Genomic DNA, 60,948 nt, shown 5'->3' with positions numbered 1-60,948 from the left:
GAGCGTGATGCATTTGGAGGTCGCGACTTCTCCCACTACTCCACACTTCCTATCTTTGAAGTTGCCATCTCTCTCCATTTTTATTGAGCTATTTACATTGCTAAAACAAACACACACAAAAACTTGAAACGGAATTAAAGGATTATGAAATATATAAAAAAACTAAAAATGAAAAGGAAAAATCAACACACGTCCAATTCCATGCTTCAAAGCAACAAGCACCAATGGGTTGTGTAAGCTGGGACTTAAACCCAGTTCTCTTGCTTGTTGGGCAATTGTCCTTTTCTGTTGGACTACAAACACAACTTGTCCATTAACGTCATTAACTTTAAAACTTGAAATTGTCCAGTTAAGAAAAAAAATAAAGTAGGAAAGCCAAATAGAATCAAACAATGTTACCGATCCCCGGCAACGGCGCCAAAAACTAACCACACCACGTAGATACAGCTGCACCAAAATGGGTTCAACTGCATCCTCAACTTGTGATACTCGCAAGTGCACGAGCCGTTTGGTAGTATAGCATATGTAAGTGCGAGGTCGATCCCACGAGGATTGGTGATTGAATGATTCAATTCATTTTCCCTACACAAAACAGAAATGAAAAAGAAGGGAAATAAATAAAACAAGGAAGAAAGAAAATAACTAACACAAGCAGATAAGTTCCCAAGTTCAATTAGATTAACAGATTGATTCTAGCTAATGTATGATTAAGCCATGGTGTGTGGTCATAACCTTGTGTTCCTAATTCCCTAATTTGATCATTTGTTGTCTAACCTAAAATTAAGCATTAGGAACCCATTAAGCATAGAAGAACAATTTAAACAACCAAGCATGTATCTAATCCCTGTTGTCGAATGTCCATACATACTCTTCCTATTCATAGTTCAATTCGAATTAAAGCATGGTGTATACTCTTAATTCAAACCAAGATAGCTAACATGCAAGCCTAAATGGTGATCAATCATTCAAACTAGCATATTAACTTATAAGCATAATGAATAAGAACATGAACCATAATTGAAACTTGGAAACTAATCAAACTTGAAACTAAAGAAAAGAATTTACATAATGAAAAGTAAAGTGCAACTAAGAAAAACTTAAGGAAAATTTCAGCACAAAAGATTTCATTACAACAATTGAAAACTAGAAAGAGAAACTAAGAGAATTTGAGGGAGAGAAGGGAAGGGAGCTCTAGAGAAGTGTTTGAGAGCTCCCCCCCTTGGGGTGTGTTTACAAGCTTAGAGAACTTCCCTATTTATAGGCCTAGGGGAAGTGAAAATCTGAATTCAATATGGCTAATGCATACAACACTTGTTTTATAAAATCTGAAATGGTTGATGCACTTGTATTAGAAAATCTAAATTGGGTGATGCACTTCACCAATAGATCCCACCAGCAGCCCTAGCTCATCTTCATGTCACCATGACCAAGCTTCCAACCAGAAATGATAGCTCATACCTAGCTCACCATGACCAAGCATCCAACCAGCACATGCTGAGGTCAGCATGACCAGCAACTTCAAGGGCTTACAACTTGGGCTTATCTTAATCAAATTAAGACTTTAAGCACTCAAACTTGAAGTTCAGAATGTCTTCTTTCCAGCCATATATCATTTGGGCCAATCCAAGGTCGGAGGAGGAAGTTAAGGCCAAAACAAATTGCTAACTCATTTTGCGCGCTGATAAGATCCATCCTGAGCATGGTTCTGTGTTTGCTAGGTAACGGACTCCAGATTTATCCAATGGGGCTGAATTTTGGATATGTTATAGTACACACCAATTGGAACAACTTTCATGAAGAATGTGGCCTCATTCGAGCTATGTAGGTTGTTGAAACAAAGCTTGCAATATGACCTACGGAACTGGACTGGCAGGGGGCTGTAGCCAAAATGAGTTTGTCTTTAAGCTCTTCATCCATTCATCCAAATTAGGCCTTAACATGCTTGAATTGCATGAATTATGCTCTCTAAAGCCATCATTATTACCTAAAGCTCAATGAACTGAAAGATAAACACAAAAAGGATTAAAAGCACAAGTTTAACTCAAAAACATAACCAAATCATAAGCTAGAAGGGTACAAAATGATATGTAAATATGCACCGATCAGCCCCCGAGTGGCGTTCTTCCGGCATGTCCAATGTGAATACTTCGCTACTGAAACCATCCTCCCATCCATCAGCAAGTGGCCATTGGGTGTTATAACTTAAAGTTTTTGAATATTTACACCAGCAAGCTTTCTCCATGTTTCCGCAAGGCTCCCAAATAGCCTCCGATGGCTTTGGGTCATTCTTCAATGTTGTTAATTATTATGTTAACTCGCAATTGTACGGGGCAATTAGTAATATAGCAAGACAAGTACGAGGTCGTACCCACGAAGACTGAGAAGTTCAAATTAGTTATGTACGTAGATTACCGAATTCAAGAAGTTAGGAAGTTAAGTCTAAAACAGAAATTAAAGTGAGAGTGATTGTGATTGTGAAAGGAAGTGAGCAAACTGAAATTGCAAATGAAAGCAAATAAACAAGTGTAACAAAGAGTGGTTTTAAGAGTTGGAAAACAGATTTGGAGACTAGGGCATTCGAATCACCATAACAATTCAATTCTGGGTTATATGGAGTCAAGTAACAAGTCTAATTCAGATTCAAAGATTGATTCTAGCTAAAGTATGATTAGGCCATGGTGTTTGGTCCTAACCTTGTGTTCCTAATTCCCTAATTTGATCATTTGTTGTCTAACCTAAAATTAAGCATTAGGAACCCATTAAGCATAGAAGAACAATTTAAACAACCAAGTATGTATCTAATCCCTGTTGTCGAATGTCCATACATACTCTTCCTATTCATAGTTCAATTCGAATTAAAGCATGGTGTCTACTCTTAATTCAAACCAAGATAGTTAACAAACAAGTTCTAATGGTGATCAATCATTCAAACAAGCATGTTAACTTATAAGCATAATGAATAAGAACATGAATCATGAATCAAACTTGAAACTCCAAACTTATAAACCCAGAATATTCATGTTAGGTTACATCGAAGCCCTAGTTATGGATTTAGCTACTCATAATGGAAAAGAAACTAAAATAGAAATGGGAAAACATAATGAATGCCATAAGAGTAGAAAAACCCTTTTCTGAAGTTCTTGTAGTGTCCAATGCTTCTCCAAGAGCTTCTCCACGTCTAGAAGGATGTATGAAGGATATGGAGGTGATTTGAGATGAGCTTGAGTGAGTGGTGATGGCTGAGAAAGAGGAAATTCGTAGGGAAATGGAAGGGAGGTTTTCTGGAGCTATTTTGGTGATTTTGGGGCAGTTTAGAGTATTGGGTTGATTGCTTGAGTGTTTGGGGTTGTGGGAATGTATGAGGATGATTTCTGGATGATGGAAGTGTGGAGGATGGCTGAAGTGAATTTTGTAGCTTGAAGACTCCTCTATTTATAGGGCTAAGAGGGAGGAACATCATGATGAAATCCAACACCACCATTCCTCATTTAATACAACCCATAACTCCCACTTCATCTTGTCTATGTTAGTGTGGTTGGAATCAATCCCATCCCATACTTCTTTTGCTGCACCTCAAGCTTTCTTCACATGGGATCAAAGGTGATCAATTGTGGCTGCCTTTTGCTGCCAACCCATGTGGTCTTCTTTTGGTTGTTGAACAAAAACGAGTCTTCTGAACCAGACTTGGTGTAGGAAGGCCAGAGGTTTCAAAACTTATCCAATGGGGCTCAAATTTGGATATGTTATAGTAGACACCCATTGGAACAACTTCTATGAAGAAAGTATTCCCATCGGAGCAGTAGAAGTATGCGTTTTGGGCCTTGCAATTTGGCTGCCGAACAGAGACTGGAATTGACTTCATTTCATTTATGCTTTACATGCATGCCGAACAGAGACTGGAATGCCTCCCCACTTCACTCATTATGTTGGATCCAAAGTCAGTTGCAGCATGGGTGAGGCACATGGAGGCACATGACAAAGCTGGCAGCTGCAAATCCTCCTGAGCAGGGTTGAGTGTTGGGCGGGCTGAGCACTCCACAAATGTCCAATTGGGCTGAAATTTGGATATGTTGTACTAGACACCCATTGGAACAAGTTTCATGAAGATCTTCACCTCATCCAAGCCCCATAGCATGCTGATCCAAGGCCAAGAAACTGACCTACGAAATTGGGCTGGAAAGGAGTTGTAGCCAAAATGTGCTTGTCTTTAAGCCCTTCTTCCATTCACCCAAATCAAGCCTTAACATGCATGGATTGCATCATTTCCTATCCAAAGTCATCATTGTTACCTAAATGTCAATTAACTGAAAGATAAACACAAAAAGGATTAAAAGCACAAGTTTAACTCAAACACATAGCCAAATCATAAGCTAGAAGGGTACAAAATGATATACAATTATGAACCGATCATTCAACGGGTGGGACAATACGTCATCGTCGAGCAAGTCATCAAAGCATGTAATGACAGCAGCCATCTCCTTTCCCCTTCGTTTTGGCAAGGGGTCTTCGTCAACAGCTTGCCTCTTAAAGGGTAGCTCAAGAGTTCTGTCATGTATCTTGGCATGCAAGATCTTCCTCAAAGTTTGACAAGCAGTTGTTGGGTAACCCACAAACTGATGATAACGGCAGTACCTCAGATCGCCCATTTCCTCCATGGTAGGGACCTTGTAGGGCTTGAGGGGTTTGATTGCACTATGAACAAACATTGTATCAAGAATGGCATGGAATTCTTCATCTTTGCACGGCAGTGGCGGGTATGTCTCTCTGTCTTTTCTTTTGCATGAATTGTAGTAACTAGATGATTTGTCATCCTCATCTAAGTTTGGTGTTCTTCTGGCAGCAGCTCTTCTAGCGATGGTGTTTGGATTTCTACTACAAGCTTGGCTCTATTCTTCCTCCAGCCACTCTTCCGGCGGCTCTTCCAGCAATTTTTGAATTTCTATGACATGGATGCATGAGTTGATACATAAACTATATGAGCTTGGCATGGGGAATCATAGCTTGACTTGTGGTGTGGGAGCTAAGTGCCCACAAGTTTAGCATTACAGAGAGATTTGTCTGATGGTACAGGAACATAAGTCCCATGCTCCTTGAGGCTTGAGGTGTAGAGGAATGTACTCATCGTCTTGGAAGAACAAAGTGCTTGACAGATTTATAATTTCTGCGTGACCAAAGCAGATGGTGGTTAAAATAATACATGTGTTGCAGCTTGCAAATGAATTAATTAATGGATGCCATCCAACATCATTACATAACGAATGAATCACATATCAATATTAAAACCAACATAGGTAGCTTTCAGTAATATGCAAGCATGGGATGCTTTGGCAATAATTAAAGCATGTGGCGATGTTTGTGTTTTTGGTAGTGTGTAAATGCCTAGCATTTGTATTCCTATCAAAGTGAAAGACAAGAAATAAAGGAAGCTGAATAGTCCAACTTCACTATGTTGGTATCGGCCTAAAACACGATATATATATAAGGAAGGAAATTTATCAGTACATGTTTACATGTGAATAGATGACATGCTCGTGCTATTTTTGCAAGTATAAATGTAATGGCATATGGCATGATAATATATATTTTATTGTGAAATCTAAAACGGTAGGAAAAAATGAATTTTCTTATGTTTTTTTTTTTTTTGTTGGCCTCCAACAGAGAGCATGTGGATTGTGGAACCAACATTGGCATAGAGAGTTGAGCATTCTGCGGGCAGTGCAAGAGACGGAGACGATGCAAGCAGTGTTCCCAAAGAGAACTTGTTCAATTTTAAGTTGAAGAGCATGCGTAGTTTTCGGCAAGATATGGCTATATTGTTCTAGAGTTAGCCAAGTCTCCTCTGTTGGCCAGAGAAGATGGCTTCTCTTTATCAGATGCTTGGCATGTGTTTGGCTCTTTCTTTTTTTTGAAAAAATTTGCTTGGCATGAAGCCCCCAAGTATTTTGGGGTTTGCATGTGTAGCTTGCTTAATGGCATGAATAATGGATTTGCCAAAGCTTCCAGGGCCTTCTTGCAAGATCTTGTTTTGCTTGAGAATAGAGATCTAACACACAAACAAATGGAGCTTGTGAGTAATCTATATTAGTCAACAAAAGGAAAAAATAAACAAAGAAAGAGAGAATGTTCTATCTCTTTATTTTCTCTGTTTTATTGCTTCTGGTCTTCTTCTTTGGAGGCATTGGTGAAGATGGCAGCCTAGTCCCCAGTGAAGTCGGCATTTATGTTGGGGTCTTTTTCTTCCAGCAGCCAGATGAATGGGCTTAGGCTGCTGTAAAGGATGAGCTGAGGAGGTTGCCCCTGTTTCTGAGTTCGAAGACCAGGCTCCGAGAGAGTTTTGAAAGGGTTTGTGAAAACCCTTCGAAAACACCTTGGTTCCCTTCACCAATGAACCAAATAAACGTGACAAATTAGCAATGGAATAGCTTGGCATGAGGAGCTTGTGGCATGGGAGCTAAGCTTTCACAAGTTTAGCAATTTGAGAGAGAGAAAAGCATGAGTTTCTTACAGAGGACAGAAATTAAGACTGGGGCAGAGGAAGATTAGGAAGGTTTTTTATCTCAGGAAAAGAAGAAGACCACGGAGGAAGAGGATTAGATGGCTTGACTAAATTTCAGGTTGCTTGACAAAGCTTGGTCAAGCTCTGAAACTGGGTTTGCAGGTGAGAGAGGAAGCTTGCTCTCTGAAGAATGGGTTGGTTTTCTGGGTAGCTAAGGCCCTCTTTTATAGCCACAAAGAACCCTAATTTTATCTAACCTCCTCCTCCCTTTTTCGTTGCTTCTTCCCACTTGATCCTATTTGATGCACTTTTCCAATCCAAGGCGCATGGGTAAGGAGCCCTTTGTGGTTCCAAGGTTTTGACGCAGCTGGACCTCCCCCATAAGGGTGAGGCGCCACCTGCTTTCCTTGTGGGTTTTCAAGATGGAGCTTGCAGAGGAAAAGAGGGATGGAGGAAGTTCTTTGTCCGATGGGTATTCCTATGAATCTCCATTGGTTTTTGCAGTGGCTTTCTATTTGACTTGGTTCTCAGACTTTTGACAATGCTAGATATTTTATAAGGTACTGGGCTGGGCTTGTATGTACAGTGTTGGGTCTTTAGCTTGTTACTTCTATCGTTTGATAGGTTTTCGTCAAGCTGCCGGAAGCAGTTTGCCTGTTGCGTTTTTAACAAAGTATTTTGGGCATTCTAATTAACACAGGGTTTTCTAAGCAGACCATTGTATTCTTCCTAAGGCTTTGGGTCATATTCTCTCCCCTCTCATGCTAACCCATGTGTTTGGGCTCAAGAAATGGGCTTGAGTTTTGGGGCTCCCAAGCAGCCCAAAACTTCCATTTCTTGGCTCATCAATGGGCCCCATAAAAGCTCGTTACCATCCATACCACAACCCACTCACGCAAGCCCGGGCATTTGCGTTGCTTGGGCCCACTTAAGCTTGTAGCGTGGCTATGTGTGAAATAATGATTTCCTGCTTGGCATGGCAAGTCGCTTGGCGTGCTTGAATTTTGTCGTCTTTGAAAGGAGACATAATGCTTGACAAAATAATTAGCATGAGCTTGTAGAGCCAATGCCTTTTATAGGCTCATTTTAATTCCTAGCGTGATAAATTGCATATTTATTTGGCATGGCACGTGATCGTGGCTCGTGAAAGCATGCATGACGAATTCTGCATGCTCCGAATCAGGTTTCTTCTTAATAAGGTGTCGCACTGGGCCGGGAATTTATTTGGGCCCAACCCTTGATTTTTTGGGCCTCAACACATAAAATCACAGCTGTTACTGTTCTTTTGTATGAAAACAACAACAGGACAAAAACCTCACAGAAAAATAGCTATATCATGAAACATAGACACATGTTGGACTTGTAAATGTCAAGTCCTTTCCCAATCTCAGATTTACAACGGGCTCATATAAAAAGGTATGTAAAAGCTGTTGTCACATGACTAAAAAACAAAGAAAGAACCTCTGCTGCCAACTTCAAAGGAGCACCTTCAGAACCAGTAAGGAGGAAAAGAAAGAAAGGAAGATCAAATCCTCATTGATAAGACCTGCAATGCATCAACAAGTACTGTGACTGGAGGACGTCTTGCAAGCAAGCTAAGCTACTAAAAAGAAACCAAAAAAACAAAAAACTTCCCCATGTTTGAGAGGACAAGTTTGGTACCAAAAGAAAAAAGCAACACAAAACTAGGTGGTTTCTTCTTTTTCTGGGTCCAGAGGTCTATCAACTTTTTGCATCATCGTTCCTTTTCATACCCTCGAAATGTTACTGTTAATCGCCTGTGTGACTAAGTTTCTCAGTCATGTATCATTATGAACTTGGTTCAATTGTATACATATGTTATCAATACCAAATGCAGTTAGCATGATCGTCTTCAGTATGAAATGAACTAGGAAGTTAAACATGTTTCACATCATTCGATTTTCCAAATAAATGCAGCCCAAAAGAATTCAAGAAAGTTGAAATGTTGTTCTCTTTACAAGGGATCTAATTCAAGATTTGGAGGAAGATGTGTGTTCTATCTCACAAAAAGAGAAATTTGGGTCATTTGAACATAGCAAAGTAGATCAAAGTTGCTTACCACTTTGTGCAGATGTTGCTTTGGGTACTGTTGGAAGTTTGGTAGCTGTAATCCCGTAAAAAAAACACCATAAAAAACGTAGCTGGAAAATAAACGTTAAGGATTCTAGGAAACAAAATTCAATGGACAAAGTAAAGTTTAACAGGTCTAGCTTACTTTTCTTGCAAGATGATGGATGTTCAGAAGAGGAAGAGGGCCATGGAGCCGCAATGTTGTCATTAAGATCACAAATGAAGCTGATTCCCGAAGTTATATCATAAGTTGCATCTGAAGGCAAGCTTGGCAGAAGGCAGCCATATTCTAATCATATATGAATGTAATAGACAAAAATTTAGATCAAAGAACAGAGCGGAAAGAATAGAAAGAACAAAAGAAAAGGATTTCTTAAGGGAATCTATAAATGCAAAACTCTAAGAGTAATAATATTTTCAAGAAATAAATCTGTTGGTAGAGAATCAATTAGCAGATTCATTGAGGATTAAACACCCAAATCCTTGTTTTAATTAATAACAACAGAATAAAAAGCCTTGATGACAGTAGAAACTGAATACAGTTAGCCTGATATACCTTCCCTTTTGTTAAGTCCTAAAGTTCTATGCAGAAAATTCAAAAAGCCATCATTTATCGTCATATGGTAGGAGAACAGGGGAACTAATTAAAGGAGATGGCAACTAATTTAATAATTAAAGTCTATCCAATAAATAAGGGAGAAAATTATGGTAAAACTGAAAATTATCAATCAACGGAGTTGAAGTGAAGTGAAAATCATAGTAAAAACAACTGAAAGTGGCTAATTGTCTGTTTAAGTATATGCATTACCTTGTGATCCAACTGATGCCGCCAATGATTAAAATCCACCACCACGGATAATAAATCAAAAAAGAATACACTAATCAGTACTCAATTTTCTTGAAAAAGAAAAAATCGAATAGGATTATAGACTTATAGCAGTCATTTATTTAACCAGATATAACAACACTGACCTTGAAGAGAGAAGTCTTTGAGATTTATATGACAAAGATTATAAACATTGTCGGATACATTAGCTTTCTGCAACTTCACTCCAAGTGATGCTGCACAATTCAAGGCCTGCAAGTTTGTAATGAAACTCTGTTGTTGCAACTGAGAAACATAACTATCCATTGCTTTGCAGCATGCTGTCTGATTACCACCATTTGCACATTCTTTCACAACAGTTGTCATGTTCGGGAAAACCAGAGGACAAACTGAACCATATGAGAAAACAACATTGAACATCTATAAGTCAACATCAGATTGATAATTCCGGATAAATCGGTCCTTAACCTTACAATGGAATGAAATGTCTACTGGATGTAAGTAAGAATTTCATAGTGGTTGTCATATTCTTTCAAATACTCAATGAAGTACAAGAGACTTATTTTTCTTTCCTTTTCCTATTTTTGTGCTGACCTTTATTTACTTTGCAATTTGAAAGTCCTCTAAGAACCTTATTCGCAGAAGAAGGATCAAGGTTACTGGCCAGCCATCGCAGGACAATATTCTTACAATCATCAATCCTAGTTGAGTGTTCAGGCAATAGATTGACCCCTTTCGAATTTGGCATACCAATCGCGGCAATTGTTCTAGCAGCATCTAATATGGCATTCTCACAAACTTGGTCACAACACTCATTGACAAGATCAACTTTTCTGCAAGCGCCAAGTAGTTTTGAAGAATCCACAGTGCTCTCAAATGTATCAACCTCTGTAACAGGACAAGAAGCTCCAGTGAGGGTTTCTGGTTCAATTGAGCATATCTTTTGAATATTCTCGTTTGCTCCTTGACCCTCTAGGATCTTCTCAACATCTGAGAGGCAGTGCTTAGCATGGGTCACATTCAAAGCGAGCATCCTAGAGTATTTACTGGATTGCCCTATAAGAGTCGCTAAGGTGGCATCAAATTGAGGACAACAAACCACATCCGCCAACAAGGGTGCAAAGGAAGCCCAGCAGTCAGTTGCCGTTACGCTCATCATATTTCCAGCCGCTGAAAAATTTAATGTACAAAGTCCTGAAATATACAAAGACCAATCAATCTAGATTCTGTTCTCCGCATTTTCCATGACATAAAGTGTCCAGTTGTTAAGCATTTCCATGAAAGGCTTTGAAAGCATGTTAAGTGGAACTTTATCCATTTATTTTCCTCCTCGCCCATGATGATAAATTTCTGCACGAAGTGAACTGTTCAAATTGTGCAACCTGTTAGGATTACTAGAAGATTTTACACTCAGAAATTGGCCAATATCTCATGCTTTCAAGTTTCAACCTCTAATTGATGCATAAACTCCCCAGACTATCTTTTATGATAAGTTATCACAAGGTAATGCACAACAAGTATTTGTGACACTAAAATGTAGTAATATGACATGCCCTGGTACCTCACATACCTGATAATTTCGGGATGCTGTAATTTGTGAATGCCGTCAATGGTGAAGGGGCTAGTAAAGGAAGGAAAGGCTGAGGGTTTACAGTGGATGAGATATCAGGAGCTATTGCTTCCGTATTCCTAACTGAACCGCCACGGGACTCATATACACCTGCACATGGGTAAACAGAACCAAAACCATACTAAGTAGACAACACCAACTTAGTCATAGAGCAAACAAGACAGCCTTGTACTTGAGCAATCCTTCAAGTAAATGATATTTTCATGCCAAATTCCGAATCCAAAAACTACAAGAAACCAAGATATGAAAATGTACCCATCAACACCATAAACTTCATTCCCAACATACAGCTTATACACAATGACCCAACTAAAAATGTTCAGAATGTAAATGAAAGAAAACAAACAAAAATGAAAAGGGAATGCCAATTGCTTTGTAGATATACGCAGTAAAATTTTCAAAATGGCAAGTACCAAATACCAATGCTGACAGAGAAGCAATAACAGGAAGGTATGAAACTTTCAAAATTTATATAAGTAATAATGCAAAATTAAGCAATTAAACCAAAACCCAGCTGATAACTTCAATGAAATCACCACAAAAAAAAAACAAAAAAAACAAAAAATTTAGCAAGGCCAAGAGACAAAATGAAGAGAAGGACAAAGATAAACTAAAACACTTACAGAGAAGCAAAAGTAGAGTAAGTGGAAGGGTTAGACTGAAAGAAACCCTTTGTCTCATTTTTGCAATCGTTCAGTGCCTACCGAGTAGAATGTGCTCAAATGAACAATGTGAAATGGAAGGCAAACACTGTAAAATTTCAAAGTTTAGCATCTGATAAGAACATTCAGAGAATTTAGAGTCCAAACGAAAATGGGAATGGCAGAGAGCAGAGAGAGATGAAAGGCAATGTGAAGTGAAGTTCAGCGGCTGCAGCCCCCCTCGGTCTCTCTCTCTCTCTCTCTCTCTCTCTCTACTCCCCTTCTCCCGCTATTGCACTTGAACAGTTCACACGTATGATACAGGGAAGCACGTGTTACGGTAGATGTGAGAGATGATCACGTGCTGAAGACCCAAGCCTTTAGAGCGGGCACGTGAGCGGCTGCTTGTTTATTTCAAGTTGTTGCGTTTTAGTGCGGCATGGCGGCTTTTGACCCGTCCGATGCCGGTCAGAAAAGAAGGAGAGAACCGTCGGATGCAAGCAATTTAGAGCCTTTTCTTTTGATGTTGGTTTCATCAATAGTCACCCCAAACCAAAGTTCCTTACTAAAATGTGTTTAATTTAAAGTAAGCCCTTTTGACCAAAATAAATAAAGTAAAAGTAGCCGTTAATAAATAAATAAACCAACTTTTTTTTTTTTTTAATTTTTCAGTTTTTACAAAGCGATATTCTAAACCACTCAAACTCGGATGCATGAACGCAGACACACGGCATTAGCCAAATCTATCTTTCTTCTTTCCAATCCTTTTCTATATTTCCTTATTTTTCGGTGGTAGAATATTGGGATAAAATGTGAAGTAGAAGTCAGTGTCACATAGTCAAAGAAAGCCATAAAACAAGTCCATCTTTAAAATGGGGCTCTGATGATGCCTTTGTGAACGGTGGTTGTCTCCCATTATTATTGATATATATAAGTATGAATACAATTTGAAAACTAAGACCTGACAGCCATGTGAAAGGATGCTTCTAAAGAATAAAGCCACTCAGCTTTTAACGCGTAAGAGTAAGACCCCTCCCTCCTCCTCATATCTATTATTATTTCAAGTTTAAATTTCAACGACCCTGAAATCATGGTATATACGTAATGCAAATGCACATGATATGCAATGAACCCCACCTCTCTCCCATCCCATGCAAAGCATCTCACGATCACATGCAGCCAACCCCACCCCCCACCACCCTTTGCTAGCTAAGCTATTAACTTACGTACGCATCTAACTTGAGTAAAGTTCTCTCGTCATACTTATAAATTATTACACAAATATTCCATGTTAGAGTGTAAATTTGAATTATGCACATTCAGACGACTATTGATCCAGATTTTTCAATATGGCATGTCATTACGTTGATTAATGGTCTAGATTCACAGTCTCTCGATACAACATTTCCGGAACATATGTTATTAATTGACTTGTATTGTATTTTACCTGCTGGTTTAGTCTGTTCTCTGTGCGTCATCATTATAACAGCTATAAGCAAAAGAAAAAGCCAGTTCATCATCAAATCCAATTATAAAAACTAGTGTTGGACGACACTTTAATTCGTTAGATGAACTTGTTGCTATATTATTATTATATATGCTTAATTTTGTAATCAAAAGTAGTTAAAAAGTTGGTGGAAGCAAAATTTGCTGGTGAAGATGTATACCTATCAAAGCATTTATTTTGGTCTCTCTTCCAATTAATTTGCATGTGTACATCTTACGTGTCCGAATTCGATACGATCGGTTCGTACGATGGATCATGATCATAATCATAATCAGATATAATCAGATCAGATAATCGTCATCGGAGTAGCTAGCTAGATAATGGGATTAGGAATAAAACAGCAATGGTCTGAGCTGGAATGTACACCAACTTAATTTTGTTGCATACTTTTACTTCTGATGGATGCTCTCTTGGAGGTATGCATATTTGCATAGAATCCAACAAATATGTAGAAACAGAGCCTACTCATTACCATTAACAAGAAATTTTTAATTAAAACATCATCTGGTGTCATCTACAGTGGCTTTGCCTTATGTTTAGCAGTGATTAGAGGAACTTAATTTAAGATAAGTTATATCTTGGACTGATATTGGAAGGAAACTTAATCTAATAGAAGTATCAAAGCCGATACTCATGGCTTTGGATATAAACCCATTAATTAATTACTACTGTGGTTCTGGTTGACAAATATTTAAAAATTAAATTAAATTAAATTAAATGAAGCTTAACAAACGGTTACGCTAACATAACATAAAATCACATAAAACAAAGAGATACTGGTAATATGAGAATGCTTAATTTATTTGGTCTATTTGGTCTCAAGCAATAATTAAATTGTTAAGTCCTCTTTGTCCTCTGAAGTACCCGGCGCAACAAACGCTGCGTCATGTGCTTTCTCTGCCCCAAACTTTCTCTCTCTATATAATATAGTTATGCTTCACTTCGTAAGTTGTAACCCCTCTCTCTCTCTCTCTCTCTCTCTCTCTCTCTCTCTCTGTGTCAAGAACTTTTCTTGTTTTTTCTTTCTTTCCTCATAAATGGGGAATTGCTTGAGAAGAAGTAATAACAAGGTTTCAGCACAAGATCATGAGAAGCATGAGGAAGCAAAAACCCCAGAAGCCAAGAAAACAGCACCAATGCCATTGCCATCCAATTTGAAGCTAAAGAGGAAGTCTGTGAGGTTTGATTTGCAAGAAGATGAAGATAGCGGTAGAGGAAATGTTGTTTCTGGTGAATCTACTAAAAATGGGGTGGTGAGAATTAGACTGGTGGTGACTCAGGAGGAGTTGAAACAACTTCTGGATTACAAGAAAGATTCAAACCATTCTTCTTTGGAGCAATTGTTGAGTGCAGTGAGGAACAGAGGAACAAGGGTTTCTGAGATTGGAACAAGCAATGATGAAAGCACAGGCAGTGGCTGGAGCCCAACTTTAGAGAGCATTCCAGAGGACCAAGATTGATCATTTTATAATTCTCTCTTCCTCTTCCCTCTCTAGCTCTTTTTCATTAATTGTAGAAGTAGAAAGTTGTTGATTATATTTGGCATCAAAAACCATGTCATGACCAAATATTGTACCATATTGTTGAGTTAATATTAACGCAAGTATGTATGTGATGTTGGGAACTTTTTTAAAAGGGGTGTGGTGCATTTCATTTCAATTTTCCATGGGCCTTCCTAATGAGAGCTCGTGACTAAAGAGAATTTGATTTACATATATGCATCTACAGTCCATTGAGGGATTCTTCAAATAATTTTATTTGAGAATCATCCTAATTTTATATAATGTATAGTACCCTACAATTTTTTTTTTCAACATATGAACACTTCAAGAAAAGACTATAACAACAATTTAATTAAATGGTCAAATTATTTTGGATTCAAGTAATTTTTTTGTAGATATATCTTTGATAGAATAATTAAAAATTAGACGGTTCGGTCGGATCCTTGAAATACAATGCATAGTAAACCCTACACAGATGATTATTTGAGAAATCCCTCAACTAAATCTTTCTGTATATATGTATATACAGTTTGGTTGAATTAGAAATAATGAGGAAAACATGACCTAATTTTTCAAAGCTAAATGTACAAGTATTTGAATTTCTGTTGGGTTTCGCTAATTGGGAAAGTTGTCAATTTGCCACAGAGCATATGATGATGTTTCTTTCTTGCATTTATCGTTATTATTTGAACGTCACATTGTGAGTCATATCAAGCCTAAAATGATTAGATAATGTCGTGCTAGGCCAAATATTTGATGTGAGGACGATTGAATGGACCTTTTAGTATGTTCAGATTGGCCATAATCATGGGTTCAAGACCATTATAAAATGTTCGCGTAAAGTTTCAAGTGCTGCTATTTTCATCATTCCTATCTTATTTCCACATCCTCCCCCACCGTATCTCAAGAAATAATAATCCTCTTTTACCAAACAAAATATCATTCCTTTTAGGCTTGAATTATATTGAAATTGAGTCTTTTAGGCTTGAATTATATTGAAATTGAGCGCAAGTCAATCCTTATATGTCAGTCCGAGAATAGCAGAAAATAAATATTGGGTTGGGGAGATGGAGAAGATGATATAATCATTTTCCTTTTCTTTTTCTAAGTTCTTAGAACCAAGTAATTATTTTCTCACTATTATATTCATTAACGGTGGGTGTAAAAAGAAGCGAACAGATGGCTGCAAATTGTTATTCAACGTGAAATTATCAAATTTAGCATATGCGCAGTAGGATTGGAAACTGCACAAATTGGATTCACAAATTGTTGATAGAGATTGAGCATGCATGAACAAAACTCACATTGATTAGATCACTGTTCGAAAGACATAACACTGCCTATAATCTTGGTACCCTTGAAAACCCCAAGGTACATATATGCAACAATTGGAAACAGTAAATGATTATATTGCTCGAAACTATTTTGTGCCCTATTCAACGACCAACCAATATGCCTGCACAGCCTGGGCAGTGTTAGGATGACGAATTTATCCCAAAAAAAATACCTGTCCCCCGAAAAAGGGACCTTTTTCCTATTATTAGGAACTTTATTTGCTCCCTCACATTTTACAATTGAAAACGCTTGCATGATGTGGATAGCAAGTCCTCTGAACGGCGAAGCGATGCAATTACTGCTTACTAAGGTTCCTGATCACATAATGAAGAATACCTCCGTGGTTGAAATAAGCCAATTCCACCTGCAAATGCAACCAAATCACATTATGAGCAACCTACAAAGAGATCTTTAATGAAAAACTTGTGCTGACAAAACCGGCTTTGAATGCCCAACAAGAACAGAACAAATAGTTTGCATCTATGGAGAAGCCGATATTTTTTTGCACACGAAAAAAATACAATATGCTTCACTTGTTTTTAGCATAAAATGCAATTATACAAAAGTAAATATAATACAAGGATGAAGAAAGTAGTAAGTACCTCAGTGTCAAAGCGTACAGTGCAGGTGAAAGATTTCCCATTGTCTGTAGTGACAGTCACATCTTGGCCGGGTTTTATCTCACTAATGCTGCTAGGGAGGTCGATGGTATAACGTTCATGACCAGTCAGTCCTAGTGTATCAGCATCCTCTCCGGCCTTGAAACAAAGTGGAACAATACCCATCCCCACCAAATTACTACGATGGATTCTCTCGAAACTTTTAGCAATAACCGCTTTAACACCCTGTTGCACACCAAAAGTTACTCAACCAGACGAGAAAAACCATAATGAAAACTTACAAACTCGTTCAAATCAAATGGCTGCATAAAAAAACTCACCAATAGCATTGGACCCTTGGCAGCCCAATCCCTGGAGCTTCCACTTCCATACTCAGCTCCAGCCAGTACAATGGTGTCATGCCCATCAGCCTTGTATCTCTGAAATGGAAGTAGAGATTGATTTAAAAGGTCTAGTGAAACTGGAGTTTAAACATTGTTATAAAGTATATTGTCGCATCTCAAAAATACTTTGTTTTATATGATTATAAAGTTCTCTAAAGAAAATGACCAACTAGTGCCTCCAGTTCCCATGATGATCAGTACTGTAAACAAATTTATCAGAAAAACTAAAAGACGCCATTAGGCAAAAGCAAGAATTTTCGCTCTTGCTGAACTAAGGACAGTGAATTCACCAAGAAGTAGAAAATACTGAAAGCATGGTAACAAATAATGCGTTTCTACAGCAAAAAAGAAAAATGGGGCACTTCATTAAAGAGTACAAGGAAAACAAAAATGGAAGTTTGTGCAAGGAGTTGGTGAAAGTAAACTCACTGTTGCTGCATCAAACACATAGAGTTTCTCTCCTGTAGGAATGTGAACTGTTTTAGGGCCCACTTCTCCATTCAAAAGCTTGTTAACAATGCGGATATTGGCAAAGGTTCCCCTTGCCATGACTTCATCATTGCCACGACGACTACCGTAAGAGTTGAAGTCTTTGCGATCCACCCCACGCTCAAGAAGGTATTTTGCCGCAGGACTGTCCTTGTGGATGCTTCCTGCTGGGGAGATGTGATCTGTTGTAATACTGTCACCAAAATTCAACAGGCAGTACGCATCCTTCACTCTCTTTGCGCCAGGAGGATCCATGGTCATACCCTTGAAATATGGGGGGTCATGAATGTAGGTTGAATTAGGGTCCCAAGAGTACAGTTTGGAATCTGGAACTGATAGCTCATTCCACGTGGGGTTGCCCTTAGTAATAGACTCATAAGTGCTCTTGAACATATCTGGCAACACGCTTGATTGTACTACCTACAAAGTATACACACTCACGAGTTCATTTCATATACTACTAAAGTTTCATTAGCAAAATATCACAAGAAATCCAAACTAATAAATATCCACCTCCGCAATCTCCTCAGTAGATGGCCAGATATCCCTGAAATAAACGCTCTTACCATCCTTCCCTGTTCCAATTGGCTCCTTATCAAAGTCAATGTCAACCTGAAAAATAAAATTTTAGCGTTAACTCAAGTGGGTGATTGATTGGGTCATAAAATGGATGCAAACAAATGACTGCGTACACACTGGCTAAAATATAATCAAAACTCACTCAAGCTACTTAAGGTGTTCATTATAGTAGTTCATGAAATGGGATAAAGAGAACAGGTAGCAAAAACTATTTCATAATGCTTCAAGACCCCAGCAATGTCTTATAAATCTCTGTTGTGTTATAAATGCCGGCAAACCATTTTTTACAGTTCATAATGATGGATAGTGGGCTCCAAATTACAGGGATTTTAATAATTATTTGCTACCAGAATAAAGAGGTGCAGATATCATAGAAATTTAAATAAAATTGTTCCAGAGTATTCTCCTGACTCAATAGCATGCACAAAAATTTAACAAGTAATAAATAACTAGGAATATAAACTATATAGCAAGTGATCCCATATCCATTGTCCCTCTCATTACTTTCTTGGTATAAAATAGTTATTTAAAAAGAAAGTGTTATCACTTCTTCGGATGGGAAAAAACTGTAATCGTTAGGGAGCACACAGGAACATAACAGAAATATAAAAGACAACCCCATCAAAAGTAATTCATCTTTCCAAGCAAGTAAAATTATATACAATGGGTTTGGCTTAAGCAATGAATAAAGGGGATGAAGCAAGGGAGTTCTTGGAATAAACTAAGGTAGTTAACTAATGTCTATACATGAAGTTGAATCACTCAACCAGAAACTAAAGTCGCCTATATGAAAAAATAAATAAAGAATTTCACTATATAGTGAGTACGACATACTGTTCCAGCAAGGGCATAAGCAACCACTAAAGGAGGAGAGGCAAGGTAATTAGCTCTTGTCAATGGATGAACACGACCCTCAAAATTTCTGTTTCCAGAGAGCACAGCAGCTGCTACAATGTCTGCAACAGAAGGTGAGAGAATTTTAGATGCACAAGCTAGAGATGAAGTAAAAACTAATAAAATGGGACATCAGTTCTTGTCAAGGAAATAATAATTCATGTAACAAGTGAATTATCTTGAGTTAAACAAAACATATAACCTTTGTGCAAAGATAATGAACATTAATACTTCAACATTACCATTTTCTGCTATAGCAGAAGCAACAGTTTCATCTAAGTCCCCTGAATTTCCAATGCATGTTGTGCACCCATATCCAACAATCTGGAAACCTTGTTGATCAAAATACTTTTGCAATCCACTGCATCAAGATTAAAATTCAATAAGTAACTTGTATCTATACATTAATAAATTTCATTCTCAAGAAACAGAAAATTACCTCTTGAGCAAATATTTTGTAACAACTCCAGAACCCGGGGCAAGACTAGTTTTCACCCATGGCTTAACCTGAGTCATTGGTTAATCAACATTCAATCATTACAAAGACAACAGGAGTTCTCTTGCACAATCCATATTGCAGACAAAAGAAAGAAAAGAAGAGCAGGTTCTTATGAGAACTGTAAGCTTGCCTCACCTGTAGACCAAGTTCACTAGCCTTTTTTGCAACAAGGGCAGCTCCAAGCATGACACTTGGGTTTGATGTATTGGTGCAGCTTGTGATTGCAGCAATCACAACACTACCATGCTTAAGCTCTGCCGGCTGTCCATGGAATGAAAACTTCGCCACCTTGTCTTGCACCTCTTTTGGTATAGCAAATCCCTGCATTCAGTAAAACATTAGGAAGGATGGCACACGATAAACAGAATTGCAACTGTAGTGTCATCAAATAAAATTACATGAAAATAGAGCATCTTAAAACTACTTGTCTTTGCTCAAGTCCATCGAAAGTTTAAAATTTATGCTAGGATCAGCAACAATGGGAAATTTCTTTTTTCTTTAATGAGAAAGAAGCAACAATGGGAAAATTTTAAGGAAGTGCTGAGGTTAACAACTCACCTTGAACCCAACCTTGTTGTCAAGACATGCATGCCAATCAACTTTCATGTCTTTCAAAGGCACACGATCATGAGGTCTGCCAAGAAGGCCAATTACACATGATTATACGGAAAGAAATTATGAAACGAGTGCAAAATACACATTGAAGAATACAAACCTCTTAGGTCCAGACATACAGGGCTCGACTTCCGAAAGGTTCAATTCTAGGTATGATGAATACACTCTTTCTGACTGAGGCTGAAATAAAGGAATATTAATCAATAGATGCATCTCAAACCTGAGAGGTTGATTCTGATATTTTAAAATTGGGAGAAAAAATAAGAAGGCGGCTCCTACCTCATTATAGTCAACAAACAATTTATTTGCCCGGAGATAACTTTCAATCATTGACACCTATAATTTAATGATGAGGTCACATATCTCTTAAAAGAATAATACTTAGCAAACTAATTATTATTATCACTTGGTAAAGTACTCACAGTCTCATCACTTCTACCAGTCAATTTGAGATACTGTAAAGTAACATGGTCTACAGGGAAGAACCCCATGGTTGCACCATATTCAGGGGACATATTGGCAATAGTGGCCCTGTCAGCTAATGATAGCTCACCCATACCTTCCCCTGCAGACATACAAACATGAGACATCATATATAGCCACGACAGAGCAAATGCAATCATTACTTAAAAGTACACCTAATAAGAAATAAATTACCATAGAATTCAACAAACTTTCCAACAACTCCATGCTTCCTCAGTATTTGTGTGACAGTCAAAACCAAGTCAGTAGCAGTAACACCATTGTTTAATTTGCCAGATAACTTGAACCCAACAACTCCAGGCAACACCATGCTCATAGGCTGTGAATTTAAAAGAATAAAGTATTATAAGAAAATTTGCAGTAAGAGTGTAAAACATGTATAGTTTTAGCATGCAAGTGTGCATTAAGGTGTATTGAACATCGCTTTATAAAATAAATATGCCTTCTCTGGTCCTTCCATAGTTTTCAGGACTTTACATTACCTGGCCAAGCATAGTAGCTTCAGCTTCAATACCTCCAACTCCCCAGCCAGCAACTCCTAACCCATCAATCATGGTTGTGTGGGAATCAGTTCCAACCACGCTATCAGGGTAGAGTAAGCCATCAGTGTTGAAAACAACCCGTCCAAGATATTCAAGATTAACCTGAAATTACAATATGTCAATTAACTTTCAGGCCAAATCCGTAAGAATTGATAATTCTACAGAGACTCAAGGGTTACATGGTTCAGTATATCTAGTTTTCAAATGATAAAAAAAGATACTACTTTACCTGATGAACAATGCCAGAACCAGGTGGAACAACAAGCATATTGTGGAAAGCATTGGACCCCCATTTAAGAAAAGCAAATCTCTCTCTGTTTCTCTGGAATTCAAGGTCCATATTGGCCTGCACGGCATTTGCTGATCCTGCAACGTCGACTTGAACTGAATGATCAATAACAAGATCAACAGGAACCTGCGTGAATGCAAAATATTATTTAAAAAAGAATACTAAGACAAATGAAAGAGTGACCCTGGCATGGTAAATTCAATAACATAGATTGTGAATCTCAGAATAAGAACTCCGCGTACCAAAGGATTGATCTTGTCAGAATCGCTCCCAAGTTTGTTCATAGCATCGCGCATACAAGCAAGATCGACCACAGCTGGAACTCCCGTAAAGTCCTGCAACAAAATCATATAAGCATTGGAAAAGGAAGACAATGATGCCAACAACTTTTGTATACTAAATTCATGACCCTAAAAAGGGTAAATGAACTCATGAATTACCTGCAATAGTACACGAGCAGGCTTGAAAGGAATTTCAACTTGCTTCGGGGCAGTCTTTTCCCAATCAAGAATTTTCTCAACATCCTCCTTCTTGACTTGGAAATTGTCACAATTACGAATAGCAGATTCAAGAAGGATTCTGATGGAGTATGGTAACCTATCTGTTACACACAAGCAGAAGAGGATGTTATTAATCGTACCATTAAAATAAACAACGAAACGGGATATCAGCCAGCTGAGTGCTAGAAAATTACCGATTCTGGGGTCGTTCAGAGAGGGAAGGCTGTAGAATTTTCCAAACTCGCCACCTCCGGGCTTGGGAAGACTTGTCAAATTTGCCTTGAAAGGGTTTTCAGAAGCTGAAACCACATAGAGGAACAGTCAAAACACAAATTAAGACTCTAAAACTACTTTCTAAATTTTATTTTATTTTAAATCAAATTACCGGCCAGGAATTTCTGTTTCTATTTCAAAATTTGATCCAACGACACCAGTGTCCCATTCATTCAATAAGACTAATTCTAAATGAATAAAAACACGAAAATTATATCAAATTTACTAGGATTTCCGAATCATTTTCTCAGCAGCCAAACAGGTTCATTATGCAACTACTGAGCAAAAGCAGCTAAACTGGGGAAGAGTTGAAAATAGCAAAAGCCAATCCAGATTTTCAAAAACAAGCAAGTAATCAACACGAATCAGATCAAAAATAAAATAGCGATGAACAATCAAAAAACCGAAACTCCGAGAAATACGGGATGAGTTGAGATGAGACGGTACCCATGGAAGCGATCTTGCGCTGGAACTGTTCGATTACAGGAGCGACGGCTCTGATCTGAGACCGAAGCGCGTAGGGGGAGCGCCAATGGACACCGCCGTGGCTCCAGCGAGAGAAAGAGCGAACCGCAGAGGAGGAGCTGAGGAAGCGTTGAGAGGCGAAGTGATGGTGAGAAGGCCTGAGCGGCGAACCAGCGAAGGTTCTAGAGATAGGAGACGAGGAAGAAGAAGAGGAGAAAAGGCGAGCCCTAGAAGCTCTGAGAAGCGAGGAGGCAGATGAAGAGGCTGTGTTTATATACATGGCGACGATCACGCATTCATAGACAAAAAAGCAGAGAGCAGAAAATGGGATAAGGATTTGATCAAGAGAGAGAGAGACAGAGTGATGATAATGATGAGATAAAAACAAAGGAGATATGGAGGATGAAGGAACAGTCGTAAGACTGTTTCTGCGAGGGTGAGGAAGAGGAGGAGGAGGAGGCGTGTGGAGAGCAAATGAAACCTAGGGCTGCGTGCCGCTTCTAGATGTAGTAATAAGTCTGACTGGCTGGGCTGGAGAGCTGGAGAGCTGGAGAGTAGGAATAGGAGAGGGTTCTATGGGGTGGGTGATACAAGAGCATTTCATTGTGCTACTATCCAATCAAGTATTTCCACGTCACCATCCATCAACAAAATAATGCTACGGACAGTAGTCCACGTGTAAGTTTCAGACTCCCCAATCGCTGATGCAGAGTCAGAACAACTCTCAATCCTGTGTAGGCGACTGTCTTAACTTTGCTCATAAATAATTTATTTTCTAAATATTGACCGAATATTTATTTTTAGATATTTATATTTTTTTTATAAGAAAATCAACTAACTACAAATACACGGTCAAGTACGAAAAGACCTTAACTTGTAGATTAGTGATTTCAAATTCGAATCTTACTCTTTAATTTATTTTTTTTCATACAAGAGAAGGGGGATTCGAACTTAGATACAAAGAGGACAAACTCTCTAGTCTAACCCACATTTACCTCACTCTACCAATGTTAGAAAAGAAAAATGCATTCATGTATGTTTCTATCTGGTATCCAATAAGCTTTTTTTTACATTAAATACTTATATATTTCTACTCTATTTCTAGAGATATAATTTTGATGATATGGGTTCCCATAAAAAATAAAAAAATAAAATTTGATGATGTGATGGCTGAGAAAGTCATAATTGCATAATTTGTTTAATTTCAACGGAATTATGCGAAATTTTGTAACGGATGATACTGTCTAGACTATTTTATTGTTAAATTAGACAAACGAATACGCATTACATGAATTTAGCTAATCAACCATTCATATTGATTATCTAATAGCATAAAATACGGCAATTAATTAAGCAACAAAAAAGAAAAGTTGCTCATTATATATTTTAATTAGTGTAGGAAGGTTCTTGAACATGTGCCCAGATTCGATTTTTATGTTAATTTCCTAAAAAACTACTTTATTGACGTGAAGTTGGGAGGATTTTGATTAGCGACAAATTATATCATACAGCCCAATTCCACATACTTTCGCAAGTCACAATCTCCCCCAAACTATTATATTACGGGATTGTGGGTTTACAATGACATTTGTAGTGAGAATAGCCAATCTTTCCCAAACTTTTTTTTATCAACTAAAAACAAAAGCATCCGAGACTATTCTTCTTTCGTGAGAGAATTCGAATCTGTAAGAGGAACTTATCAAAATGCTATTTTATTTTTGCCACCTTTGTCTTTTCTTTTTCTTTTTTTCTCTGTGTTTTTTTTGTGTGGCCCTTTTTGCCACTTAAGTAGGTAGGGACCCGATATTTCATACTTGCGACCCGAAAAGGAGGGTGGGATACACGTGGCAACGTGGCTCATATGAGCCTATGCTTTTAGCGGCAAAGATGTGAGCCTCTGATCACAAGCGTGCATGGTGGTGTAGATATATATATAATCTATATGTAGTTTTTGGCACTAACTATTGGGTCAATTCAAAAGGAACGCTTACGGTTCGCCGTTGAAAATATTGGCCAAGTGGGGGCACTGCTTAAACTTTCATGATTTAAGAGGCTTTTTTTTTTCAAACTTAGGAAAAGAATAGGGCTTTTCTCTCACCTACTGACAATATGTTAGAGCATTTTCACCGCACCCTCCAGTCCGTGCAGGAGGGGGCTTAGACCCTGCAAGTTGTTTCCAACGATACAAAACAGGCCAAGTAAAGTGTGGGCACCACCATATTCTCACGTACTAATCTCATTCTTACAACATCTTGTCACGTACTAATTGTATGATCACTTAGTATTCATGGTTTGTTTTTAATTTATTTTCATTCAAAATGTAATTTTGAGTAAATTTAAAGAGTTTTTTCTTGCGAATTGTTATAGTTGCACTTTTTTTTTAAAAAAAAAAGTTAATGAGCCCTACGTGCTAATTGGATTGTACAAATGCCATATTTTGACTCCATTATTAGGTCTCCCATATTCAATCAACTTCTATGAGCAAGTAGGGCCTATTAAGCTGACTTTGAGCTATAACTAATCGTTAAAGTAGTTGTATGATTGAAATTCTCTTGCGGAACTTTCCACAACACTAGTGCATAAACTATAGAACTTTGAAACTTCGTGCTTTTATCCTGCTAGGAAAAAGCATGAATTAAGATCTCTAATCGACTTCACATTCAATGCAAATTCTAAAATGGAAACTGTTTGACCCAATGACAATTACTGGGCCAAGTAAAAGAATAGTGGAAGGCTGTGTTATTAATCAAAGGATGAGCATTACAGGTTAAAAACGTCTCTCTTTCTCTCTTTCCCAAAAGTCCCCCTTCTTATTCCTTTTGCCTTTCTATTTAGAGCAACTCCACCGCAGGTCCAAACCCGGGCAAAAGGCCCCCCTCAACAGCCCAAGGCAGCTCCAGCGCTACAGCCTGCAGCCCGGTTTGGCGTGGGTCCCACCAGCCCGGGCAAGCCCAAGGGCAAGTTTCGCCTGGGCTTCAGCCCGAGGGCTGTGACATCAGGGTTGACGTCAGAGAGCAAAGAAATATTTTAAAAATCCAAAAAAAATCCAAAAAAATTTCAATTTTTTTTTTTAAATACCAAAAAATTATAGATGCTTTCCCTATAAATACATAACAATTTTATTCACTTTCTAAATTGTTTATATTTTGTTGCATAATATTTTTTTTCCTTTCTTGCCTTAGACTTACCCTAGACTTAGCCCTCATGGGTGGAACCACAAATGGCAAGGCTGACACTATTCACATGAATAGTGGTAGCCCTTGCTTGCCCTTGCCCTAGACTTAGCCCTTATGAGTGGACATGCTCTTATAGGAAAGAAGGGACCGACAATTCTAAGATGCACGGCTCGGCTCGGAGCCGAGCTGTTTGCGTCCCATCAGACCCATCAGAGGATGAGTGGCCCGGATTCGTTGCTAGGGGCGGGGACGGACAGAAGTAGCCTTTCTGTATAACCGGCGCTAGTCCCATCGGGGCAGAAAAGGGAGGTCTGCGCGGCCAACACTTGGCTTCTGAGGGGACAGGGCGTGGTTTACGAGGCGAGGTGGTTCGGTGGTCAGAGGGGGTCTTGTCAATGACATGTCCTTCTGTAGGCGTTTGTCGAAGTCCACGTGGCAGGTTTCTATTGGGCCGAAGTGCTCGGTAATTACCGAGCGTCAACAGAAACAATGATATCAATAGGCCAAAGGAAATTTTTGTTGTTTGAAATCATAAATACGAGGTATGATTGTCACTATATTTGTTTACAAGGCCAAAATAGTTTTTTTTAAAGTTAAATTACGGTCACGTCTTCATTTAGTAATGCTAAACCATTTTTTGATAGTCGGAGAGTTTGAATAACCAAAAAATAATAATATCATGTCATTTTCGTGTCAAAATCATTATGTGGACTATAATTCTTGAGCATTCCCATGTGACAATGTGTGATTGACTTGAGATACTGTGGGAGCAAAAATTACTATTCAATAAATCAACCCACTAGCACTAAACTTGAGAAGTAGAGCTCCAATCAAGAAACATATTTTCCTATTCTCTTTATCCATTATTACTCATGAATGAAATCATAGGATTAGTGAGACTTAATGGTCAATGCCTATAAAGGCAAACATGTCTTATGCCCATGACCAAAGGCTATGTCTCATGCCACATGGCAAAGCCTACATGGTCACCCACTGCCATGCCCATCATGGAACATGGAATTTGGAGCCCGTGACCCTAATGCTTATGAAAGGCCAATTAACCCACTAACACAATAAAGAAATAAAAAAGACATGTACAATACTATTATAACTCTCCTGCATTTTATACTTCTATTAACTTGAGCGTCGTAGTGTTTTCTTGCAAGTATCATCCTCCTCCTTCATTAGTGACAATTGAAATAGTGTATGACTTCTCAACATGAAATACAAAATTACTGGTTAGATGATCCAAAATTTTGTGCTCCAACAGATACCATTACAGTGACATCAGGGACGGAGCTAGAATTGTAAAGTTCCTGGGGCCGAAGTAGAAAATACAAATATATAAAACACCTAAGTATTCAATAATTACATGTTTAGAGCTAAATATTTCTAATTGAGTTATGTCTAATTTGTTTTAGAGAAAATTTTAACTTAAATTATAAGTTGTTTATTATAAATTTGATATATTATATATAATATAATAGAGGAAGTATAAAAATCTAAGGGGGCCAGGGCCACTCCAGGCCTAGGAGTGGCTCCGCCACTGAGTGACATACCCCTTGTATGAAAGTTCTTCTCCCAACCAAGTTAAGACTTGAACAACAGACATTTGTTCATGTAATTGCATGCATAGCAGTTTATCCACGATTGGGGGCAGAGCCACATTTAGGCCAAGGCCCTGCCCCCAAATGTTTTGTAAAATTCACCAACCAATATAATGATTTATAAAATATTAACATAAATTTGTATGTTTTCAGTTAATGACCTCCCAATAAATTTATATAAACTTTTTGGCCCCTCAAAATTAGAATCCTGCCTTCGCTTCCGGCCCACGATAATGACCTTAGAGAATGTGATGTGATTTTCTTCCTTAATTACCAAATGTACCCATCATCAAGTCCCATCTTTTATTTTTTCATTAGAGTTGTTCTAAACCTGTTTTTGTATTGTGATTAGATAACAACGTTGCAGTAATGCCGTTGACTTTTGAAAAACGAGCTGCATATGCAAATTATATATAAATACAAGATTATACTAAAACGTTATGTTCGCGGGTATACTTGTTGAACATGATGTGAATTAAACTTAACTTGCTCCTTTTTTAATTATGTGAATTTGGAGTGAGTTTCTTCTTCGTATTCAAATCTTGACTTATCATCATGCACAAAAACTTTTGATTCTAGCCTCAAGATATAGCTTGGTGTAAGAATAGGAATGAAATAGATAATCTAGCCTCAAGATATAGCTTGCTTCAACATTAATGTATATCGAATTATATAATATGGTGACTAAAATTATCAAATGATTGTTGTCTTAATAATATTTATATATTTTTTTTTCGTTGAAAGGGCACTAACATTAATGTATAGAGAAATACAAGTAGTGCCCTTTAGTTTGGGTTGCAAAGTCATAGTTGGTATTCGAATATGAAGTAGACCGCTAAAGGGCACTAATTTGTTGAAAGCATTGTCTTATATAAAGAGATACAAGTCTTTTATGAGTAAATAATATGTATTTTCTGTTTGAGTAATTATGGAATTGCATTCATAATTCAATCAAAAAGTTACTAGTCACAATGAGTTAATACAAACTAGCCACTAAGAGCACCTCCAGCGCTCCCATTTGCCCGGGCAAGAGGGGGCCTAGTGCCAGGGCTTGGTCTCCAGCGCACAACAGAAGACTGGGTAGCTTGTGGGCTCCATAAGTCTGGGCAGGCCCAAAGGCAAATCTTGCATGGGCTGTTGCCTGGGTTGGCTGACGTCATCAACCAAAAAAAGAAGAAAAAATCTTTAAAAATACCAAAAATTTCAGAATTTTTTTATAAAATAAATATCTAGTCATATTTTTCACTTCCCACACCAAAATTAATGGTTTAAGTATAAAAAGAAAATAGAAAATAAATTAAAGTGAATAGTAATTGTCATTGCCCTTGCCTTTTGGGGTGGAAACAAAAAAAGTAAAGGCTGCCACTATTCATGTGAATAGTGACAAACCTTGCATTGTCTTTGCCTTGCCCTTGCCCTTTGAGGTGGAGGTACTCTAAGGGCTATTACAATAATAGAGCAATCTAACATCAAATTAAGACAATCTGGTGCGTCTCCATTAACGATCACACATGATTGAGTAAACTCTGTCATAGGCATTCAAACTAAGATTGCAAACTCATAACGATTAAAATGAGATAAAGCTAGAAAAAACTAAGCAATAACAATACAAATAAAACTCTCACAAAAGATATGTGGAAAACTCTCACACAAGGAGAGGTGAAAATTCCATATAAAACCCAAAGAGTCTATTCGACTTATTCCAAACATAAAGAAACTGTAAAAAGGGATAATGGTGGAGATTCGATGCCAAAACGCAGTCGCATGTGATGGGTGGAGGAAAATCCTAACAAAACGAAGACAAATAGGGGAAACCTTTTGTCTATGAAAATGGTGGAAGAGAAGATATGGGAGGAAGAGAGAAGGGGATAGGGGAGGAAGAGAGGAGGGGATAGGGGAGGAATAATAGTGGCTTCCTTCCCCCTTAAAATGAAAACGATGCTAGGAGTGTTTTTTGGGAGAGAGGGCCCTTGAGTAAATAATATTTCAAGCTTATCCACTTATTATGAATTAAATTTGGCTAATTTATTCTACTCTCAAATTGTCCATATAAAACCTTTTATGGATGTAGCCCTACTTTTCTTTAGCGATCTCTTCCATTTTAGAATATAGTACTCATTTTCTTTAGTGTTTCAAGGGTTTGATTTCGATGAACAAAGCTTCTAAACGCAACACATCAATGAAACTATTCGATCGCTTATTTTTAATTCAATAATTGTCAGTTCATAAATTTTACTTATGATTTCCTCCAATAAAGTGAAGATTGACCGTTAGTGGACCAATAATCATTAACATTGTGTGTTTTATAGAGTGAATTGAATACCACATATCTAACAAATATGGATACATTTCATATTTGTTAATATTGTAACCATGTAATATAAAATGTGCGTTCTACTCATTTCATAAATAATATCAATACTACAGTGTGAAAAGCTTAAATTTAGGATGATGCACACGACACCTATTTTATGAATACCATGCATATGGTTAAATAAGATGGTGAAGGTTTAAGATCATTTCCATTTTGTGCAAAAGAAGTCTCAATCTTCAAATGTAAACGTCTTCACTTTCATCTCTTTCAAATAGAGTGAATAATATCCACTTTTTATTGTATTCAGCTTCGTTCTTCTTAACAATTACATCATAAAACCAAATGTAATAAAACAAATCCGATTTTAATACAATCCATTAAAAAAAGAAAAAGCAATTCGAACCATTTCTAATTAAAATGAGATTTGATTTCTGTACTCATGTCAATTAGAGTATATGACAAAATCATTATCACACAACTTGTATATATGTAGAGACAAGCACCAGCCTACGCAGGTTTTGCCCAAAACCGGACCACACGTCACCATCTCACACAAAGCAAAACCACCCACCAACAAAAAAAAAATCACGAGGGAGCGCAAAAACAAACCAAAGAAAAAAAAATACCCTACTAGTCTTTCCGCGCCTCAACCCTCTCTTTTGAAACCCTCACGCCTTCCTCTCCCTCCACTTCTTCCCGCCTCTCTCTCACTCCCAAACCTTAAAAACACCCCCAAACCTAACCCTCCCCATCTCTCTCTAAAACACCAAACCCCATTTCTCCCTCCCTCGCTCTCTCTCGCTCTCTCTCTAAAACACCAAGCCCCCATTTCTCTCTCTCTCTCTCTCTCTCTCTTTACACCATGAACCGTCGATCTAGAACTCTGCATCGCCGGTCCTCCCAGAACCGGTCGACCGAGCCGTTCCTCAAGTACCTAAAGCCCGGCGCGCTCGCCCAAATCCGAGACTCGCGAATCAGCAGCGCCAGATCGCACCGGCTCAACTGGCTCTCTCAGATCTGTACGTCGCCGCCTTCTTCTCCGGCGAATGACGCCGGTCTTCCACAGGTCAACGCCATCGACGGCTTTCCTTGCTTCTCCGGTCGGATCTATGGCCCCAGATGCCCCCAGAGAAAGAAACTCGCGGCGTCCAAGTCCGTTCTGTTCCTCAACCCCTCGAGCCCGGTTCACGTCTCGCCCGATCCGATAATTGATGTGTTTAGTACGGACATTCTTGCTGCACATTGAATGAAAATTGATAGAATGTTCTCTTGAACCTCGTTGTAGATTAGTTTTTGTTTGTAGTTTATGGTGGTACTTTGGTAGAGAATTGCTTAGATACAATTGAGATTATTAATAAAATTTACCGAAAAGTTCCATAACAGATGCGTTTTCCGGTGGTTGATTTATGATTTTGGTACTAATTTGGGATGCTTTAACTGTTTGATGTTGTGAACTAATAGTGGTGTTTGGATGCTTAATTATACATCTTGTTTGCGCCGTAAATCGAATTATTGCATGGGAAAATCAAAGGTGAACGATGTGTCTTGTTTGTCTAATATTATGAGCTCATCGGTGTTGTCATTCAATTGTGATACGTTCGTCGTGTTATGTCCAAAAAGAAGTGGTGTTTGGCTGCTTAATTATTCATCTTGTTTGCGCCGTAAATAGAATTATTGCGTGGGATAAGATCATCAAGGATGAACAATGTATCTTGCCTGTTTGATATTATGAACTCATTGGTGTTGTCATCCAATTGTGATAGGTTCATAATGTTATGTCAAAAAAAGTGTGTGTTTGGCTGCTTAATTATTCATCTTGTTCGCGCCGTAAATGTGTCTTGTCTGTTGGATATTATGAACTCATTGGTGTTCGTCATTCAATTGTGATAGTTTCATAATGTTAGTGGTGTTTGGCGGCTTAATTATTCATTTTGTTTGCGCCCTCAGATTGAACAATTGTTAGAGTTGAGTAATGTGCCCTGTTTTCCATAGATGGGTTTCGCTGGGAGACAATGGAATTGGTAGCACTGATAAAGAAAGGAGGATTCTTTGGTATGATGGCAGCTCATTTACATAACTACTTGTTATGTTTTCTTGCTTGGTGATGTAGTTTGCGTCTTTGGTAGTTGTAGCTCATGTGTTTGTTGTGTGCAATGTGATTTGGTTGCTTGCAAAAAGGGAAAGATTGGAGAGGGAAAGACTGTTGCAAACTCTGCCCATCAATATCTTCCCTTCATTGCAGGCTTTAAGTTCTGATTTGGTACTACATTGTGTATAGAACTCGTTGCGTTTGTGTCATTCAATTGTGACGGGCTCACGTAAGTCGAATTATTGCAGCAGTCCAAATAGGTAGTGCTGGATCTACTGATAAAGAAAGAAGGCTTTGTTCATGTTCTTTTCCATGTTCTTGTTCATTCATGTATATGTAACTGCTGCTATTCTTTGCCTACCATTTTTGATAGTTTTAAATTTCATTTATTCAGTTCTTGGCACTTCATATGTAACTGCTGCTATTCTTTTGGTGCATCTTGAGAACTGGAACAATGTTGGAAGTAATTCCTCCTTTCTGTTATTCAGTTCTTGGCACTTCATCCCTAGATGTTGTCTTTGTCCATGGCATTGTTTATTTAAGAGTGGTGATTTCCCCACTCCAATTTTATCCACTTACACTCTATTTTATAACTAAAAAAGTATTGTAAGTGGACAAAATTGGAGTGGGGAAATCATTACCCTTCTTTATTTTTGGTTTCACTTTACTAATATTTACAGCTCTACCCTAGTCTAAGGCTTAGTTTGGGGTTGCTGCGCTTAAAAAATAAGCAGCTTTGAAAAGAAGTTTTGGAGGTTTAAGTGTTTGGTAAAACCAATTCAAGCTGCTTATTTTAAAATCTGCTGCCATTCACAGCCAAAAACAAGAAGCAGCTCACACCCTACTTCTAAAATCTGCTGCGCGGAGAAGCATGCGGAGGGTTTAATGAAACTTTCAAATTGCCCATATTGCCCTTATCTGTTTCAAACAATTACATGCTCTATCCTCGTCATCTCGGGTTCGAGCCTCCCAAGTGTCATTTCTCTTGGATTTTCTGGCTTGCTCGATTCATCCTCTCTCTGCAACCTGCTCCCCTTCTCAATCCATCAAAGCTACCATCTCAACCCAAAACCCCACCAACCCACCTCCCTATTTTACAGACCCAGAACTTCTTCCCCTCCAACCCAAAAAACCCCAACCTTTGCTCCGCACTTTATCATCTCCACATCCACAAAAAATCCAACATCCAGATTACCCACCAGTTATCTCCTCCAGCAAAAGAAAACCAAACCCCCAACTTCCTTGTCTTCCCCACCAAAACACAACCCAATATTACAATCCCACTATTCACATTTATAGAGCAAAGAGAGAGAGGTGGGGATGTAGCATCCACATCCCAAGCATCATCGCCAAACCCAAATACCAACTCAAGGTTGCCGACATCCCAAGCCCCCACATCTTGATGTAATTTAAGAGATGGATGGATGGAGAGAAAGAGAGAAAGGTGTGAGATGGAAAATCTTACACTTTTGACTATAAAAAAGACTTGCAGAGAAGAGAGAGGAATGGTCTCTATCAAAAAAGAGAAAGAAAGGAGAAGATTTTTTTTTTTGGTCTGAAGAGAAAGAAAGGAGATTGGTTGAGAGAAAAGGGAGAGAGAAAAAATAAAGAAAAAAAGATGTATTGAAATTTCTTCTCTTTTGAAAAAGAAACATAAATAAATAATTTTTTATTATTATACCCTTTTGGTCATTATACACAATCACATCACTTTTACAAAAGGGTTTACCAAACACAACAACACTGCTTTTTATATTCACAGCACTTTTATAAATATAGATTACCAAACACTTAGCTGCTTCACTTCATAGCTGTTTATTCTCGCAGCACAGCAGAAGCAGTTTTTTAAAAAAGCACAGCAATACCAAACTAAGCCTAACTTGAAAATAGGGACTAGTCTTTTTAGCTAAAATTTAACTTGAAAAGAGGGAAGTATGTTAAATTTGGAACACTGCAAGCAAATTGATTATTATGAAAACTCAAACCAAAGCAGAAAAAAATTCTAATGGATCATGCCAATGATGAGTATCCCTAATGTTCGATTATCCCTAAAGACATATGCTCAATTAGTTCATCGACTTTATCCAAGTTCGAATCCCCTCAAAATTAAGGTCAACATGTCTTGGCCCAAAAGCCGAAACCGTCACAAGCTGGATAAATGGATTGGCCCGTAAATCTGAGTTGGGTTCAAAATTAAGGTACAAGTCCAAAACTAATCATTCTACTAGGTTTGGTTGAACCACTAATGAGCCTGGATTGGGTGGAGCCTATGAACGAGCAGAGAGCCATTGGTCCAATAATTCTCAACTTCTTTCTTCATGAACTATGTCATTTCAATTTCGTTTCCCTCCGCACCACTAAACTAAAGAAAACATAAAAAAAACCAAAAAGGAAACAGAATGGAAAACGACACCGTATACTGGTAATAGTCCTTGCTTTGCTCGGGTTGTCGTCCCTTAGATCAGTGTGCTGCGTGCAGCTCTGCGTAACTACTAAGCGAATTATTAGAGGTTTGTGAAGTCACAGAGAAAAAAATCATCAATGGCTGAACCCAAAACCAAATACGATCGCCAGCTCAGGTACTGCTTCTCTCTCTCTCTTCCCCACTTTACCGTTTTTCCCTCCTCCACCATTTCACTAATTAGCTCCACTCTCCACTCTCAGCTCGTTCACGCTTTTTCGCTCTAGCTATTTACTTCTGTTTGTTTTGTTTTGTTTTTCTTTTGGGTCACTGGCTTCTATGTGTTTTCGCCTAATTGAAATTGCAGAATCTGGGGCGAGCAAGGACAGACAGCCCTAGAGAAAGCCAGCATATGCTTACTGAATTGCGGTCCTACTGGTTCCGAAACCTTGAAGAACCTTGTTCTTGGTGGGGTTGGAAGCATCACCGTCATTGATGGATCCAAAGTTGAATTGGGTGACCTTGGAAACAACTTCATGGGTATGTTTTCTCTAGTTGTTGCTGCGTTTGATTGCCCTTTTTGAGTGTCCTTTCCTCTCATATTGATTGGATATTTTGGTAGTTGATGAATCAAGCGTTGGCAAATCGAAAGCGAAATGTGTTTGTCAGTTTCTTCAAGAGCTAAACGATGCTGTTAAGGCCAAGTTTATAGAAGAGTATCCAGAGGCTTTGATTGAGACAAACCCATCATTCTTTTCTCAGTTTACCTTAGTTGTAGCCACTCAGGTATGGGCTGCTGATGCCAATGTCTTTGCATAGAGTATGGTTCAGTACATATTTCTATTTTGTGATTTCTGTAGTCAGAGTTGTTAATAGAAATATCTTTGACTGGGGTTTTCTAATTTTACCATCAGCTAGTGGAAGATTCAATGGTAAAGCTTGATAGAATCTGCAGGGAGGCAAATGTGAAATTGGTCTTTGCTCGCTCTTATGGCCTCACTGGGCTTGTTCGTATCAGTCTGAAGGTAATGCGTTTAAGTTTGTTGTTGGAATTGTTTTCTCTGTCTTGGTATTCTGGAACTTGAGGATTTAGCTTTTGTACTACAATTGAAGAGAGTAATGGAAATTGTGAGGAAAGAGAATTGATGTTCCTCTAGAGCTGTGTCCTATTTTGAAGAAGCTTGATAGTTTAATGATCAGAGGCGTTTTTCTGATTGATTACTTCATAAGAAAAGGAACATACTTTGGAACTTGCTTATATGGATATTTAGATGTAAAGGTGAAAAATGGATCTTAGAAAGTTATGATTATAAATATTTCTATTTGAACCTAAATAGTGCTTTTCTCCACTTTTTTTTTTTTTTTTTTTTTGGGGCAGGAACATACTGTGATTGAGTCAAAGCCTGAACATTTTCTGGATGACCTTCGTTTAAATAATCCATGGCCTGAGCTTAGAGGGTACGTAATTCTATTTTTTTAATATGCTTTTATCTGAGACATTGTCCATGATACTTTTTTGGATTTCTGATATTAAGTATTTGTATGTTGTCTTTTTGTTAATTGGTTTTGGCCTATGTAAGCTGATGATTGGCATTCTGGTTTCTTAGCCTATATGTGTGTGTTTCCTGACACCATGAGTTTAGTTTTCAGAAACCTGATTTTCAATCTATTATTTATTGACGATAGGTTTGCAGAAACCATTGATCTAGATGTGACAGATCCTGTTGCCCACAAGCACATACCATATGTTCTCATTCTTGTCAAGATGGCAGAGGAGTGGTCCAAAAGTCATGATGGTAAACTACCATCAACTAGGGAAGAGAAAAAAGAGTTCAAGGTTTGCCTGCTTGATTCATACATTTTCTGTTCATTTTTATTCTTACATTTGCTCTCTAGCAATATGATTTTTTCCCTTGTGGTCTTGAATTTGTTAGGAGCATATCAAAGCTAGGATGACTGCACTTGATGAAGATAACTATAAAGAAGCCATTGAGGCCTCCTTCAAAGTCTTTGCTCCATGTGGAATTAGTGAGTATATTTTTCAAACATTGGTTGTAGTTTTTTAGTATATTTTGCAGAAGTCTGTTGTATACTGACATAATTCACATAATATAATTAATCTGGAAAAAAAGATAAATGGCATCCTCCACTTGTGTTTGATGACTTCTACGTCTTTATAAACTTTGTGGTTTGCACTATACTTCTTTGTAGTTTGTCATCATACTGTGTTTTCTGCCTTGAATGTTGATGAGTCAATATCAGTCTGACTTTTCTGGCAATTTTTCTTCTTCTCATTTTATGTATCAGGTTCAGATTTGCAACAGTTAATTGGAGATAGATTTGTGGAAGTTGATTCCAGTTCATCTGATTTTTGGGTGATGGTGGCAGCATTGAAGGTTTGTGAAACAATATTGCATCAATTACAACTGGATATAGTACGCTCAGGATAAAGTTATTGTCACATAAATGCATATCTTCTATAGTCTCTCAAACAGATTCCTTCTTTATTGTCAATCCTTTGTGATTGACAAGCCCTTCTGTTTTTCTGAAAAAACAACATATCAAGCCTATCATTTTCATGACTGAAACTGTCCTTTTAAGTTTTTTTTTCAGCGATGATTGGCTGTGTTATGTTTAGGCAGTTAACCGTACATATTTCGCATAAATAGGCTGGGTCCTATAGATTCCTAGGTTTTTGTATTCAAAGGGAATGCACAACTCATGTTCAGAGTTGTTCTCATGCTGAGTTTGTCCCCCTTGAATGCTTCAGGCAGACGTTTTAGTTTCCTATGAAGATTTAAGCCATCTTACAGTGGATATATGAAGCTTGCCAATATTATTAAATTTTATTGTCGAGAAAATCAGATGCTCATAATTATCTTGTCCAATATCATATAGGATCTAGATCCATTTCATTGTCAATTGCTCAAGTTGTATAATCAAGAATCTTATCTTTGCAGGAATTCATAGAAAATGAAGGTGGTGGTGAGGCACCCCTCGAGGGATCAATACCAGATATGACATCTTCGACAGAGTTAGTGATTGATCTTCCAATAATAGGATTCTATCCTTTCTTTATTGTGCTTTTAAAAAATAATTTGTTAACACAAGAGCTCTATCTACTCTCTTGTAGGCACTATGTATGCTTACAGAAACTCTACCAAGCCAAGGCTGAGGCTGATTTTCTTGTTATTGAGCAAAGGGTCAGGACTATTCTGAAAAGAATTGGTAGAGATCCAAATAGCATCTCAAAGACAACCATAAAAAGTTTCTGCAAAAATGCAAGAAAACTCAAAGTAAGTGTGCTGGGTTCCACTTTATGTGTAACCTACATGTATTGCTTCATTAGTATTGTAAAGTATTTCTTTTACTTAAGCCTTTTGATGTTTGCCTAGTTGCCTTCAATTGAACACTAATCTTTACTTTGTAGGTTTGCAGGTATCGCCTCGTTGAAGATGAGTTCAATTCTCCAGTCCTACCAGAGTTGCAGAAGTATCTAACAGATGAGGATTACAGGTACATTATGATTTTACTACCATTGCTTTTAGATTATATTATTGCAGAACAGACTCAATAAAGGTTTTTGTATAGTTACTTTTCCTGTCAGTTAAGGAATACGTGGGTGCTGTGCCTGTTTGCTACTGTTATTCGTTTAGAAAGTTTCCAATTGTCAAGTAGAAGACCCCTTGTTAGAAGGTTTCCAGTTGTCAAGAAGAAGATCCCTTGTGATTTGTTTTTTCTTGATAGATTTGTATATTATTTTTTCTTTTTATAAATATGACGTGGTTTTTCTACCCCTAAATATAGTTTCTTAGACTTTACATGAGAGAAACTATTTGTTTTGCTTAAAATTCACTGTTTTCTTTAATTTCCATGACAGTGTTGCTGGTGGGTTTTATATTTTGCTTAGAGCTGTTGATCGGTTTGCTGCCAATTACAACAGTTTTCCTGGGCAATTTGATGGGTAACGCCTGATACTGTTAATGACCATGTTATGATACAAACTTGTAATATTTGTACTGATTCATGCTCACTCCCTCATAGTGTGATGGATGAGGACATATCTCGGTTGAAAACTACAGCTGTTGGCCTGCTTAATGATTTAGGCTGCAATGGTGTAACATTAACTGAGGACCTTATCAACGAGATGTGCCGATTTGGTGCTGCCGAGCTCCATGCAGTTGCTGCTTTCATTGGAGGAATCGCATCTCAGGAAGTGATTAAGGTTTTTGTGTTTCTAGCTTTGCTTCATTTGATTGCCGTTATTTTTACAACCAGGGACCCACATGTTGGTCATCATATAGCTACTTAAAATGACATTTACCTTTTTTAACATGTCACTGACAGCTTATAACAAGACAATTTGTGCCCTTGTCTGGGACTTTCATCTTCAACGGCGTCGATCATAAGTCTCAATTGTTGTCTCTATAGAACTTTCTAAAGCCAGAGAAGATTTAAAATGACTGTAAGTTTTGACCTTTGGTAAACATCCATATCTAGAATTTATAATTTCTGTTTGAGGAGCATACTCTGACCTAACCTCTGGTTTTCATTTGCAGATGATCTTTATAATTGGGATTGGGCAAATTAAGGTTTGATCTTACAGCTTTTGTTGCATGCTATTTTTGGCACATTTTGAATGGGACTTCCTTCCCGTTGGTGAGAGAGGCAGGATTGATCTTACAGCTTTGTTGCATGCTTGCAGTCACATGATATTGGAGTAGTTTTGTTTCTTATTCCATTATCCCCTGGATATGTGATGTAAGTCAGGCCAAAAAGAAAAGAAGATATGCGAGCGTGAGAGTGAGAGAGAGAGAGATCTATAAGAATGACTCTCCAATTTGTTTTAACAAAAAGGAAAATCTAATTATTTTTAGTGATTTTCTTTTATGTTATTTTTGCCTCATCTCTTTGATCAAATTTGGTTAATGTGTTATGGACTACAAATTAAGGTATTACAAAATTGACGAATCATATCGTCTTCAGTAATGCTATTTGGACACGCTTAATTAATCATATTAGCTGAGCTGACTATCTGATTGCAATAAATAAGAAATGAGTGAAAGCAATACTCAGATACTTAACTTTTGATAATACGACAACTACTTAATTAAGAGTACCAAATGCACAAAATTCAGAAATCAAAAGGAAAACTCACTTAAAATACTGGAAATAATGAAACACAATATGCACGTTAAACCGCAAAATCGAAGAGATTCTTGCTCACAATAGCTGTGTATAAACAAGCTGGGAAGCTGTTGTATCCTTTTGGATAAAGCAGTAGCATGAATTTTTTCTGGGCTTCCTTAGCTCTTCCTTTTGATAGTCGGGATGTTCTTATTAATCATGCATTGAGCACCCCATCATTTTTCTAGAATTCAATGAAGTTTTCCTTTGTATTGCTGAGATTCCGTAAAAAAAAAAAAACACCCCACAAAATCTTTCAAAACGAGGAGAAATCTGTATTCTAAATAAAACTTAAAATAGAAAAGATACAAGGGAGCGTTTGGAATAGGGACATGAGGACTGAGGGAACTGCAAACAAATTCTCTATAGCATATGAGATGAAATAGAATCACATGTCGTCTGCAACTGCATTGTTGATTCATAAACCCTCGGAAGCAGCAGAAGCCTTCTTGGTAGGATTGTAAACACTAAATTCGCCAAAGTCCCTCCTACCACTGGAAAAAACAGTGCTCGTTATCAGCCCCTTGGCATAGATGAACAAAATTTCAGCACCTAAACATAATTATATAAATCAAAACTCGAGGCAAGCATAGAAAGAGAACTAGCATGTACCTGTGCGTAATATCCCAGCCGGAAGGTAAGAAACGAGGATGAACAGCTTCAACAAATACTTGTCTCCACCTTTGACAAAACTGACGTATACCATCCTCGCCATATTCCTTTAGCAGATGCTCCACAACTTGCTTACCATGTGGACCATGTCCTAGAAGAGACATTTTTGATCTATGTTTAGGTTGGGAAATTGCATCATCTCTGGCATAGTAGACGTCAACTGATCCATTTTGAGCACTACTCTCACAATCACCATCAGCATTTACAACAGATACAAACTGCATATCAGAGACTCCACTTATATCTGAGTCCATGTTCTGAACAACGTCAGAAGCTTTGTCATCAGACCCCAAATATGAATTTAAAGAGAAGTTGCCTAAATCAGCAGCATCCTTCACTATGATAACGTCTCTATCATCTTTTCCAGTAAATGCTTCTGCTGTACTGGTACATGATTCATGTAGAGTGTCAACTTCTGACGCTTTAACACTGGCACATGCAGACACGGTAACAGTATTTTTCTCCTGCTCTGCATCTGAAAGAACACGCCCTCTAGACTTCCAGAAAGAAAGCCCTTTCTTCTTTTCAAATCGTCTTCTCTCGTGAGGACTCATGCCAACCAGTAAAGCACTCTCTAAATCTTCCTCAGATATTTGCCTTCCTCCATAATATCTCATAACAATCTGCAAAGCAAATAAAATTTATTCACATTCACAAAAGCTCCTAAAATCAAGAGACTAGCAGTAGTAAAACCCTGTAATGTCAAAATTAACGGAATCAACACAAAAAAACCTGTGGTGTGGCCTTTCACAATCATGGATATTTATACTGAAAGAAATGCAAGAAAAAATGAAGCCATTTTACTAAAGTTCAACCAAGAGTTGTAGCATTCACTGCCCTTTTGCTTTATCCAACCATAATGAACTTATATACCATTGTAATAGTTTTTTAAAAATCAAGAGCTAAATATACGCTCATGTACCTCTGTCAGTTCGTCACGGCGCGTGGATGGCATTCTTGGTCCATGGCGCAAAAGAGCCACAGCAGCAGTTCGCAATTGTAAAGGAGATACACCTTCCTCCTCAAAAGATGTTGCTGGCACAGATGACTCAGATATAGCTTGAGCTTGTTCTGAAACAACCACTTTACGAACAAAAAGTGGAATCCCATATTCTGCAGCGATCTGTTTTTTGTACTTCTCAGCAGAGGCATGAGCTATTTCGTGACAGTCCACGCATACTAGGACAATATCATGAGAGCGGTGGCTTTTCATATGTTCCGGGAAGTGCATTCTGTAGCATGAGGGAATTATTCGGTACCGTAAGTAATGATTTCTTTCGCCGCAGCCAACACATATATTTTTCTTACTTTGAATGTAAAAATCATTGCCTTCATCTTCTGGACGGCCTTTGGGCTCAAAAAGAAGCATAATGGCAGGTGGATTTTCATCAACAAGTTTCGCCAAATCCCGACGAAGATACCTGTAAGATACAACATTGGTCATGCCTAATGCAATCCATTTTGTGGTAAAAATGTATTAATTAAGAGATATGATTGCCAACCACTCAAGCTTCCTGCGGTCACAGTAACAAAGCAACCGCCCATCATCTGCATAGATCCTGCAATTATGATAAACTGGAGCTTTGCAGGAAAATTTTTGAACAAACAGCTGCCGAGAACTTTTTCGAGCAACTTTCTTTGAGTTTCTGACCCCATTTTGTCTAGAAACTTGAGTCATTTTCAGATTACACTTAATCAGCAAAGCATAATTGAAGATAGACAGTGGACAACTCCCATTTGTACCCAGGCAGTTTTGAAGAATCAGGGGAAAGAAATCATCAGCGTTGCCAATTTTGTTCTGGAGCAGATGATATAGATCATCCAAATGACTGCAAACAACAGGGGATGGAGATGAGAGGCCTGAACTCAAACTTGAATCCACATTAGAATCAGCTTGAGCAATGGTAGCTAATATATCTGTAGGGGTTGTAGGAGCTTTATCTGCAAGGGCAACAATAGCTTGATCTGATATTACATATCTCAAGCTCTCATCATGTACACGAGCCTGGAAAGGAAGCAAATGGCATGTGATTGCTTAAGTATCTAGAAGGCGATCTCAGTACCCTAAGGTGCAACATTACAAGATGAAAAACATGAAAATAAGAATGCATGTGTCTAAGTTTCATGAGATGGGTTTGTTGATATGTTCATCGAGAGTAGCTACTCTTTGTCCATACCGTAAATTGTAATGTCAATAACGAAAAATTAAACAAATATCTGGACAACAGAGTTAAAATCTATGTATCCATCTTTCGACAAAAAAATAAATATATATCCATCATAGCCAAACTTTGGGAAAAGGTAATACTAACCATTAAATCTCTCCATGCGCATAATTTGCTCACAGCACCCTGAAACCGAAATACAAACTTTTGCATAAATATACTTAGTTTAATAAGTAACTTTGTTCATTAGAAATGTTACAAGAACCGTACAAGAATCTAGAAAGAAAGGCCAATAAAAAGAAATTCTAAAAAGAGCTGGCCTCTCAATTCCACAACTGAATGCTTGACCACGGAAAAGCCCTACAGTTCCTCTCATCAGCCCAAATGCAGCAAAAAATACCCAATAGGACCACCATCCACAAAGCTTTCTTGGGTCTCTTAACAAAACTACAGTCCCAGTTCAATAAAGGGGAACTCACTCAATCCAAAATACCCAACTCAATCCCCCCTCCCCCCGGCTAAGAAAAAATAAAGAAAGAAAAAGCTCCCAAGCTATGAACAATGCAAAAATTGGTGGAAAGCAGATTCAAATGCATTTTTGCATTGATGCCATTTATTGATTATATGCAATACTTTAAACTGCTTGAAGTGTCAAGAACATCAAAAGAATCATACCTGAATTTCACAAGAAACTGATGAAATTCCTCTTCGTCCATTCAAATGGCGGCTAAAAATTGATGATGCAGCAGACTCTCCAGGAGAAGCTTCTATCTCTTTAGTGTACAGTTGCAAACACATCAAGTTTGAACGCCGACTAGCCTCGAGAACAAAACGGAATTTGTCATTGGAACAGGAGTTTTCTGATAGAGTGAGATATTAAGAATTTCAATGCAGTGACTATGAGAAAGGTGTAGGCATAGTTTGAAAAGGTTATCAACTTGAAATCATGGCTAAGCAAGAGTTACCATATAACACATGCACTGTGTTTTAGCTTAGTTCATGCTTCATAAAAGATTAATAGATAAGTATCATCATCATGTCAGAAAACATTCAGAGGTGTGCAGACACACACATACAATGTCAAAAATTGGAATTTACTGGGTTTACTTAATATGAAAAGTTTAATCATTTCATCTTATTCAGGTTATGAACTTTCTGGAAACAGAAAGGATCACAGGAGTGCAGACATGCACATACAATGCTGAAGACTGAAGACTAGCATTCACTGGTTCTGGATTTCAATGCTTATAGTATGTTCATGATGCACAAGCCATAATCCTTTCATTTTTCATTAAATAAAGAAGGTCAGGAAGAACCTATGACACAAGAAGGAAGGTGTACCGTTATCCAGTATTTCCAGCTCAGCAATTAAACAGTGTGCAATATACAGTAAATAGTGTGCATCTGTTCGAGCATATTGCACCATTTCTGTTGACAAGGGTCGTTGCCTCCAGTCTTCGCGCTACAAATCAATATGAGAATGGATAAGAAGCAATATGACGTCTCTTATGAGCACAGTAGCTGCATGTCAAATCCTTAAAACAAGATTTCGAAATCCATGTATAATTGTTGGTTAGAAGAAGGAAGGGTTACTACTAACCAGGTTAACCATTTAGTAGAAAATTATAAATTTAAAGAAAGAAGAAAGCAAAAGGATCAACAATTAGACAGCGTCAAGGCCAAACCTGTAACAATTTGTTTGTGACTACTCCACAGTAAGATTCAAGTAAATAAGCCAGTGATTTCTGTGGTTTTGACAACACTTCGCAAGCCTGCAGTGTATTAAAAAGAACACGAATTGAGTTTTATGTTTATATAATTGAGTTTACATGTCATCTAACACTGATCTAACATAATACAATAATGACAGCTGACCTTTGCAGTATCGAAGAGATTAACAACATAAATATGGAAATCCCTTTGTAGCCAGAGAACATCACTATCTGCCCCATGGAACACCTACGTCCGTCACATAAAATACCCACACAAAAAATGGCAATACAATTAAAACTCCACCATCTTAACGCTAATACATTACAAATATAATTCATTCATAGTGTTACCATTTGCACCCAAATCAGTTACACATACACAAAAAGTGTAAATAAATAATTACCTTACAGATACTAGCATCCGCAAAAACTGGCCTAAGAAGGCTCATGCAATCACGCAGAGCAATCGTGTCCACCAAATAATCTTCTTTCTCAGTAGAAATCTAATCAAAGTATCACCAAAATTAGAAATGTACACACAACATACGGTACATACATTCATTTGTCAAATGATCTAGCTTACCTGCACTAAAGCTGTGAAACCCAAAAAGGATCTTAAGCTATGCTGCTCAGTATCAACGCCAAAGACCTTCTCTTTACTCAAAACCTCAACGAGTTCCTTCAACTGCGACTCAGTCTCAACCCAAACGTACGACTCACTCAATTTTTTCAAATCCACATTCTTCACCGTAATGCACTGAAGCTCAAGCCGAGGACTTTCCATCAAGGCAGTGACTTCCGCCTCGTAAGGATGCGAATTCCAAGTCTTATCTATCCACCCAAATTTCAAACTTCCATTAACATTTCCAAGAAAATCAAATTAACGAAAAAAATTCAACGAAAGCAAACAATTTTCTGAGTGTTACTTAATACCTTCTTGAGGGTCGTTGAGGAGGTTTAAATGCTTGAACGGAGAGTATGTATTTTCAGCTAAGACACGCTTGAATCCGCACTGTGGCTTGATGTGGTCGGCTTGTAAATAACACCGACTTTGGGGGCACTTCTGCTTTCGGCGTCTTCGTTCTCGCGCGAGGAAGAAGACTGAGAGAGCTGTCAAAGAAGCGAGGGCAACTACTATTATCTTCAGCTGTTTGGCTTTCTTATCCATTTCTGTGATTCTGTGTGTCTTTGCTGCTCGGCAGCTTCAGCCTTCTGCTTCTGTTTCGCTCGATCGAAGCAGAACAGAGGGAAGTTGACGGTTTGCGTTCGCCGCGGGCTTACGTGGCACATTCAAAGCAGCACACGGCAGACCGTTTTTTTCTTCAGTAATACGACAACTCGTTTTGTGCCTTAGGCTCAGGCGTGCCTATTGCATCCAATCCGACATGGTACATTGGGTTGGGCTGTAGTTTCCAATTAGGATCCGTTCACCCAAAAGTAATCTTTGGGCACCCAATTTCTATATTTTTTTCCTTTTTCAAAATTCTGATATGAACTTTGATCCTTGAGTTGAGTGTTTATTAAAGAATTATAAAAGGTTAGCTGAAATTGTTCCTATGATTTTTTTAATTATTATTATTTGTCAACAGGGCATAATCATAATCAAATATGTATAAGCCTTTAATGCAATGGAATATTTATCGAAAGCCAGCAACTCAATACAAGCGATAATTTGAACTACTATAAAATATTCTAACTTAAATGAAAGGGGGGCGGTATAATACCCTAACCAACCAGCCTAACGACATTTGCAACAATTATGTAGTTAAAGGCTTTCAATTAGCCACACACAGTAAAATAGTTATAAATAGTAAAACCTCCACTACAGTCAGGACTCAGGAGAGCATGATTGCCAAATTCGAATTCAACTTGAGAACATGATCAGGGTTTGCCCAAAATTAGCCCTTTCCTCAAACAGAGGCCCAAGGCTTTAATAGACTTGCGCTTGCGTCTCTTTTTCGGTGGTCCCTGTGTGCAGTGAAATATTATCAGAAATTATGACTCAAACACTTGCAGAATTTGATATTCATTCATCCATGGCATGTATTACTTTCACTTCAGTTTCTTCATCTTCTCCTTTGGGACATTGGTTATCCTCGCAATCTCTGAGTCATAAAATTATGTTGCAGAAATTATGTTCTTATAATAAGAAGAATGGAATAGTATAAACAATAAATGGGAATCGGATCAACCATTGAGGTACATGAATAAGAATTTTTCAATAGGACCTGCGTATTGAGTGAAACTTCCGGAGTGAAGCTGAAATCGATATAGAAATTGTACTTGTCCTTGAGGTCCACCACCACATCATAAACAGCTAGATGCAAGGTCTTGATAGAGCTTTCTTCTTTTTCATCGTCGACGATTCGGAACGTGGTGATCCAAATAGGCTGACGACGATCGCCACCACGGCGGTCAATGGCAGTGCAGACAAGACAAAACTTCAAGTTCCCAGATGAACCATACACTATGAGAGTGTTTCAAAACGGTCGCCAATCATATAAACCCTTCTGCCGTGTTGTCCACACCCCGAAGCAACTGCATTTTGCTTATAGAATACGTAATCAAATGAAAACTGTTAGAAAATTATAATATTTATATTTAATTTTTTAATAATTGAATGGAAATTAAATTGTGGGACCTATGAGTACATGACTTTTACAAATTGGTATGTATCAATTGGGAATAGTCATGTTTTTAACCGAGGAAAAATAAAATATTATTTATTTTGTTTGTGAATAAAATAATAATACTGTATGTGAAAAGTTGCATTATTTCATAGAAATTAAAACATTGCACTTCTTGGCTTAAGTTGCAATATTTCATATGTGAAAAGTTGCATTGTTTCATAGAAATTGAAACATTGCACTTCTTGGCTTAAGTTGCATTATTTCGTAGTAATTGAAACATTGCACTTCTTGGCTTATGATTGTAACAGGAAAAGACACATTTGTTGATACTTTTCAGTCACATCTTTTCTGAATAGAGGCCTTGTTGCCTATAAATAGAGAAGGTCCTACAACATTTCATTTATCCAATTGTCATCCAACAATAGTAGTTTTTAGAGCATTCATTGCATTACATTTTCAGAAATATAGTGAGTTAAGTAAGAGAGAATTCATACACAAGTTTGAGTTCGCTTTTCTTGGGATTGTAGTGCTACTTCAACAAGAAGTCGATCGTTGCATCCTGGGAAACATTTGCCAAGCAAATCCTAAAAGCACATGTGAGGAGGCAATTTCGTCTTAAGGAGATAGAACCAAGTTCTATACTCGATCATCTGTAAAGTATTCCTAACATTTACCTTGTCGTTATTTTCTTGTATTTATTTCGAATTTATAGTGAAATTTTATTTCGAAATTATGTAAATATAGCAATTATCTTTATATTTTTCAGTTAAATTTTACCTAAAAACATATAAAAGTTATTTTAGGAGCTCTGTATAAAATTTAAACTTCAACCATGCTCTCTAGTTTAGGAGTAATTTTTGGGTGTTCCGGGTACACCACGTGGCTGGTGTACCATCTAATAGAAGGAGGACATATGGAATATTTCCAATACAGCCCGCCACATGTCATAAAAAGAAATACAGTAAGTTAGACAATAATTCCACATGTCCTATGTTCATTGGATGGTACACCATCCCCGTGGTGTACCTGGAACATATAAAAATTTCTCCTAGTTTAGGGAGTCATAAATGCTATAACTTTTTTTAATTGGTCCATCTCTATTATAAAAAATAGTTAGCATTAATTAAAGGTTTGAAATACTTATTAACTAAAGCAACATTAAATTATAGGGAGCCACTAGGAGTCCTTTCTCTCTCCTCAGATTTAGGAGCTCCTAGAGGTTTCCCTATTTTATGAGATGGATAGGGAGCATGGTTGGGGTTGTATTTTTCCAATTCCTCTCTAAAATTTATCTATGGAGGTGGTTTAAGGAGCCCATTGTGGATGCTCTAAGCCTCCCAAATTTGGAGGATAAGACATAGATATTATCGCATACAACCACTGCCCTCCCCTCGAAACAAAAGGACTGATAATGATCAGATAACACAGGATGCCATATACTCTGCTGGCTTTGTTCCTGGTACAATTGTGTATTTTTCATATGATATACCAAAAGGTTAGCACGTGCCTTTTGGTCTCATAACTTAAAATGAAATATTCACAATGGAGACACTCTTCTCTATGATTATGGGGTTGGCCCGTCTTGGGTGACGGCAGAGGAATCAGAACTTTTACCTGAAAATTATTTTACTGATGTAATCATATGTATCTTTTGATTGTAATTAAATAGCAATGGCTAATGTGAAATGTTTAATTATTGTAATGTCATGTCCAGCAGATGATGCTTCAGATGCCAAGTCAGGTCCCTTCCTTCAGGAAGAGATCATGTCTTTGAAAGGTTTGGAACTCCTCACTAAGCATGCAGAGCCTGTTGAGTCTGCACCAGAAACGATACCAGAGGCATCACCTCCTGTTGTTCAAGAGAAGAAGCCTGCAGAGAAAAAACCTGTTAAGCCTAAGTGGCTGAAACTGTGACATGAATCACATGAGTTCTGTAAATCGATGAGCGCAACTCCCTATCTTTAAGATTGTGCTGATTCTGACCGTTATTTGATGGCTGCAACTTCCCGTCGGATATTTGTTAGGAGTTTAAAGAGATATCTTTGAATATTTTGTTTAGTGTTGGCTGGGCATTTGTATTGCCTGTTTTCCCAACTTCCTTTTTCCTGTGTTTATCAAAGGGGAGAGGATCTGAATGGCAAAGAAAAACATACAGGGAAGAGGGGATTTGAACACTCTACAAAATTTAATCGAGCGGGTTTCGAGTCGTCTACGGGATCATGTTGGAAATTGCCACCAAATAGAAAATAAATGTTTTCAACTAGGAATATCATTTAAAGTATTTTTTATTTTATCTACTACTGGGGTTGGGGGTTAAAAAAAGGCTAAAAGTCACTTTTGGTTCCTATAGTTTGGTTATTCAACCACTTTTGACCCTGTAGTTTTAATTCCGTCAATTTTGACCCTCTGGTTTCGTATTTGTAGCAATTCAAGGACAAGTTAGAATTCCTATCAATTTCTTTGATAGTGCAAGGGGCAATTTCGTCAACTCAAAATCCTTGAGCATATAAAAGCTCGTTTGAAACTCCCATAATTTCATATTAGGGCTTGAAATTGGTCATTTGGGTCCTACGGTTCTTCAAAAATTGGGATTAGTTGTTGAATTTCGAGCCCTAATATGAAATGGGGAGAATTTCAAACAACCTTTTATGCTCAAGGGTTTTGGGTTGACGAAATTGCCCCTTGCATCGTTAAAGAAATTGACAAGAATACTAACATGTCCTTGAATTGCTCCAAATATGAAATTATAATGGCAAAATTGACGGAATTGAAACTACAGGGTCAAAAGTGGTTGAAGTGCCAAACTATATGGACCAAAAGTGACTTTTGGCATTAAAAAAACATTAAAATTTAACCTAAGGGAAATTAAAAATCTTTAAATTAAAAAAAAACGCCCAGACCCGCCTGGGCGGATTTTTTAATTTTTAATTTTTTTTCTTATGATGATTCAATCTCCTTTAATTTGTGGTGATACACTGGAATTCTCGTAATTGTTTATAGTTGGTGCTCTTTCTATATGCACCAAGCTCTCAAAGCTTCACACCAATGCTCCTGAACATAGCTTTGCCTACACGAAGAAAACTATCGAACGAGCTTTTGGCTGCAAGCTCCCGGAGATTTTTGACAATTTTGAAGAGAAACCAGCAACATCTGGAAGTATTGCTCAAGTGCATGGAGCTGGTCAACAGGTGAAGCCCATGGTAGTTGCCGTAAAGGTTAGGCATCCTGGTGTTCAGGGCCGGCCCTGGGTGATTGAAGGCCCAGGGCAAAACTCTAAGAGTGTGCCCTTTATTCATAAATTATTATTATTTTAATCAAATAATTAATTGAGTGCTGCTATTTTCATCATCTTGTCATATTTTCTCACCCACTATATCTTTAAAATTTTAAAGACAAGTTAATCTTTTTGTAAAATAACTTATAAGGACTTATGTAACTCATCTTAAGTGTAAATCCAGCATGGATGTTAACAATTTAAAAAAATTATTTTAGAATATTAAAAAAACATTAAAAACTTCATCACTTCCTTCCCAAGCCGCACCAAACAAGCCACCACCCAAACACCACCAGCCACCTAGCAACCACCGTCTACCACAAGCCCAATAGCACCCACCCGCCCAGCTAGCTCTCAAGACACCTAATCCCCATCAAACCAAATTATCCATAACCCATTCTAAATAATTACCCACCCAATTTGACAAAACTCATTAACTAGTGTATTGCAATTTGCAAGTATGAGAATCGATTGAAATAGCCTTCCTCACCATTTGAGACAAAAACCAAAAGCCTGATAAGCAAATCCTTGTTTAGAGAAACCTAGGGAGGAGATGTGTGCTTTGGGTGAGAGAGAGAGAGAGAGAGAGAGAGAGAGAGAGAATTCTTATGCCTGCCACCATTGGCGGATCCAGAATTTTTTTAGCAGAGGTGCAATATTGACTAAGTATGAAAAATGGTTTTTCGGAATAATCATTTTCTCAAGATAATTTTTGGCGCCTTTTATTCCTTACACATCAAATAAGAAAACTTGATTTTATGGGATTTTAGTATGAAGTATATATTCACTTAATGAGCCATCATTTTTAGCATAAATCGTATTTTGCACTAAAACTGATTTTTCATATTTTTATTTGGTGGGAATTTGATTTTCTAGTATTTTTATTTGAATCCAAATGGCGGGTACTTCCTTATTTACATTGTAAACTTAAGTAAATGGAGTAATATAAAAATAAATAAAAGTAAAAGGACAAAGACATTTACTTAAATGTTGAAAATGGAAATAAGGTAATTTGTACACCAATTGAGCAAAGGGGCAATATAATTTAAACATACCCATTACTTTTAGTTATTTTATTTTTTTATGAGCACTTATAATTTTGTTTTGTATGTACATATATATTTTTTTGTCTGATCATATACATATATGTAAGCTAATATAAATTTTTTTTTGTGCCCTTCTCAATCGTGGGCCCCGGGCGGTGGCCCTGGTTGCCCTGGCCAAGGGCCGGCCCTGCTGGTGTTTGTGAATCGATTAGTAGACATTTTGTTATAATCAATCTGGTAGCAAAAATTTCAAACTTCATTCCTGCTTTAAAGTGGTGGAGATTGGATGAGAGTGCACAGCAGTTTGCAGTTTTTATCATGTCTAGCATCCTTCTGTTTTGGTGGAAACTTATGAACAAGGGGAATGTGTCGATGATCTTCAAGGGCATGATCTCGGATTAAATCTGCGCTTGCTCACATTGGGACACACGCACTTTTGAAGACGCTCCTGGACCTGGTAACATATATATACCTTTGATGTTGCTTGCAATGCATTTATGCTTTTGGACTATTTTGATTGAATTGTGTTTAAATCTTTTAAGTATTTATGAATTATACCAGTTGATATACCTGAATGTGGTCTGAATACATAACAAATGTCATCAATAATTGATCTTATACAAATCTCATCACTGATTATGTTTTGCAGGGATGGCAGCGGGAACTTGATCCCGAGTACAATGTGATGCAAACACTGCTTCTCAAAGCTGACTGGGCAAAGTCCCTTTCCTACACGACTGAGGGGCTAATGGCTCCATAAGAAGGTCTTGTCAGTGCTAATGCTTTGATTATTAAACAATTTTGACAGTTATAAAATCCAAAATATACCAATTCCAAGAGGCTTATTATCACAAAAGGTCCCTAAGATTTACGAAACTATCAGATTGCATCCTTAATGTTTTTTTCTGTCACTCGTGGTCCTCAAGGTTAGTATGTGTGATCACAAATGGTCCATGCCGTTAGGTTCCGTCAAAAACTCCGTTAGTTTGCTGATGTGGCATACATACATATCACAAAACATCCCTGAGGTTTACACATCTATCACAAATGGTCCCTGCGAAATTTTTTAATTTTTTAATTTAAAATTTTGGTTTTCTTTTTATATATTATATTTTAAATACATATGACACTATATTTTTGAAGATGTGGGCTCCACATATATGCCACACCAACAAACTAATGAAGTTTTTTAAAAATAATTTAAAATTCATAAAATTTAAAAATGAAAAAACCATTTATATAAGGATTTTAACCTTGAGGACCATTTATAAACCCTAAACCCTTGGTTTTTTTCATTTTTAAATTTTATGAATTTTAAATTATTTTTTTAAAACTCCATTAGTTTGTTGATGTGGCATATATGTGGAGCCCACATCTAAAATAATATAATGTCTTGTGTATTTAAAATGCAATATATATTTTAAAATAATTTAAAATTCATAAGATTTAAAAAAGAAAACCAAAATTTTATGAATTTTAAATTTAAAAAATTAAGTAATAAATTGCAGGGACCATTTGTGATAGGTGTGTAAACCTCAGGGATGTTTTGTGATATATATATTTGCCACATTAGCAAACTAACGGAGTTTTTGACAGAACCTAACGGTAGGGACCATTTGTGATCACACATACTAACCTTGAGGACCACCAATGACACAAAAAAACATTAAGAATGCAATCTGATAGTTTCGTAAACCTTAGGGACTGACAAGACCCGCCCCGAATTTCTCGAAATCCGAGACGAATCCTGTGGAATTCCCGACATCACCTGATGTCAGGCCTACTTATTGAAACTATATCCTCTTTTCCATAAAGGATTAAGGGCACGGGAGTTCCTACCGAAATTTCGGCAGAGTCTCCCCTGTAAATCGAACATTTCCCAAATTTTCAACCTGCATAAAATTCACATTTTAATATCCCAACAGGCAGCACGCACAATTTAATCTCATGCGATTCATTAAATCGGCCCTCGGCCTTCAGATAATTCGAAACAACACCAACAATATTCTTAAGTCGAACAATACATAAACCTAACAATTAATGGTCTCAAACAACTTTATAAATACCACGGAAACCATTAAACCAGATTCAAATCCGACAATCACATCGAAAATCACATACACAGAATCGATCAAACCCTTTAAACACAATCATATTTCGCGGCTGCGCCTGATGAGACCCCAGGCTGCCTACGTACCCTTGGACAAGGGATCAAGCCACACGTAGTTCTCATCTGAACAGTCACAACTCCGATAATATACAATTATTTGAAATACAACCAACAATACATTTCAGATTTAACACAACTCCAATTTCCGACAAAAATACAAAGAACACATTCTCAATCTCTTTCTTTATATCAGTTCAAACCCCACAACCATACCCTATCCAAGGCGTATGTTCAATGAACACATCATCAAATTACTCCCTTTATAACAGTTCAATCCCGCAACCATACCCTATCCAAGGCGTATGGTGCCAAACAACACTGCCCAAATCCAGGGCTTATACTTTCGTATATAAACAGGGTACTCACAAAGTACAAACTTACGAATCTCAAACCAGAATCAAAACCATATATACATATATGTAATATAATAACACTCACCTCTCACCATCATCATGTACCAGGGGAAAACAATCCAACAGGGGATCGTTTGACTAGTCCACATTTAACAGCCCTCAAACGACATGTGGCTAGGGATGAGCCGTCCAACCGGGGGACTAACTCTCAGCCAGCACGTACGGACGAAGAATCAAGACCCGTACGCCTGTAAACAGTCCTACGCGCGCAGACTACCCAATTAAGGGTTCCATCATATCCAGACCACATTCACAATTTCCATGTATCAGTATCCAAGGGGAGGTACATGTGATGTTGCACATCATGTACTGGGGAGAACAATCCAACAGGGGATTGTTGACTAGCTCACAATTATCAGCCCTCAAACGGACATGTGGCTAGGGACGAGCCGTCCAACTGGGGGACTAACTCTCAGCCAGCACGTACGGACGAAGAATCAAGACCCGTACGCCTGTAAACAGTCCTACGCGCGCAGACTACCCAATTAAGGGTTCCATCATATCCAAACCATATCCACAATTTTTCCGGCATCCCACAATTCCAGGATCCGTGACCAAGAAAGCCCACACGCCCGAAACACGGCACGTGTGTGAATAGTAACCAAACCATATCCATATATCCATTTCCATGTATCCCAGTGTCCATATCCACTGTTTCCAAAAATCATAATCCAAGGGGGAGGTACGTATGATGGTGGAGTTCGTAATCCTTATATAAATATTATATAAATAATATTCCCATCCTTAGTTCAATTTTCCCAAAATAAAATACATATTCATAGTAGACAAATAACTCTCAAACATAAAACCCATAACCGGGGAAATACCTAAGATAGTGTTTTCTCAAATATTATATATATAAACTCCAAGACCCTCGAACATATCAAATCCACAAATATATCACATATACTTTACAAAGTAATAATCTCGACTATTAAATATAAAGTGCATTACAATAAACCATTTAATTCATATGCATAACATTTCCATCTTAAAACCATGCCATTTATTTGAAAGCAATACCCATTCTTTTCCTAATAAACATAACCGAGTCCCAAGACTCACTTTCACAACTCTACGAATCGAGTATCCCATAGGATATTATAAACAAGCTTATACTCCAAATATAATCCAAATAACTCAAATAACAATTAACACTCGTTTACAAGGTCATTCTAATACTTTTCGAAGTATGAAACTACCTCGGAAGACTCACGGTCAACCGAGAGTCAAACTTTCTAAATTTGGTCAACCGGGCCCGCGGGCCCCACGACCTCCATATTTCGATCCGAACATCCCTAAGGGTTCCACAAGGTTTAATAAACCTATCCTTCAAGTTTGGTCCGAATCCGACGGTCGGATCACTCACGATCGCACGATCGGACGATTATCGTAAAAATACAAACTTTAACTTATTGAATCGGAACATCCGGGGCTCCGATTCACGATCCGTGAAATCCTACACAATCCTAGGAATACCTAGATTAACATATATTAAATTGGAAGCGATCCAACGGTTCTAACATATCGAACCCGGAATTCACACAATATGTAAAATCCGTTCGGGGTTCAAACGTTATCCGAGTTGAGTTCCGTAAATTCCTACGCGCTCGTGACAACCAGGAGATCATTTTAGGATAAAAATGTCTCTCTGCTACAGTGCCACACCACACGCGCCGACAGCACGTGGGTGTCCAAAGCGATAACCACTCGCCGGAAAAACTTAACATCTTGACTCCAAACTCCTACCTTAGCTAATACACCTAATTTGGAGTCACTTTTGTTCTTGAGCTATGGCCAAAAAGTGGCCGGAAGTGGCCGGAAATTCTAACTGAAAACCGGCAGAATTTAAATTCACAAAACGGACTACAAACTCTCAAAATTTCTGGAATCCTATCCCATAGGCAGCTAGAGCACGAAAAGTAGTCCAAAAACCATACCTCACTCGTCCAATTTGGTGGAGAATTGAGGGAGAACGAGCGACCCAAAGTTTCTGAAATTTCCGGCCGTTTTTCTGCGTTTTCTGGCGGGATTCATCGGCTCCGAGGGCTGTGCTGGCCGGGGAAGAGAGAGGAGGAGGTGGCGGTTCGATTGGGACCGGTCTCGTGGCCGGTGGTCCGGTGTGGCGGCGGCGGTGGCTCTTGGAAGCCACCGGCTGTTTCCAAAAATAAAAGGGGGGGGGGGGGGGGGGGCTGCTGTCGTGAAAACCAGAGGGAGAAAGAGAGAGAGGGAGAGAAATTCTGGTTTTAAAACCAGTTTTTCCAAATTACAAATTTGCCCCTCCAAGTATTTAGATCGTACTTTCCTCGTTATAACTCCGATCTGAGCCCACTACGTGTCTACGGACTCGTTTCGACGAGCTCTTCGCACCGGTACAATCGAAATTCCCAAATTCCTTCCCGAACTTAAAATGACCTTTTTGACCCTTTTTAAATTAAATAATATTTTAAATTTTCAAAAACCTTAATTAATTCAAATCATTTTATTTTATTGTTTACTCCAATTTATTTCCTCTTAAATTAATTATTTTACTTCTTTTTAGGACCGGGATGTTACAGGGACCTTTTGTGATAATAGACATGAACATTTATATCTTTATTCATTTAATTTTTTTTGTTTTGGAAATTGCAATACGGTGTGAAGGTTCAATCCTTCTGTATTTAGTTTGTTTTTATAACCTCACAATTCACATGTAAAAACAGTCGAGAGGTAAAAGACAGAAATAAAGTGGAATTCTGTTCTTTTTTGGTAACCTTGATGTTCCTGAATCTTCCAGTTTTCCTCTATTCTAGATCTGTTCATTTGTTCTAGATGCTTGCAAAGATAGGGTATATTTGTTTTGTTTTGTTTTATATTTTCTTGTATTTGTTGTTAGGCTATGTTCCTGCGTAAGTAATATGTTAGCCCATTTTGCATTTTTTGGGTTTTGGAAAAATGTCAGTAATCTGGTTGCTTATCTTTAGGTTTTCTTGGGCTGTAACAGGATCTATGGAGATTTAAATTTTCCTGATAACTGTGCTCCATTTACGTTTTGTAATTTGTTTAGGGTATATTAGTTTACTTAATGTTTTTTTTTTGTTCTGTAACTTGTTTCAAACTTTTTTCCACTTACGTTGTTTCAGATTTCCTGAAGGCTTGCTTTCGAGTGAGCAAGGTGTCTACATTGCAGAGTCAGTCGCTGCTAAAAGAACATGAAACAAGCGAAGGGCCGTTTTCGGATGTATGAGGATGCCACGGTACCAATCAGTTTCTCTTTTGTTCATTTGGACCAATTGTTTTAGAAAATTATTCTTCAGTTTTTTTTGGCTGTTTGCATTTGTTTTTGTTCCCAAGACCATGGTGGTTCTAATCATTCTGCAAAAGTAGAGCCAGCCAATGGTTGTACAGGTAAAAGGAAGTCTGCTAAGAAACCTGGTGAGTTATTGTTGCATAATCTGTACTTTTTCCACTGGAAATCTCTCTTTGTTTTTTACTTTATGAATTTATTAGTAGCATTACAATCATTTTGATGTGCTGATAAAGGAAGGACTGCAAAGGAGGAGGCACGTGAGTTACAACTTAGGGAGGAGGCATCCATACGTGAGAGGGTCCGAGAAATACAGAAAAATCTATCTTCCATACTGAAAGCACTTGGGGAAATGTCCATCGCTAATCCTATTTTCGCACACAGTCAGCTTCCTTCCATGATATGTTCTGAATATCTTTTTATCATTTTTGGATTGTTGTCTTTCTCCAGCTTGTTATCTCTTCCTTCCATTTTTCTTAGATGGATTTTGATTTTTCTTATTTACTAATTATTCACTAAAGAAATAATAATTAAAACATAATTACTAATGAAAGTAATTAAATAAGGCTAAGATATTATTTAATTACTAAAATAAAAATTTATTGACCTAAAGATACTAAGTTTATATTAAATTTTTTAAAAAACCTCTACTGACGCAATTTCGTCGGCACAAATCTATTGTGGCAAAAATTTGCCTTATTAAACTTCTGTCGACAACGTTACGTTGACAAAGGTAAGTTTTGTAGGGAGAAGTCTAATCTGGCAATATTTGACGGCATAGACCTGTGCCGACGAAAAAAATTGTTGGAAGATGATTTCATTTTTTATATTTATTGTTATATTGTTATATTTAAAGAGTATAGCCGTGCGGCTATACTTTTTAAATAGAATATTACAACCCTATGGCCGAGCGGCTATACCCTTTAAATAGAATATTTTCATCATATAGCCGCCCGGCTATACTATACTCTTTAAATAGAATATTATAACAGTATAGCCGCGCGGCTATACCCTTTAAATAGAATATTTTCATATTATAGCCGGTCGGCTATACTCGATAAATGGAATGTTTAAAAGTATAGCCGCACGGCTATACGCTTTAATTATCAGTTATGTTTTAATTACTGTTTACTTAGTGAATAATTGGTGTTTAAATATTTTATTAAATAAAAAAAATAAGTTTCTATTTATTAAGTAATGTGATTTATGAAGTTAATTAAAATATTTAATACTAATATTTCAATAAATAAATAATAATTAAAATATAATTACTAATGAAAGAAAATAAATAAAGCTAAGATATTTTTTAATGTTGAAATGGCTCTTGGCAGTTGGGCCTCAATTAGTTAACCACGAAATTGGCACATTAACTGTAGAAATTACACTGTGTTAATTTTGGCCTGAACAAATATATAACATAACTAGGGTTTCTCTCTTGTGATATTTTGAAGATTGTCCATACTCCATAGTAATTTGTGAAGTCAACCACCATTCCAGGCATCACTAGGATTTTTTACTTACTAGTTTTTTTATTTGTATCCCTGATGAATTCTTACTTGCTATTTTTTTTATCCCCTGATGAATTCTTACTTGCTATTTTTTATCCCCGAACCTATTTAACATTGCCTTTTTTTTGTTTGTTTTTTCCTTTTCTTTCCTGGTCAATATATACAAGAGTTTTGTATATAAATGCAAGGGTTTCTTGCATTCCCTTCCCCCTGTACAGGCCGCTCCTCTTGCCTGTTTATCTTTCTGTTTAAGGTAAAAGTTTATTTATTTATTTTATGTTTTCAAACTGCATCTCATGGTTTCTTCTAGTCTACTGTGTGGGAAATTTACCTTCATGCCGATGGCCTCTCCCAGACCATCCAAATTCTTGTCTACATTGAGGGTTAAGAATTTGCTATTGCTTGGTCCTCCTACTTGGGATGGTTCGATGATCTTATTTTGCTGGATCTCTGTCTAAAATCTGGTATTGTGCATGACTCTTTTTAGGTAGCTGAGATTCTTGATCAGAAAAAACAAAAATCAAAAGAAAAGCAAAGGCGGTCAAGATTCGGCCAATGGATAAAAATAGAATATTAGCTACTGTAAGTGTTTTTCACCTTTTTAATTTTTTCTTATTGTTCAAGAGATATATCAAAAACATGCCTACATATATATATAAATTTAATGGAAGCTTTCTATTGTTCCGCTCTCAAATTCAATACAATATGCAACAGCTAGAAGAAAAAAGAGAGTGCAAAACAAGGTCTAGTCTAGAGTTCATGACATGTTGAGTTATGGTTGTATTCATTTTTCATATTTTAGAGGTTCAATATTTCTTTCTTTCCTCTTTTTCTTCGTCTTCAAGTGCATGATTGATCAAGGAAGGGTAATGTAATATGTTTAGTTATTTAGTGGGGTGTTGTTGTTATGTTTTTAGGATGAGGAGGGCGAGAGCAAGGACTGGATTAATGAGTTGCCAGATTGCATATTGGTATCCATATTTTCACTCTTGACCCTAAAAGATGTAGTGGATACCACCATGGTATCACGTCAATGGAGGCATCTTGGATTGCAGCCAATACTAACAAGGGTCAATCTTGAATTTGACCTTGCAAACATTTTCGGAATCAACGACGTTCGAGATGACGATTTTGAAGACGACTTGTATGCTGAGGACTTCTCAAAACAAGACTTTGTAAGATGCGTGAACAAAGTTTTGCAGCTCCACCATGGCAACAAGGTAGAGTCGTTCAAAGTGGAATTCTTTTTTAACAGAGAATCCACCATTATCCTTGACGAATGGGTTCGTTTTGCAATTACAAAGGGAGCTCAAGTGCTTGACCTTCATTTATATTGTTGCACGTACTCGCTGTCAGAGAGAGAAGAGAGAGAAACTTTTTATGATTTCCCTTGCTGGTTGCTTTCAGAGCTGAACCCATCACCTCTAAAGAATTTGTCATTGGCTAGATGTTTTCTAAGACCTCCACCCGACTTTGACAGATTCAATCAGCTAACAACTCTTTATCTGTACAAAGCTGTCGTAGACAACATTTCTCTGGCACGTCTCTTATCTGACTGTTTGCTACTCGAAAGCTTGACCTTAGATAGTTGCATGGGAGCCACAGATTTGTTAGCTAAAGCTATGTTTCCTTGTTTTATGGGAACATTGTTTCCTTGTTTCATGAAACCTTGTTTTCTTGTTTGTAGTTGTAGGACTTGTATAAATATGTTGTAATCAATAAAAACTGATACAAGTTGAAAACCCAGAAAATTATCTTCTCTCATTTTCATATTCTCTTATATTTTCATATTCTAACTTCTCATGTTTTAGCATGGTATCAGAGCCTAATGGCTCATCCTTAAGATCCTCTGCCAAATTGAGAGTTGTTGGCGTATCTTCATGTTACTGTAAATTCTCTTGTTTCTCCTCTCCTCTATAATCAACATTTTTTTCTTTCTACCTTAGCCTTTTTCGCAGCTTCTTTTATCACTACATTTTTCTTCATTTTCTTTCCCTTCCAGTATAAAAATAAATATAAAAATTGTCACTACCTTGTTTCTGCTAAATTTCCTCTCTTTCATCTGTATGAGCAATAAGCCCCTGGGCCATGATGGCCTGATCTGTTTCCTTTGGGCAGTACGTCCCTTGATCATCATGATCCCTTTCCTCCGTGAGCTTCGGCACCGCTCACCGAGCCGTCGCCTTCCTCCGCGAGCCTCGTCACCGCTCGCCGAGGCTTCTCCAGCCAGGCCTTTGTCTCTGTCCTGCCGTGCTTCTCTGTCGTTGGTCCCTTTGCACAATCGTTGGTCCCTTAACTGGTGTTGTTGCTCTCTTGCACATGTGCTGACTCTCTCCATGGACTCTCTCTTTGTATTGCCGGCACTGTCCCGGCTCCTTAGCTTGCCTATATCGCTCATGCAGCTCTGCTCAACTCTCTCTGTCTATCTCCTCATATCTTCCCTATCTCTGTCTCTTTGTATCTCTCCGTTTTTCTGAGCAGAATACTTGCTCTCTTCTCTACTGCACACTTTGGACACCTGCCTGCTTGCCCTCTGTTGCCACACGTGATGTTCCTTTTGGCACAATTTCTTTCACTTGTTTTTCGTTCCAAGTATGTCTTTTTCCCACGTGATCTGTGTCTTCTCACTGCTCATCTAT

General features: G+C 37.7%; 6 protein-coding genes and 1 pseudogene across 10 annotated transcripts in view; 4 read left to right on the top strand and 3 right to left on the bottom strand.

Annotated features, from left to right (window-relative positions):
* Nucleotides 1–7,800: 7,800 nt before the first annotated feature.
* LOC110764232 (putative GPI-anchored protein At1g61900) lies at nt 7,801–12,240 on the bottom strand. Of its 2 annotated transcripts, none has more exons than XM_021967146.2 (8): nt 11,667–12,239; nt 10,984–11,133; nt 10,008–10,607; nt 9,560–9,802; nt 9,396–9,407; nt 8,733–8,876; nt 8,577–8,621; nt 7,801–8,042 (listed from the first exon to the last, which is right to left on the bottom strand). In XM_021967146.2, exons 1-8 carry the CDS (start codon nt 11,722–11,724, stop codon nt 7,972–7,974), a joined length of 1,323 nt encoding a protein of 440 aa, XP_021822838.1. In that variant the 5' UTR covers nt 11,725–12,239; the 3' UTR covers nt 7,801–7,971. The 2 variants fall into 2 exon arrangements, with proteins under 2 accessions (XP_021822838.1, XP_021822839.1); XM_021967147.2 differs by lacking the exon at nt 7,801–8,042 and adding an exon at nt 8,063–8,274 and having other exon boundaries at nt 11,667–12,240.
* Nucleotides 12,241–14,013: 1,773 nt separating this feature from the next.
* LOC110764239 (uncharacterized) lies at nt 14,014–14,826 on the top strand. The gene has a single exon (XM_021967157.2). It carries the CDS (start codon nt 14,229–14,231, stop codon nt 14,649–14,651), a length of 423 nt encoding a protein of 140 aa, XP_021822849.1. The 5' UTR covers nt 14,014–14,228; the 3' UTR covers nt 14,652–14,826.
* Nucleotides 14,827–15,979: 1,153 nt separating this feature from the next.
* On the bottom strand, nt 15,980–23,211 carry LOC110764244 (aconitate hydratase, cytoplasmic). Its single transcript, XM_021967166.2, has 20 exons — nt 22,642–23,211; nt 22,116–22,220; nt 21,862–22,022; nt 21,664–21,756; nt 21,362–21,547; nt 21,073–21,234; nt 20,765–20,909; nt 20,530–20,672; nt 20,387–20,443; nt 20,208–20,287; nt 20,051–20,126; nt 19,628–19,813; nt 19,433–19,500; nt 19,236–19,354; nt 18,934–19,055; nt 18,034–18,132; nt 17,461–17,940; nt 16,969–17,067; nt 16,631–16,873; nt 15,980–16,392 (listed from the first exon to the last, which is right to left on the bottom strand). The coding sequence occupies exons 1-20, from the start codon at nt 22,937–22,939 to the stop codon at nt 16,324–16,326; spliced, it is 2,991 nt and encodes a 996-aa protein (XP_021822858.1). The 5' UTR covers nt 22,940–23,211; the 3' UTR covers nt 15,980–16,323.
* Nucleotides 23,212–30,346: 7,135 nt separating this feature from the next.
* On the top strand, nt 30,347–31,136 carry LOC148295996 (uncharacterized). The gene has a single exon (XM_088251042.1). It carries the CDS (start codon nt 30,619–30,621, stop codon nt 31,000–31,002), a length of 384 nt encoding a protein of 127 aa, XP_088107168.1. The 5' UTR covers nt 30,347–30,618; the 3' UTR covers nt 31,003–31,136.
* A 3,093-nt stretch (nt 31,137–34,229) lies between these two features.
* On the top strand, nt 34,230–39,152 carry LOC110764225 (NEDD8-activating enzyme E1 regulatory subunit AXR1). Its single transcript, XM_021967138.2, has 15 exons — nt 34,230–34,424; nt 34,614–34,786; nt 34,869–35,032; nt 35,161–35,271; nt 35,625–35,704; nt 35,933–36,083; nt 36,181–36,274; nt 36,554–36,642; nt 37,207–37,280; nt 37,380–37,542; nt 37,677–37,762; nt 38,127–38,210; nt 38,291–38,471; nt 38,594–38,711; nt 38,806–39,152. Exons 1-14 carry the CDS (start codon nt 34,387–34,389, stop codon nt 38,675–38,677), a joined length of 1,572 nt encoding a protein of 523 aa, XP_021822830.1. The 5' UTR covers nt 34,230–34,386; the 3' UTR covers nt 38,678–38,711; nt 38,806–39,152.
* Nucleotides 39,153–39,696: 544 nt separating this feature from the next.
* Nucleotides 39,697–45,251, bottom strand: LOC110764255 (Polynucleotidyl transferase, ribonuclease H fold protein with HRDC domain-containing protein). 3 transcript variants are annotated; one of them, XM_088250343.1, is made up of 12 exons: nt 44,916–45,251; nt 44,566–44,813; nt 44,387–44,485; nt 44,146–44,229; nt 43,956–44,042; nt 43,587–43,732; nt 42,946–43,084; nt 42,418–42,456; nt 41,608–42,110; nt 41,028–41,526; nt 40,046–40,728; nt 39,697–39,927 (listed from the first exon to the last, which is right to left on the bottom strand). In XM_088250343.1, the coding sequence occupies exons 1-12, from the start codon at nt 45,148–45,150 to the stop codon at nt 39,852–39,854; spliced, it is 2,838 nt and encodes a 945-aa protein (XP_088106469.1). In that variant the 5' UTR covers nt 45,151–45,251; the 3' UTR covers nt 39,697–39,851. The 3 variants fall into 3 exon arrangements, with proteins under 3 accessions (XP_088106469.1, XP_088106470.1, XP_088106468.1); XM_088250344.1 differs by having other exon boundaries at nt 39,697–39,956; nt 42,946–43,130; nt 43,612–43,732; XM_088250342.1 differs by having other exon boundaries at nt 42,946–43,130; nt 43,612–43,732.
* A 13,613-nt stretch (nt 45,252–58,864) lies between these two features.
* LOC110764272 (F-box/LRR-repeat protein At3g03360-like) overlaps nt 58,865–60,948 on the top strand; it is a 6,305-nt pseudogene continuing 4,221 nt past the window's right edge. The window contains exons 1-3 of the transcript XR_015834559.1: nt 58,865–58,891; nt 59,227–60,020; nt 60,121–60,181. The product of XR_015834559.1 is annotated as an F-box/LRR-repeat protein At3g03360-like (transcript). The remainder of the gene's footprint in view (nt 58,892–59,226; nt 60,021–60,120; nt 60,182–60,948) is intronic.

The sequence above is a fragment of the Prunus avium genome, chromosome 3 (assembly GCF_965620075.1).
Source record: "Prunus avium chromosome 3, drPruAviu1.hap1.1, whole genome shotgun sequence".
In the NCBI taxonomy this organism is placed as follows: Eukaryota; Viridiplantae; Streptophyta; class Magnoliopsida; order Rosales; family Rosaceae; genus Prunus; species Prunus avium.
This window is presented reverse-complemented; position numbering and strand designations above follow the sequence as displayed.

Bases quoted from the DNA above. Each gene is read 5' to 3' on its own strand.
- LOC110764225 (XM_021967138.2), top strand. From the start codon at position 34,387: ATGGCTGAACCCAAAACCAAATACGATCGCCAGCTCAG. The intron at 36,275-36,553 runs GTGAGTATATTT...TTTATGTATCAG, and splicing joins CTTTGCTCCATGTGGAATTA to GTTCAGATTTGCAACAGTTA. The intron at 38,211-38,290 runs GTAACGCCTGAT...ACTCCCTCATAG, and splicing joins TTTCCTGGGCAATTTGATGG to TGTGATGGATGAGGACATAT.
- LOC148295996 (XM_088251042.1), top strand. From the start codon at position 30,619: ATGAACCGTCGATCTAGAACTCTGCATCGCCGGTCCTCCCAGAACCGG.
- LOC110764239 (XM_021967157.2), top strand. From the start codon at position 14,229: ATGGGGAATTGCTTGAGAAGAAGTAATAACAAGGTTTCAGCACAAGAT.
- LOC110764255 (XM_088250342.1), bottom strand. From the start codon at position 45,150: ATGGATAAGAAAGCCAAACAGCTGAAGATAATAGTAGTTGCCCTCGCT. The intron at 44,814-44,915 runs GTATTAAGTAAC...TTGGGTGGATAG, and splicing joins CCTCAACGACCCTCAAGAAG to ATAAGACTTGGAATTCGCAT. The intron at 42,111-42,417 runs GTTAGTATTACC...CTTCCTTTCCAG, and splicing joins GCGCATGGAGAGATTTAATG to GCTCGTGTACATGATGAGAG.
- LOC110764232 (XM_021967146.2), bottom strand. From the start codon at position 11,724: ATGAGACAAAGGGTTTCTTTCAGTCTAACCCTTCCACTTACTCTACTT. The intron at 11,134-11,666 runs GTAAGTGTTTTA...ACCCATGTGCAG, and splicing joins TACTCTACTTTTGCTTCTCT to GTGTATATGAGTCCCGTGGC. The intron at 10,608-10,983 runs GTATGTGAGGTA...TGTATATTTCAG, and splicing joins CAGCATCCCGAAATTATCAG to GACTTTGTACATTAAATTTT.
- LOC110764244 (XM_021967166.2), bottom strand. From the start codon at position 22,939: ATGTATATAAACACAGCCTCTTCATCTGCCTCCTCGCTTCTCAGAGCT. The intron at 20,288-20,386 runs GTAGGAGCCGCC...CCTTTATTTCAG, and splicing joins TGTTTGTTGACTATAATGAG to CCTCAGTCAGAAAGAGTGTA. The intron at 16,393-16,630 runs GTACTTACTACT...TTGCATTTGCAG, and splicing joins CTGTACGCTTTGACACTGAG to GTGGAATTGGCTTATTTCAA.